This window comes from Corapipo altera, unplaced genomic scaffold, assembly GCF_003945725.1.
Source record: "Corapipo altera isolate COAL_440 unplaced genomic scaffold, ASM394572v1 0, whole genome shotgun sequence".
NCBI lineage: Eukaryota > Metazoa > Chordata > Aves > Passeriformes > Pipridae > Corapipo > Corapipo altera.
Genome location: NW_020884872.1, coordinates 82271354 through 82343442, shown reverse-complemented (window position 1 = coordinate 82343442; position 72089 = coordinate 82271354). Strand labels below are relative to the sequence as shown.

At 36.9% G+C, this 72089-nt stretch overlaps 1 long non-coding RNA gene across 1 annotated transcript; it reads left to right on the top strand.

The window, feature by feature from the left end:
• The first annotated feature begins 49288 nt into the window (after positions 1-49288).
• On the top strand, positions 49289-69838 carry LOC113945204. The gene is made up of 5 exons (XR_003526993.1): positions 49289-49473; positions 55528-55638; positions 60752-60851; positions 62010-63075; positions 69275-69838. It is a non-coding gene; the product is annotated as an uncharacterized LOC113945204 (long non-coding RNA).
• The last annotated feature ends 2251 nt before the right edge of the window (positions 69839-72089 follow it).

Sequence of the window (72089 nt, the reverse complement as noted above, 5' to 3'; positions counted from 1 at the left end):
TACAGCTTGAGCCTGTTTAATTAGTTGCCTGGAAAAGAAAGATAATGTCTTATTATTTATCTGGGTGTAGTCAACTTATTCTGTGTACGGAGATAATTACCTACACTCTGGAGTGGGAAGACATCCTGCAATTAGCACAGAGCTAAAACCAGTCCTTTCTTCCAGGGAAGGCGGGAAGTCTTGAAGTCAGTAACACCTTTGAAGTCTCACCTATCATTACAGTCTTTTAGACACGGTAAGACTCCATTTTATGGAAGTTATTCCTTAGCATATTTTCAGAACTGCCTTATCCATTCATTTGTTTCATATTGCAGATTTAAAATTCCACGGTCTGCAGAACTCATTACCAATGTCTTTCTGTACACACTTATACAGGCTTTGTGTGTGGTCTCCTAGAATGTATAGACCTGCTTCCTCTCTGATTGAGGATCTGTCATCCTCAGCCCTGTAGCTTGACTTCTACACCCCTCTGCTAAAATCTTGTGCAATGTTGAAGAGCCATCCATTGGGTAATACTGAGCCTTTTCCTTATCTTATCTGTGAGGATAAATAACAGGATAAAACATCACCATTCCCACTCCTCATCAGCTTTCTTAACCTGTTCTCACAAGGAAAGTCCTCCAGAACTGGCTCTTAATTGAAAGAAATGTTTTCAACTGTATGTCTGGACAAGTCACTGAACATGTTTCTTACAATATTTCACTCCAACCTTGTTGAGGCTGTACAACACTGTCTGTATCTACTTGCATCTACTACTGTGGTGGAGATCCAACTGTAGTTAATAAAAATGCATATGACTAAACTTTTTTTTTTTTTCTGAGAATGCTTAGGTCTGATTTTTTCAGTTACTCTTGAGTCTGTACATGTTTGTACTTCGAAAAGATCAACCACTTTGAATGGACTGCACCAGTCTTGTGGTAGGAATACAGTAGCAAGATGCAGCATGACATTCCTTTCACAATATAGTTTAGTGAGCATGCTTGTATTTGGTCAAAGGTTGGACTTGATGAGCTTTGACGCCTTTTCCAACCTTAATGATTCTGTGATTCAATCATAAACAAGGCACTGTGGAAACACTAAGGCAAAGCTTCCAAGGTGGTACCACTCCATAGAGCAAAATGCCCATCCTGGATGTCTTCTGATGAATCTCCTTGCTAATACTGGCAGCTATTATTGATAGAAAATGACTACTTATGAATAGGAATCCTGTTTCTGTCAGGAGAGGAGAATGTCATGGTTTGTCAAGGGAATCTCAAGAAAAAAAAGCCAAACAAAAAAAACCTTCAGGGACTAGTTGGAAGTCCATTCCTACTAGTAATGTAGCTGAAGATCTCTCCCAGCCATTTGATTCTGTGATTCTATGACTCAGAAAAAAAATCCTTATTTCTTTGCTATTGGAACTTTTTTGAACTTTGCTCATTCAGAATTGAATTGCTTTGTGGAAACCATTTTGTTTTGAGCAGACAGGTATAGTGAAACCCTACCTGCTAGGCAGTTGTCAGAGCCTGTTTGGTTTTTCTTCTCATCTGACTCTATATCAGCTGCATAATGAGCGGCTGGAAAATCTGTTTCCAGGTTTCCAGCTTCTAAGCTGCTATTTACTATAACCTCAGGGGAATTTCACTAGGCAGACCATCCCCGAGCTGGTGCTCTATTTCTATTCCCTTTCACAGAAAATTTCAAAATACTATTTTTCTTCTGGCTTAGAAAACAATGAAGTCCAGAGATTCTCTATGAAGCAGAACTTTGTCCAATTCAGTCTTTACAATCCATGATCTACACTCTATTTTCTTAGTTTTGGCTAGGATAGAGTTAATTTTTTTCCCTACTGGCTGGTACAGTGTTGTGTTTTTCATCAAGTGTAAGAATAACGTTGATAACATACTGATGTTTTAGTTGTTGCTGAGGAGTGCTTGATCTAAGTCAAGACTTTTCAGTGTCTCATGGTCTGCCAGTGAGCAGGTGCACAAGAAGCTGGGATGGAACATGTGTAGGATGTCTTACCCAAACTGGCCAAAGGGATATTCCATATCACAGAATGCCATACTCAGTGCGGAAACTGGGGAGAGTGTGTCAGAGGAAGCTGCTTACAGGTCAGGGCTGGGCTGGGCATTGGTCAGAGGGTGGTGAGCAATTTCTGTGTGCATCACTTGTTTTTCTTGGGTTTTATTCCCCTCTTTTTGTTATCTCTGTTTTCATTGCAATTATTATTATTGCTATTATTATAATCATTATTATATTTTACTTTTTTCCAGTTATTAAACAGTTCTTATCTCAACCCACAGGTTTTACCTTTTACCAATTCTCTTCCTCAGATGGGATTAAACCAGGACATATGTTTACAGAGAACATCTGAGGACATGCTTTACCTCATATTGTGTCCTGGCTCTGTCCAAAAGCAGCCCTTTACAGTGCATGAGTTTCTTCTCTAATACAGGTACCATGCACAACAATTCAGAGTTCTTTTGGTCCAGACCGTATTTCTTTAGTAACTGTGGGAAGTTAAAACTGAAGTGCTTATAGGTAGAGTGGATGAGGTGCAACAGACACAAGTTATAATAAGACATATATAATTTCTCATTGGACATTAAGAAAAAAAAAACCAAAACCACTTGAAACAGGTTGGCTAAAACATTCTTGGACTTGCCATCCTTAGAGTTTGATGAAGCTCGACTGGACCAGGCTCTCAGCAATCCAATCATTAAAGGCTCTGTTTAGAGCAGGGGTTATTCTGGAGGATCTTCTCAGGACCTTTCTGTACTAAATTGTTCTATGATTCAATGAATTAACAACTATGAGTGAAGTACAATTCTCACATGAAATGCTACATGTGAGTGCTACATTTAGAAGGTTTTGGTGCACTCAGGTGAACTAAGAGGAGGAAGATTGTATCATGTCAGCGGAGTATTTTCTCATCAATGCTCACCGGTTGCTGATTTTAGCCCTCATTATGGGCCAAAAGAGCTGCAAGACCTGCTTTCAAAGTCTGTGGTTGACCATCTATGTACCCTTTAGAAAGATATTTTATTTCTCCACTAATCAGAACAAAATGTCACTGGAGGGATGGAAAAACCCATGTATGAATCTTTGTTTGTAAAACATTCTGCACAACTAAAGAAGTATTTTGAAGCAAAATAAAGCGAAAAGTTATTCTGCCAAGCTCTGTTTCATTCCATGAAAATAGAAAGGAGATTTTTTGTCTATAAGTGGAAAGTATTAACCTTTTCCTTTGGTATGTGTATATTCAGTTCTAGATAGATAAAGAGATTATAGTTAGGGATATACTGACTTCATTTTCCAGACTTACTATGCCTAGAACTTGGATAGATCTGGCAGATTGCCACATGTTTTTTTCCTGTATATAAAAGCCCTAATAATGATAAGAGCACACAAAATTTGAAGCATTTGTTGTTTCCGACTAGAGATTTTAATAATTGCAGTGCAGCTTTACTGCAGAAACATTAGCAGTGAATGACATTCATCTGAGATCTTGACCACTTGTAGATTATTCCAGTGATTCTATTTTATTTAAGCACTCTCCACGTAGAAGAGGTTGAACATATTAACTGGAAAATTAAAGATATTTTTGAATTTCAAATATCAATATATGCCTGAAAACTATACTGCAAATCTAGTAGGAAAAATGTTTATTGCTTCTGGAAATGGGCCATGGTGGGATACATGCTACTTTACAGCTAAAGATAAGCAACCATATTTTAGTTAATAATCCTGAGAGCCAGCCAGACTAATCCTTTTTTATTCATAATCTTGATTCTCAGTAAGCCATATGTGTTGTTATCTCAGCACTCTTGGAGGGTTTTTGTTGTATATATAGCAAAAATTATTCAGTTTTCAGAGCAAAGAGTTCTACATTCTAAGACTATATTTAATGTTTTGAGACTCTGCCCAAAAGCAAAGATATCTTTGTGTTAAAATCAGCTTAAGGAATAGTGGTATAATTCTCAACTTTAACAATTGAGATAAACTATAAAGTGAAAAATTTTAGCACCTGAAGAAGTCATGAGAGAATTCTGATTGCTACTATGGGCAATGATTCTAGAAGAAATGCCTTTACGTGTCTCTGTGTTGAAAAGGCTTCTAACATGTGCCTACTTGATTTATGGTATTTATATATACCGGGATTGCAAGGAGCTGACTATCTTGTCTCTGGTATTGGAATTGTCCTGAATATGTTTGTGCAGTAGTCCTCCTGATCTAATTCAGGGAATATCTAGAGTAATTAATCATAACAACTGTACTTTGATATGTGTATCTCTGATATATTTTAATGTGGCCAGCATGTTCCAAATGTCCGCAAGAGGCAAGGGTATGTTACATGGCAAATTCCCAAATAAGTGTGAACTATTTCTAGAGTAATGTAATCTGAAGGTAAAGTCTTAACAATGAAAAACACCTATATATTTATCATATGCTAGAAACTGTTTTCCAGAAATATTAGAAGAAAATGGGTATTCTTCAAAAATGTAGAGGTATGTTTCATGTAGTGCACTTAAGTGACAGTCAGCAAAACATTGCATATGTTTTGGCGTATCTTCCACCCTCTTAAAGTTTCTGCTTCTTGAATATTATGGACCAGAGAACAGTGCTAACTTTTTGGAGATGGTTTGTACCCAAGTTTGTCACATCCTAAGAAAGCTCAGGTAACAGTTTGAAAATTATTGTCCTGATGAGTTTATTGTATCAGGCAAAGAAGGAATTATATTCCAGTGTAATATTCCATTGTATATAAGGGTCATCACAGCTACAAGGAAACTGGGGGAGCTGGGGAATGGCTTCCATATTATTCAGCAGTTACCCACTCCTTACAGAGGAATTAGCAGCTATCTACACTCTTTATTAAATTAACTTTGTTAGAGCAAGCTTTTATATATACACAAAGTTTATTCCATGAAGGGCAGCACAACTCTATAAGGAAATAGATATCTCAAGAGACAAACAAATAACACTGATAAAGTCATGTCAACTGTCACTGTTGAATCCAGTCATGGTTAACCCCCTGCCCTAATTTTAGGGGCAGCTTGGACATCCAGCAATAGCATACAATGAGCAATGCCATTCTGGACAGCCCCACTGGCTCCACAGATGATGAAAGCAGACTATTTACTATTTCCACATATTGGATTCAGTCCTTCAATATTATTTTTTTTAATTCTTGGTTTTATTTAAATGAAAACAAACTTTGTCAACTTGGGATGGAAACAGGATTATTCATATTTTAAGGGAACATTGTTCTCTGCCCAATTTGACTCAAGGCAGAACTGCATTGAAAAAAAAAAGTATTTGCAGATATGTCTGAGACAGTCCTAAGGTTACACACTCTAATGTGAAGGTCTAACGAAATGTATGAGAGGTCAGTTTTATCAGAGGCCCTGAGGGTATAATTGGAGTTCCTCCTCTGGTACCTCAGGCCATCTGCTATGGCATCTAATAACCCCAGGAGAGCAATGAACAGCTCAGGCTGTGATTTAGGGCTGTGGTTAGACTGCCTATTCTGGCTTCTATAGGAAACAAAACTCCAATTACAGTGTCTAAATTCAGAAGAGAAATAAGCAATTCAAACCTCAGGCTATTAAGGGTTGGCATCCTCTACTGCCTGTGGAGCAAGGTAAAGGTAATATTTAGACCACCAGCAAGAGCTGCACAAGTTAACTATTGTGACTATTTCTTTCCTGTGATGCTGCAGAGAATTAGGCCCTAACTGCCCCAGCACGGCACAAAACCTGAGTTGTTCATTTTAAATTTAGGTACTGTGACCGTCCTTAGTTCATCTTAAGTGGTGTAACATGCAGATTGAATACAGCCCTCCTCCTACCACTCTTTTGGGATTGTGTATGGAGGGAGGGATTGAAAGGAAAAGCCGTCTGTGCATCACTTCAAGTGGTGAAACAGGGGAGAGAGGTCCTGCTGCTTTCAGCTCTGTTTCCATCAGCGCAGAGTGCTGACAGGGGTAAGACTGAGAAAGAGTGATGAAGAGTGAAATTGGAAAGGAGAGAGTGAGATCCACGGACATTTTGCCACCAGTCATAATGGGCTTATGATTTAAGCCAACCTGTGGAGATTTTAATGAGTCAGATGAAGACAGCTAAATAGTTTAAGCAAGCTAAATGCAGACTCCTTTTTCAGTACCCAGCATGCTAAGTAAGCATACCAAATCACATCCAGTGTCCATTATCCAAATGATATCATTATCCCCCAAAGAGTACTTCTCTCCTGGCAGGCATATGTGACAGGCTGCCACCCAAAGCACTCTGTAGCTCAAGGCAGAGGAAGAACTATCATTAGACTGAAGTACAGGAACTCTTACAATTCACTTGAAAATTGGTATTAATACATATGCAAATGTATTTGGACAGTACAAAAATCATACTGTACATTTCCAATTTTACCACGGGACATTAGATTTCCTTTTCCTTCCTCAGCGACTTGGTATATGAGAGCTGTGCAAGCTGAGAATTCAGGCTCTTCAGTTTACCATTGCACAGTCCTTACTTGAGCCCATTTACAATTGGGATAAACGTCACCCAAACTGATAAGTTTGTTCATGTGGGCCAATGCAGTTTGATAAAGCGCTGATCTAAGCCTTGAAAGAATATAGCCAAGTGCTGTATCCCAGCACAGATCCTCTCAGAGGGACTGTTTACTGATCCCATCGCCTGTCGCACTGATGGGTTGTATCACCTGAGTTGCATACGTCAGACAGTGTGAAGAAATCTCTGTTCAGTAATGTGCATGAAGTCTTCAGTCCTGGGTTTTGTAAATCTTGAGTCCTCCTGACATGTCTCCAAGATCCTGCTGCAGCAACTTCCATGGTCTAGCCACAGGTACCAGTATCTCATCAGTTTGGCTCAATCATTCTTGTCCCTTAATTATCTGTTATATATAATATGCTCCCAAGTTCCCAGAAAGATCAAGGAAAAATAGGAATTGTTAAGGCCACCTTATTAGGAGCACAAAGGTTTCAGTGGTCTGAATAAGCATTACTGATCCCTAACACAGGGGCCTTTACCCTAACTTACAAATAACAGTTAGACTTTTTTGTTTGAGCTTGTCACTCTAGCTTTAAAGTCAATGGACAGAAGCAGACAATTTTAGGGAATGATTGTTTTCTTCCTAAAATCAGTTTCACATATGAAATGATGAATTGTCCTCTGGAGTTGCCTATCTCTCTGCCTTGATTGTAAAGAGAACCTGGGATAGCTATCTTATCAGCAAATGTCTGACTTCAAAGTCCCTAATTAGGTAAGACAAGATGGGAGATGTTCAGAAGGTCTCTGACCTTGGCAGTCTCCTTTTAGGAGGCATCATCTCTCAAAACTGATTGCTTCTGAAAATAGGAGCCACATGGGATTTTGTATGTGAGAAATAATAATAAACAGGAATAAAAGAACAAAAATACCAAAGAAGTCTAACATTCCAGATTCTCTATTTATTCTGCAAAAACAGTTGTCACAGTCCCAGAATTGACAGACCATTCCTTACCTCACTGTAGACAATTAGAAAATCATTCAACTGTGTAGTTGGAAAAATAGGTTTGTACAGTCAGATGACTCCTACAGGGAAGAGAACAGAAAGCTTTCTGCCTTCTCTACCATAGTGGCACTCCAGAGTCTTCAACATGCCTGCTATTCAGTCCCACAGAACCACTGCATGGTTCTTTTCCTCTTTTCCTCACTTAAAATCTGTTTTAATCTAGGAAATAGAGACTTGTGGGGGCCATAAAGTCTATGCTTACACCTTACCTTAGTGGAGGTCCTTCTTCCATTGCTTTATTAGCTTTTCTTACCTTCCTCCTAGGAAGTTCAGGGAGCTGGTACTCAATATCTCACTATAAGATTCTTCCCACTGATAATTTTTAATAACGTAGCTTGAAATGTCAAGAGCAGACCAACAGTAGGTCCATGAATACAGCTGAAATACCTAAAACATCACTCTGAGAAAGAGATCGTGATACTTTTGGGGATACTTTCTCTTGTCAGTGCAAGAGAAAAAAGAAAAAAAAGGAGAAAAAAGAGGAAAAAGAAGGAAAAAGAAAAGAGCACCTGAAGAGCAGCTGACATCAAAACATACACAGTGTTGACCTTGGATGTTGTCAACAACATTGGATGGGAAGGGGCTTGCTAACAACTACATTCATACTCTGGCTCTTTGAGGAGATTTTATCTCTTTAAGTATATACTTAGCACTCTGATGACCCTAAAAGGAAAAACCAGTGATAATAGGACAATCTGTAGCTTTCAGAAACAGGGAATTCAAACAAAAGTTTGCTTGGCATTCTTTCTCCTTCTCCTTGCTTGATATACGTTGTGTACATATTTCCTAGATATTCTTTAAAATCCCTTTTCCTCTCCCAACAATTACATACATAATAAAAATGGTAGTAGTCACAGTGGGTGAATTTCCTTTCCTGTTAAGAGAAAAGGCAGTTTGGTAAAAAAAATAAATGGAGTTAATTAGTTGAATATAATTGCAAATTCCTTGGAGTTAAAATGTGCTGCATACCAGTAGAAAATGCTATTTACCATATGGTATTGCAACACCCTCAAATGATGTCTTTTCCTCTATTATTTTCTGCAGACTGAGCATGGACTTAGATTATCTGTGGTTTCCCAATTATTTGAGTTATGCCAGACAGCTCACTGAGTTCCCCAAAGCAGCAGAGAACCATGTTTGTTCAGTTCATATGCACCAAAAATAAACAAGAAACCCCCTTGGTTTTGAAAAGCTCTTAATGAAAGCCTAAAGTTTCACTTTTCAGTGGTTTGGGGAAACTTTCAGAAACTTTTTCTTCTAATAGCCAAGTCAAGGCCCCCTAACTTACTATCGAACAGTGTTATTAAGACTAGTAGAAGAAACTTTGAGGAAGTTATCAAATACTATTAGAAAATGGTTATATAGTTTACATGGAAATAATTTAGAATAAAAACAGATTTAAAAAGAGGAAAACATAGACAATAAATCTTTATTAAGCATGGTTTTCAAATTGAAAAAAAATTAAAATGGGAGTTTGCTATGCAACTATGCACATTTATTATCTAAACTTTTTGATCAAAATTTTCAAGCTTGCCAGCTTTGATACGAAGTCCTTACCAGTGGAATTTGATACCAGTCCTTATCAGTGATTTACCACTCTTCCTTTTTAATATACACACCCATCCCAAAAAGAAGACCCTAAAACTTGCTAAGAAATAGACATTGGGGTCACATAGGTTTATAATCTGAGAAATTCCTCTCCAAGCTTCTGAGCTTATTTTATTATTGTGAGAGAGATATATGGGGACTCACACAAGCGCTTAGAAACCCTGAACTTAGAATTGAAATGAAAGTTCATTTTGAAGCTGTAAATATATATTAGGATCTTACAACTGCAACATTGCCTTAATTACACTTGTAGCTCAGTTTTTTGACTTTTTTTTCAGTTTTGTGTCCATGATTATGCTATCAGGTTAATAAAGTTAGGAACTTTAACTGAAAAATTGACAACAAATATTTTCAAGCCTCATTGCTCAGGCAGGGTAATTATTGTGATGTGTATTTTTTTCTCTTGAAAGTAAACACTGATATCACATGAACACATAATATTCATGTATGTATATATATACATGTATATTTTAATGTATGTATATATATAACTGTTTTTGTTGTTAAATCTGTCATATGGGCACATTTTTTTCTCCATACAGTCTGTAAACTGAAGATGAGTTATACATGTGAGGAAAGCAAGGATTAGGAATCCTAAATTTCTCAAAAAAAAAAAAAAAATCCCAAACCTAGACATAGAGAAACTCATGGAATTGCCACTAGTAGTTTCACAGAATCATAGAATCACAGAATAGTTTGGTTTGGAAGTGACCTTTAAAAGTCATCTAGTCCATCTCCCTCCCTGAAGTAAACAGAGACATCTTCACCTAGATCAGGTGGCTCAGAGCCCTGTCTAACCTTGAATGCTTCCAGGAATGGGGCATCCTCCAGCTCTCTGGGTAACTTGTTCCAGTGTTTCACCCCTCTCATTATTAAAAACTTCTTCTTTGTAGTCAGTCTAGATTGACCCTCTTTCAGTTTAAAGCCATTACCCCTTGTCATATCACAACATGACCACGTGAAAAGTCCCTTTCCAGCCTTCTTGTAGGCCCCCTTTAAGTATTGAAAGGCCAGGCTGAAAATTTCCAGGTTGAAAAACTCCAACTCTCAGCCTTTTCTCACAGCAGAGGTGCTCCATCCCTCTGATCATATTTGTGACCCTCCTCTGGATCTGTTCTAACAGATGTTGGGGGCCTTAGAGATGGATACAGTACTCAGAGGAGGGGGTCTCATGAGATCAGAGCTGAGGAGCAGAATCACCTCCCTTGACCTGCTGGCCACACTGCTTCTGATGCAGCCCAGGACAGGGATGGCTTTCTGGGTTGTTACGGCCCAGCAGGGAATTAAGGGAGGTTCACTCAGGGTTCGTTACAGGTTTGTAGGTAGAAGAGTATGGGAGCAAGTAAGCTCTTTATTAACATGGTTTCCCCTTTATACAGGGGAGGAAAGGCACATTCTGGAACTAGGGGTGTGAACATGACATATAGGGAAGGAGAAGGAAGGAACTCACCTTAATAGGGAAAACAAGGAGGGGTTACATCATTATAAGGGGTGAAGGGGAGAGGAATAACCTTGTATGGAACATCTGCACTGCAGCAGCTAACAACCAATCAGAACATGGATGTAAAAGGGACAAACAACCTGGGGGTATTTCTGTGTTAATACAGGAGTATAAAATAGAAAAGTATAAAAACCACTATAAACTGTGTATTCATGCAACAGTCCATCGTCTTTGATGAAAGTCTATTATGTTTAAAGGTCATCTTCTTCCTCCATGGATTCTTGTAATGCTTCCTTCCATCTCTGATTCTGTTCTTTTTCATGGTCATCAGCTCCCACACTGGGCTGCAAGAGCACATTGGCAACTCATGTCCAGTCTCTCGTCCACCAGCACCCCCAAGTCCTTCTTGTCAGGGCTGCTCTTGATCTGTTTATCTCTCAGCCTGTACTGATACCAAGGGTTGTTCTAATCCAAGTGCAGGACTTTGCACTTGGGGGCAGTCCCCAGTATCAATCAGTTTCAGGATTTTTGTGATTCAAAACACCAAAAAAATTGCAATATATAGCACAATAAAATATGTAATTTACAAATTAGGACTGACCATAGAGATTGGCTTATGCTGATTAAAAATTTTGAAGTTATGGCACTTTTTTATGCAGTTTTTAATGATGTTCGCAAAATGCCATAAAGTTTTCCTCCATAGTTCTGACGTGTACCCCTCCCAACTTCAAGGCAAAATTGAACATGAATAAAACTAGTTATGAACATTAAAAGCATGTAATATAATTTTCTCCTCCTGTTTTCTTCTGTGGAGTTTATGAGTGGCATGTTTCCTTTAAAATAAGTAGTCAGTGGGATTAAAAAAATAAGAAAAAATGTGTTCCCCTGTCTTTGTCATTCTGATTTCATTAAAGTCAATTTTTTACTTATGTTTAAAATGGTCTCTTCTGTCTTACTGAACAAGTGGAATTACTCTTAGGAACTTCTCTGGAGTTTTAGGGAAGTGAGAAATTATTAGCAGGTAGAACCTGTCAGAGAGGCTTTCCTAGGAGTAGCAGGGTTTAAAAATATCATCCTAATTTTCCATTAAGAAAATCACAGATGTTTTCTCTCTGGCTGCCGTTTGAAGTCAGCAAGCTAAGGATTAAGCTGTCAGTTCTTGCTAAAGCAGATTTTTTCAGGAATACTGAAAAATATTTGCATTTATTCCAAAGAAGATGAAATTAAACTCTAGACAATACTCAACACCGCCCACAGGACAGAAATTTCCTGTTTGATTCCTAGCTTGCATAACCTTTTGCTCCATTCCTTACAAACAGTGTAAAGCATCATCTTTTAGTGTCTCTGCACTACTTGATGTGACACTGCAGAAATGCATGTGCATTGTATCGCAAAAACCTCTGTTTCTAGATGCATTAGCCAGGGACTGGACTTAATACAATTAGGTCTGCTTCTTAACTTTGCTAATGAGGCAATGTGCAGCTAAAATACATTTTCTAGGAGCTAGTGTCTGGGACAGTTCCTTGAGGATCTTCTCATCTATCTATATTGCAAAGTTCAGACATGTTCTTTGATTCTTTCCAGTCATGCTCTGCTCACAATTCAGCCACATTAGGGACCAACCTGCTGAAATATTTTTATACCATCAGCCTGATTCTTTGTTGCTCTGTACACAGGTTGTCATTGCCTCGTCAGATGTTGTTCTGACCTGCACAAAACGGGTGTAATTTACTATAAAACAGAGTGGTTCGTTGTCATTTCCAGTAACATTTGTATGAGGATCCTAAACTAGATGTAAATATAAATTAAACTTATCTTAAGACCCTTAACAAAGCACAGGTTTTGAGGTATATGCCATACTGCTCTTTATATTATTTCAACCTAGGATAATTTCTTTTTTTCCTTTTAATTAATAGGTTAGATGAAGCTCTGAGCAATCTAGTCTAGTGAAGGATGTCCCTGCCTGTGGCAAGGGTTTGGAACTAGGTGATCTTTAAGGTCTTTTCCTACCTAAACCATTTGATGATTCTGTGATAATGACACTCCAGTTCTATTCATGTGAAAGAATTTTATATCAAACATAGAAAAAGAAGAAGAAGAAGGAAAAAAATCATTTTATGCCTCCTTAACCAAATAAAAATCCTTTGCTCTAGAGCACTATGTCTGCTGAAAGACCCTGTTCAAGCACTGTAAATTCAGGAATCTACTCATGCTAGTTATTCTTATTGGTTGCTATTGTTATTGCTATTATTATTATTACCTGACACTAAGCAATTATAGAATTTACCATCCCTGCCCACAGGATGCACATGAACTAATTCAATCATGATAATTCTAAGATTAATTTACAGTTTCCTGAAACCCCAATTCAGGTTGCTGAACTGTCACTGAGCAAAGAGACAATAAGTGACAAGTTTCTGAAAAACATTAATGTCATTTAAGGTTAAGGCAGGTAAAGGGAGAAGATGAGCATCAGTTTGCATCATGCAGAATTTACTTACTTGTCTCAGCTCAACCTTGAATACAAAACAGAAGGGTTTACTTGATTATAGCCTTATCAACCAGAAAAAAAATGAGAGAAAAGTGTTCATCATCATTTACCAGATGGTGAATAGAAGCACAAAACATTAGGATCAGATTTTAAAAGTCATTTAAAAGCCTAAGGAGGCAGATGAAGTCGAAATGTTATTTTTTGAGGTTAAAGTTAGTGTCTATACACATCATGAAGTGTCTACAGTCTTAGAAATACAGCATTAAGAAATTTGCCCAAGGTCACTGCAAACATCTGTCACAGCGTAGGTCATAGGACCAGTTTGCACACATGACCTGTGAGCACAAAATCTTTGGTGCCTTGAAAATCAAAATACCTATTCATTCTTCAGAAGTCCAGTAGTGGTTTTCCATCCTCAGTGCTGCATTACAGAAAGGTTTGACTTGATACTCTCTGTCTGCCCTGGGGAATTTCTTCCATTGTGCGTGGCAAGGAGATGGGTTGCAACAGATAAGATATGCTTTAAAAAAATCATTATTGTTTAATGAACATTTAAAAAGTCAAATGTTATTTGATTACCATACCTGTCCACTAGCAGTGAACATTTGAAAAAAGATTAAAAAGTTCATGGTTTGAGATAAAGACAGGTACACCCCTCGCCAAACTACTATCAAAGGAAAACAGACTAGATTTAAGGAAAAATAATTTAATTTATTGCAAAATAAAGTAGACTTGGGTAGTGAGAAATAAAGACAAAAAGGAAAACATTGTATCCCACACCACACCTTATGTTCTCAGTTTAACTTGTCCCATATGAACACAGAAGCCCTCCCAGGATCAGGTCAGACACCCCAAGATATCTAAAGTTTTCTGAAAAACTGACTTTAAACACTTGAATTATTCTGTATTGAGAGTGTTCATTTCCTAACAGAAAAACAGCCAGTGCCATCTGAGAGCTCATGTAATGTCCAAGACCTCTACACAGAGCAAACCATTACAGGGCAGCATTTATGTCAGTCCTGCCATGCTCTGGAGTAGTGACTAAAGGTCAGATGAGACTTCTCACACCACCTAAAGTAACAAAAATTGTTGTAATCCTACTGCAGTGTTGAATAAAGTCACATTCTGAAACCTCTTATTTTCATAAACTGTAAATTTTAGGTTCTTTGCAGTCCTAAATTTTTCAAACATTTATTCTTGTCTCCCAGATGAATATGGAATTATTTTCTTCTTCATTATCAAAGTGGGGATGGTCCTGGAATGCCATTAATATAGTAGGAGTAAAATGACACATCTCTTGCTCCTATTATATCAATTATATGTTGATAAATTTCTTAATTAAAGACTGTATGTAACATGCAAAGTCTTTTATTAAGTCATGATCTCAAACTCTCATAAGTTAATCTAACGGTGCTCTGAGTTTCAATGACATCAGGGGTTTCTTTTACTTTTTATTCACTTCTGGATTTTCTTTTTTCAAAATTAACAACAAACCAATTATCTGTTCTTCAAACAATATGTTCCATATGTACAGAGAGTCTTAAATAGTGTCTCAAAAAATTAAAACTCTTTCTAAATGACCAGAGTTATTCTGTGATTAGTGGCAGGGACTTTCATTTACTTACAGATATTTCAGTTGGTAGCTCAAGGAAATAATGAGGTACATTAGACTGTATTCTTGAAGCTATCTCAGAAAGTTAGCTAAATAATGGAGAAAATCCAATTCCTGCATCAGAATTAGGTAGTTCCAGCTTCTTGAGAGATTGCTGAAGAAGGAAGACTTAAATTTCTCCAAGAAAGAGAAGTTTAAGTTATTCCAACAGTTGGCAATTCTTACTTTGAGTTTAATGCTTGTTAAATCATGAGCTTTTGACTCGAAATTCAATGAATGTTCCCCCCCACAAGCTTTTAAAATTGCACTCACTCACACACTGACCTCCCTATTATATTTTTCACTTAAGGTCAGAGCACAAAATTCTTTGTATATCTTCTAACTCTGTAAAAGGTAGGCTCAGAGGCAAATCTGAGACCATTAAAATCTTTTTTTTGCTCAAGTTAGTAAAGGTATAAAATATGACAGTGATTACAATCTGGTTTGAAACATTATAACTCATCTGTAACCTCCCTTCCTTTCTTTTTTTTTTTTATTTTTGGTGTGTGTTTTGTTTGCTTTGTTTTGTTTTGCTTTCCCCTCTCCTCATGAAAATATTTGGATGATTGTGAGGAGCAAAACAAAATGATTTATATGTTAAAACTGAAAAAACTATACCATTCAACTCAGAATGTGAGTCTATGTGGGGCCAGTCTGCCATCAGCTCTGCTGGGTTTGAATTAAGGTATTGACATATCAATGAGGGAAGTAAGTGGAAGTGAGAGAGGGTAGCCCAGATTCTCCTGTGTTTCTGTGTACAGGAAATGCCTTTGATTTAACTTGATCTTTCCAAGCTTCTAATTTCACAGGCATCAAATCACAGATTTGTTCGGTAACTTCTGAACTTTACTTGATTATATTGACTTTTGATTTATAAAGCTCAGTTTCATTTGTGTCCTAGAGAATAAGAACCGAAGCATGAAAGTTAAATGAAATTACCAAAAAAATCAATTCATGGTTTAAATGAGCAACAGAATAATAAATTCTGCTTAAACCGGAATAAGTTTTAGATCAAGTGGAGATGAGCTATGTGCCAGAGATACAGTGTACCAAGAGGTATTTTGGCCAAGATAAGTAATAGTAGAAAGACCAAAGGTCCAGTAGGCTTAGTGAGCTTAATGGTACATAGACACATCAGATTATAAATAAGAAAGAAGTGACAGTAATCTTCTATTTAAGGCCTTAATGTTCAAATCCAGACACTGAGGTAAAGCAAATGCAGCGACTGTCAATGGAGAAAGTTCAAAGCATTCTCCTTTCCAAGGTTACTTAAGAAAAAGTATGTTAAAGGTTATCCACTCTGCCAAGAGATGCAAAATGGTGGCTTGGTTATGCATTACTACCAGGAATCTAAAATTCAAAATTACATGTACCTGAGTCACTTGAAAACAACATACAAGTTTTATATTTGATGGAAGTCACAGGAATAATACTGGGTATAATGAATTTGGCTTATACCCTAGATGCGACACTATTCAAAATGACTGTGTCATCCACACTTCGGTTTTTATGGTTCTAAATTAAAATTACAATCATGCTATGATGAACTACATCCCAAGGTATTTAAACTCTGTTGTTCAAGTTAAGTTCAATTTTAGAGTGTAATACCAGAAAAATCCCACTGGGAGTTATTTCACTTTTTTATACAGGTTCAACATGTATGAGAACACTTATAAAGCCATTTAAAATCAATCAAGTGAATACAGTGCTCATCAGAGGAGAGCAATTTGCATTCCACATGTCTGAGGTTTCACTTAGCTACATGGGTTTTACACAACTAACTCTGTGGTTATGTTTCTGATATACAGTGGGATACATCACTGCTAGAGTTGAGTGAATAGTTCATCACTTTCATCAGCTGTATTCAAACCTGTTGTGAGAAGCTATATATCCCTTTTGAGAGTTTAATATAATCCCTGGTTGTAGAAATTCTATATTTTAGTCACTCTTAGTCCTGTTTCAGGTGAGTCTCAAAATCACATTTATTTCTGCATCTTGTTCATTTTGTTTTCAAGAGACAGGTTGTGGGACAGAGATCATGGCAGGAAATCTGCCATGATAAGAAAACTGGCAAGATAGATTCATTTCTTCACATGCCAGATAATGAGCAAAGTGCTTGCTGGAGAGGTGGGAAAGTGAGAATTAGGCTTTGCTTCAGCATTACTCATAAATAAATGGGCTGTAGAGTTCCTAGGCAAGTGGTGTTTGTCGCTTTGTGTACTACAAGTACCATCAGCTCAACTCTGGTGTCAGTTCCAACAACAGACTCCAGGGATGTTACTCTGATGGTAAAGCAGTGCAACTATATTTCCCAGTCACAGATGGATTTCAGCTCCCTCCTGAACTAAAATATTTGTGTTATTCCTTTCCAAACTACAAAAATATAGAACAATTCATAACGTGAAAATTGAGCTTCAGAAATCTCTGTTCCCAGTATTTAGGCTATGACTTTGAAATTAAAAAAATAAATGACATCTGTCTTTACTCTGCACATGTGTTTGCACATACATTAGTTTGTACATATGAATAATTACAGTAGTTAAGGGAATTATATGCATATTGTTAAATCTGTTAATTCTTGCATCGAAGGGTTGTCATGCTAGATACCATGTGGTTGTATCATCAGCAAAAGATGATAAATTTTCTTAGGTTAGTGGGTCCCAATACATATTCAGAGTTTCTGACATACCCACATGGGTCAAAACCAAATGTTTTTGTGAGTTCTGCAGAAAATCTTTTCTTTCACTCCAACTTGTACATTGCTGTGGAAGCTGCATATATGGGAATGTTAACAGAACAGATGATTCCTAATGCAGGATGCAGTAATTGAGAAACAATTACTTATTCAGTCAAACAACTGAAAATATTTTCTGACCAGAAATTTATCTTCTGAGTAGCTTTCATTGCTTCTTTTCTTGTAAAATATGTCTATTTATATGATTAGTTCCTTGGATTATTTTTATCTTAGTAGTAATGGACCGTGCCTTTGAGTTTATCACTCTTTAACTTGTGAAGAATGCTCAAGCAATTTAAACATCAAACTATAAACTCACAACGCAACCTCCAGTGAATTTCTTCCCTTTATCTTCACACATTTTTGTCCACTTGCACTTCATTTTGATAATAGCAGTCGTGTCCATTTTATTTCCATGTGTAAAATTCAAGGAATTTTCAGTGTCGATTATTTTATTTTTTTCTTGTAACATTATAGGTCCCAAGGGTTTGAGGTCATAACTGATGCAATTTGCACATCTAGGCTTTCAACTCAAGCTTTTCTTTGAATTGAGCTAAAATACAGTGGTATGAGATGTGATAAATGTTAGAATTTTTATAAGAACAAATATATGACAATGTCAGATTACTTTTACTTTGTGAACACATCAGTTTCTTGTTTTCTCCTAGTCTCCACTGTGAACAGTGATGCTGGTATGATTGGAGATATGGAAAATGGATGGAGGAACTGAGGTATTCCTGGAAGTAAAAGAAATTCCTGCCATGGTTTAAAAAATAGAAGTAGCAGCTAATGCAATGTAAACAATGTGCTGACAGTTTTTCATGGCCTGATATACATAGCCTTTGAGGATACACTGAACAGGATCCAGGTTTCAGACTGAGAGGAAGCAGTACTCTGATTTCAGAGGACTTCTTCGAAAAATACTTGAAGACTATTGCAGCCAATTCTGAACAGCTTTAAGTCTTATTGAACTGGATTTCTTAACATTCAGGCCACTGAAATTAGCTCAAAATATGACAGGTTCCCTGTGGCAATTCAAAATACAACTTTCAAACAAAGGAATGTTTGCCTGTTGGGCATGAAGCTTTACCACCGTGCCAATTTCCCCACTCACCATATAGCTGTAGATTAAACTTCAGTGAGGCAATATTTCCAACATTAGACTGTTTCAAAATCTGTTGGACTTCAGCGTATCAGATTTCTGATCTATTAGACGATGTCAAGGCCTGTGAAATTAGTTTCAGCTATGCAAATATACTCATCTTCAATCTTCATTTCTAAACGTTAAGAAAAAGTTGTAAATTTGAGAGAGATTAGCTCTTATTCCAGGTTTATTTTTTGCTTAGATACAGATATTTTTAACCTAGATTCTAAACGCAATAGAGTCAATGCTTCATTATTTCTTCCTGAAGTCTTACTCAAATGCTGACCTTTAGAAGTTCTGACTACAGCTACTTTTGCAAGGCCTGCACTTTCATGAAACAAAGCTCACTCTGTTCTCTGCTGGAAATATCAGATTCAGGCCTAAAATCAGCAACACAGTTTCTTTTCTTATAAGATTTAACTCTATCATTAACCACAGACAGGTGTCCAATACCTATTGAAAAAGTTTGTATAAATTATGGACCTCAGCAAAAATCAATCTGCAGTCTAGTCTGGTGGGCTGCACAGTAGCCAAGAAAAAGAAAACAAACCCAGAACACGTTGGCAAGTAAGCTCTTCTTTATGTTTCATACCACTTACAGGTGACTATAAAATCAGTAGCAAATATTTTGAATTGTTATGAACTAGACTTACAATGACATTTCAGAAGTGATCAGTAAGTAATATAAGTCCTTATTTTCCCATCTCTAAATCTCAGAAATATTGGTAGTCAAAAGAATATTATGAAGACATGGATTGTTGACTCTTGGAAAATATACCTCCCATCCTTACCTCCTTAGCTATACAGGAGACATCTAGAAACTGAGTTTCTTAATAGAGTAACTTACCAGAACTTGTCTTGTAATTTTTCAAGAATTGAAAGCCTCCCCTCTCCTACCTGTCCCACTGCCCATACATACTTAGAGCAAATTTATCTTGTAATGTACTGTACTTGAGTTCTGATGTGCCAAGCTCTTACCCTTAGCTGTTGTGCAAACCATTCCATCAGAAATGGAATATGTCACTACCACAGGGCACAAGAAAAAAGATCCCTTAAGTCTTGCAAGGCTAATATGGATATCCAGGTTTCTGACACTCCCACCTTATACTCAGACAATCAGCTTTTCATCTGATCTCTGGCCTGGACTAAACTTGTAACAGATCTAACAGATCTAATTCCCCACATGCCAATTTGTGGGGAGTTTGGAGTCTGGAGGGTTAGCTCACCAAAGGATGACTCTACAGGTTCTGAAAAAGAGGCTCAGTGCTGTGTTGAAAGGACTTCTTCCTATGGAGAATCCCAGTTTGCTTTTCCGTACTGGACAGAAAAAGATAAGGTGGGATATGTTAACTGTTGCTGACATTTAATTGTTCTCATAGGCTTTGTATCCTGGCTATTTTCAAGGCAAGAATTAAATTTAAGGTGTGCTAAAGGAAAATTTTCTTTTTTAACCTAGATAATACATCTGATAATTTTAATTCTTCACACTGCTTTGCCAATTCCCCCAAACTATCCATAAACATAGCTATGATTAACCATAGTCATCAAGCTAGTAACACCATTAATTATCCAGTTGTGATGTCTCTGCACCATAACATCTGTAAGTAACTGCCTGCAATCTAGATAATCCTACAAGAGATAACTGGTAATTAATTGTGTGTCTTGTCTTTCACTCTCTAGTACTACTCTGGCTGTTATGAAATCACAGAGGCATTGCAGGATCAGAATAAGTAGGTTTACAAAAATATGTGATCCTCATTCCAGAATTATCCTTTAAATTACATAGTTCCTTTCCTTTCCCACTGCTTATTCCTCTCACAATTTTGAAACATTATGCTCCAGACTACTAAGTATATATAAAGACCCTCATTTTTCAAGTAAAGTTACATTTGGCTTCAATTTGCTTTTATAAAAGTCTTAAGAGTTACTATTCTACTGTATTTAAAAAAAAAAAAAAAAAAAGAGCATTTAGAATAGTTTACCACTGTGAGAGGCCGAAATCAATATTGTTTATACGGGCATGAATGTTATTGACTATATACTTACAATAACCTCCAGAAAGTAACTTTTATACCATTAAACCTCTTTGCAAAGTCTGATTAAACATTTTGCAATAATTATTACATTAATTATAGAAGAAAGCAACACATTTGATGGTTTTTATCCTTGGGAAAAAAGTATACATTTCACCATTGACTGGATTCAAAGTGTCTGTTTTCTACAGCCTGGTATTTGCAATTGGAGAAATACCTTTTTTTTTTTTTTTTTAAGCAAAAGCTTCCCAATGAAACATAACTCAAACAGAATTAATCTGAAGACAATTGGTTTAACTCAGATTATTGTTTACAATGTCATTGATAGAGGCCAGCTCAGAAAAATGCACCCAGATGTTTTGTTTGGATGTAGAACATTTATGTGTGCCTGAACAATTAATTTACATCCCCAGTAAACCAAGGTTCACAGGGAAATTAGGACCAAAAATTAATGCTCAAGAGCTCCCAGAAACAAGGTAGCTGAGGTATACTTTTCATTATTTCGTTATGTTACACATAAGTGCCCACTAGAGATCATTGTCTACATGCATAAGACATTTTCAGCAGGTTACTGTTGCAAACAGATTTCATAGAGATATAAAGAAGAAAGTAGTTAAAATGAAGAAGAGATTCAGAGACATGAGGTGATCAAGATTCACAGTTTGATAGGGGCAGAACTGGGGACCAAGACTCAAGTCTACTGAGTTCTTAGTCCCATGTCTTAAAGAGGGGAATATGTGATTTAGCCTTACATCCTATGTGAAGGATGTTTCAGGAGATAATTGCCATTGGAAAAGATCTGAACTTGTGAGAAGTGTCTTTTGAGGGTTTTTTGAGTTTGGATTATTTAGGAAATATTAAAGATTTCAGTGATTTCATGGCCATCTAAAAATTAAGAAGATTGATTAGGTGCCATTTTGCAACTGAAATCCATTTCCCTTCAACCATACAATTCCTGTAATCTTCCTGGATTTGACTCTGGCCAGACCCATTTGCTGTCATTCAATAGACCTATGCATTTTCATGATCCAAGATCGCTGAAAACTAAAGGAGATCATTGAGGTCATGGGAAACTAACTTAGGTGATGAATAGATTTCTTCCCCTTTTTTTAATCTTTTTCTCAGCCATCTCTACAACCAACAAAGTCATGACAAATATTAATTTAGCAGCAATATTTTGGACTTAAGAGCAGTAAATCTTAGGTTTAAACCTAAAGTACAAGCACATTTTTGGTATTAACAGTAGAGAAAAACCAAGTATATAGACAACTGCAGACAGATTTAGCTCAGGTTAGTCAGGGAGAAGAGAGAGACAAATTAAAGATTATCCCAAAAGTGAGATTGTGGCAGAACCCTGATCTTATTTAGTACTTAATCCAAAGAGATTTTCTTGTCTTAGTCTTCCCCAGTCTTTCTCATTTTTTACTTTCTGGAAATAAGAGGTTACTCTTATTTCCCTTCAGACCCATCTGTTGCAGCTGTAGCTTCACCCTTCCTCCTTCATCCCTTGAAATTTTTGTACTTGGCCTTAAAAAAGAAAAAGCTATAATTCAGATTCATAAATTAAAAACTGATAGGAATATCAGAGCATATCTTAAGGCAATAAGAAGTTTCTGGCATTCATACTCTCTAAAGACACACACATCCAGACTTCTCTGCTGTCACCTGAGAGGGCGTAAAAGTAGTTCATAGTGTTAAATATTAAGAGGGGAGTGACTCAATTGTAGGATTCCTGGAATTCAGACTGAGTGAATCTCAGCCAAGCAAATACAAACATGACAGAACAGCAGTATCTTGAAAATAATATAATTTTACTAAATAGCAAACAGGAGGAGATGCCATTTTCCAGTAATGTCAGAGGCAAATTTTTTAATTAACAAGACTGTGGATAAATGCAGAATATATAATTTATCCATAGGTTGTTCTGATGTACAGTTTTGATCCTAAGAGTTTGTGTTAAAAATCATTCTCTTTCATTGTTAAAAAGTTGTGCATCCTCTACACTTTCCATTTGCAATTTTACTGTGTTGCTGAATCCAAATGTTCACCTTCATATTCCTGTCAGGTCTTAATGTGTTTGATTACAGTACAATTAAATACTCTGTATTCATTACTTCCCAGTTTGGTCTTACATTTACTCTCTCCAATGTAATTACTCCATTGTATACAGACAGTCAAATGTACTATTCTCTGCCAGTCCAAATTTTATTAAACAAGGGTAAACGTGTGGTCTATTACACTACTACATATACAGTTGTATCTGTTCTTAAGAGAAGCTCTTGCTCCTCTACTGTGCTTTTGGTGGCACGAATTACAGACTTATAAATCCCCTTTCATACTCTTTTCCATCAGTTCTCGCACTTTACCTGTTATCAGTGTCAAATAACTGACTACAGGGTAAACAAACAAGAGTAAAAACAAACAAGCTTTGGGTTAAGTCAATAAATTCAGATAGTGATAAAATTACCAGGCAGAGGATTCATAGTCTTGCTGAAGTTCTTAGATTGACAGGGTTAATTATCCAACAAAATATTACTTTATCTATTTTGTAATATTCCAGCAAAACAAAAGAAAAAAAGTTTGGGTGAATCCCCCAACATGTAGCTACTAGAACTACTGTGATTGGAAGCTGTTATCCTGTCAATCCCACATTTTAATTCTATTGAAAATTCTCTTTTGAAAATCAAGCTCCAGAGAGCAAAAACAAATTAACTGTAAGACTAACTTAAAAATCTTGAGAGTCTTTTAAAAGACCTTTTAACATCTGATCTTTGCAGTCACATGCATGTCACAAAGCAGAGATAATTTTTTTTTGTAAGAATTTCATGTTTCTGATGCAATCTCTAACTGCTGCAGAATGCAAACTCAGGGAAAAAAATATTAGCAGTTAGATTAATCTTACTTGACTTTAGTAAGGTATTTAGTCTAAACCAACTAGCTGTCTAGGCAAATAGTAGAGAGAAACAGGCACTTCTAGAAGGCAGTACAGCCCCTGCTAAAAAACGCAACACATTTATGGTAGGATCAGCCAGCATCTCTGGGAGGTATCTGTCCCGCTTTCTCTGTTAAAGGAAAGGGACTCTAAAGCTTAACTGTGTAGAAGTTACAGTCCTAGTCTAAAACTAGACACAATGCATCCGACATGCAAACAAGACTATTCAATGGTAAATTGATGTAATAAAAGATTTTATGCTGAAAAAAGAATTGATTGGAATAATTTTGCTTTTTATACCACATTCTCAGAGAATGAATAAACATTTATGTTATTTCTTGCCTTTTTTTAAACTTACTTGGCAGAGTGTCCTTTGCCAGAGTGTGACAGAATAGAGACATGACTTTAGCTTCTAGAGTACCTAACCATATTCAAGTGAAATTTTCTAAAACAAACAATACAATACAAAGAGGTAAAACCTAATTTATAAATAGTCTGTATCAAGTTGAAATATCATCTAATAAATTTCATCCTAAAGTAAGTTCATATTGTCAGGTTTAACGACCTTTCATAAACAGGATTTATTCTCAGTGGACTAAATGCTCCTTTCAATTAATTTTCATGAATGGTGTTTGGTGTGATGTAAATGAAAAGAAAATCTTTCTTCAAATGCCTAGAGGCCTTTATTGGGAGTTTGCTGATGATGCATACAAGGATACTAAAACAATGTTATCTTCATCTAAGCATAGCCTTAAAATTAGATAGCAGTTAAGATATGTCCTCTTTTATTCTGCTGATTTAGAAAATGGAATACATTTATTGCACGAAAGGATGCAGATTAAAAGTCAATGAGATTTTATTACATCATGGATAAAATTTCCCATTGTTTTACCATTATTTCTTCATTTCGGAAAAGATGAGGATTCAAATAATTTTATCAGCTCAATGGCTTTATGTTCCACATATAATGTAAGAAATTGGGGTAAATACAAGACTTTTAATCATGAACCTTTTACTTCTAAATTAATTTTCTTTAAAAATTATGATATATAAATACATAGGAAGTATAATATGTATTTATATTTATAATATTGGTATATATATTTCAACATAGATATGCCATTAATAGACCTCACCACTGATATCATGGCAGTAGATGAAAGTTACTTGAAAGCTATATAGCTTGAAAGTTGTTGTACAGTTTGAAAACTTCTCCCATTTTTTATTTTTCAACATCCAAGAAGAAGTACATGCTATATATAATATAATGGAAATAAAGTAATAGCCAAGAAAAGACTAGTTAGAAAGATCTAATGAAATTTAATAGTCATGTAAATCCAGAACGTTGCTCTGGTAATTGCAGGATAAATGTGTAAAGTTATATGATTTTAAAATTATAGCTCCCAGTAAGTACTTTGGGGTTAGGAAGAAATTTCCCTTGTATAGATCTGATTTATTTTCGTATTCAAGGTACCTGAACTAGACATCAGCTCAAGATAAAATATGGGAGATAAGTAGTAACGTTAGCCACAGTGTCATTTCACATGTAGTAAGACCCCAAATTTTGTTCCACTCAGAGGCTTTTAGTCACCTATAAGTGACTGTGAAAAGCTTTTGAGATACTAATATATATTTCCTTCTACCTTCCTTAGCTCGCTTAAGCTTCTGACATGAAAAAATCTAATTTATATTTCTCTAATTAAGCTACATTCATTGCAACTTATATTGTAATTGTTCTTCTCTAGAGGTGCCAGTAATATTTTACAATATAAAAATCAATGCACATCAATCCAAAAGAAAATCCATGACTTGTGACTGTCCTAGTTTTCCATACTCATTTATTTTAAAAGTTTTTCTCATCATAATCTTTCTTGCCCTTTCTAGCTTCATATTCATATCTATAACAACTGATCATTCATGCCTATATACATTTCTTTTTCTGGTTCCAGAAGGAAGTCTTTAAATAAAATGAAACTGTTACTGAAGTTCTATTTTTCAGTATTTAACTTTTCTGTAGAATAAAAAAGTCTTCCAAGAACATCAGAAGCCAGTTAAGCATTATCCATTTTGAACAAAGAACATAAAAAATATTATAATTAACTTTTATTTACGCAGTATTATTTAACTTCTAATTTCCTTTATTTCAAAATAATACTTTCGCAGTAGAAGAACAAAGGATCTCCCAAATCAATGCCACAGCTGCAATGATAGCAAGAACAATATATGAATTGAAGAGGAAAGTATCTAAATACTTACATACATTTTTTCCAAATAGCCTGGCAAATGAGGCTACCTTTCTACTGTAACAATTTACAGTTAAAAGATCAAAATGTTCACAGTCCATTTTGTCTTGACAACACTGCCCTAATAATACAGCATTTCATACCACTCCATTTCCTTGCTTCACAGCTCGAGGGTTTCCTTTGTGACAATCGCTTTTTAGTATCACAGTTTTTGGTACAAAATACTCAAGATATGAAAAATTATTTCTCCAGTGACAAATAACATATTCAGGGTCAGGAATTGTATCTACCATATCCTATTGTAGAATGTCTGATTAACATTTCCTATCAGCTTTCCTGTTTTCCAACATAATGTGCATCAGAAAAACTGGTGAGAACACGCTGAAATACAGGAAACCACCATGATTCTGCTTACTTTGAACCAAGATCCATGCATGCACTGCTTTGTGAAATACTAGGGGATTTGGCTAACCTCTATGTAGCTTTCTTTGTGTTTGTGTGTGACTCACAGTAAGTTGGATTCAGAGTCTGTGGAAAACAGCAGGTCCTTCCAGTGGATAATTCATCCTGGCTAAGTACTTAAGGACACTGGTTTGGGAGGGAGTTGGACATGTCTTAACAGCTAATCTTATTTCTTCCCTCAAAAAAAGTCTCAGTACCACATCCAGAACTTGTCATTCATTTCCAATTTAATGAAAAAATTAAAGATCCATTTAAGTACAAAGACACTGCAAGGAAAAAAACACAAATACATGTCTGGGATAAGAATGAAAAGCAATGGGAACGTTTCCTCCTGTGAGGACAGGTTGAGAGAGTCTGGGCTGTTCTGCCTGGAAAAGGGAGGACTCCAGGAGACCAAATAACACCTTCTGTACTTAAAGGGAGATAGCAGAAAGCTAGAGGGGGACTTTTCACAAGGGCATGTAGTGATAGGAGAGTAAGGAATGGCTTTAATCTGAAAGAGAGTAGGTTTAGATTGGATATTAGGAAGAAATTCTTCACTGTGAGGGTGTGAGTCACTGGAATGGGTTGACCAGAAAAACTGTGGGTGCCACATCCTTGGAAGTGTTCAAAGCCAGGTTGGATGGAGCTTTGAGCAACCTTATCTAGCAAAAGTGTCCTTGAACATGACAGGGAGGCTGGAACTGGGTATCTTTTATGTCCCTTCCAACACAAACCATTCTATGATTATTCTGTGATGCTTTGTACTTTCTGCTGCAATGGGCTGCTCATTACATCTCATACAATCATACCTTTTAATGCAAATCACTACAATATCAAAATGTCTCTCACTTCTTAGTCAATGAAGCTTAGATATGTAGCTCAGGACACCACATCTGGAAAAACTGGATTAGCAGAAATTATTCCTATCTCAAGCACAGTACAGCACACTTCAAGTGTGCTGCTGAATGGAGTGAGCTGCTAACATGGTGCCAGGTGAGTTAAATGTCCATTAGTCAGAGAAATAACAGGAGTTTCTCAGAAGCCTCTGGTTTGCTTCCAGGCAAGTCTATGGGTTTAGTTTAACAGGAGTTTCCAAAATCCGGACATACACATGGAGGAGAGTTGTAAGGAATTCAGGTTTTCCCATTTCTAAATTTCATTGCACTTAAAATGGCACTGCTGGAGGAAGCAGTGCCTTGCGTTTTGTGGTTATTCTTGGTCAGAAGGGGCTCACCCAAAGAAGCAACCTAAAACAGCTGCTTCCTAACATTTTGAGGTGTCCATACAGAACTTTAGCATTAAAGGCATGAGTTAAAACTGTTGTTCCTGGTGTAATCACTCCATGGCTATGCAAAAGGACTAGACTGACAGCAAGGACTCGTACAGATTTGCTTGTGCTGTAAATTCTGTATTATCTGTGTATGATCAGGATGAGGAGATTGAGTGCACCTCAAATCCAGTATTCAGTTTTGGGCCCCTGACAACAAGACAGACATGGAGGTGCTGGAGCATGTCCAGAGAAGAGCAGTGAGCTAGTGAAGAATCTGGAGCACAAGTCTGATGAGGAGTAGCTGAGGTAGATGAGGGTGTTTAGTTCAGAGAAAAGGAGGCTCAGGGGAGAACCTTATCACTCTCTACAACTACCTGAAAGGAGGTTTTTGTGAGGTGGGTGTCAGTCTCTTCTCCCAAGTAACAAGCAATATGACAAGAGGCAGTAGCCTCAAGTTGTGCCAGGGGAGGTTTACATTGTACATTAGGAAAAAAATATTCAGGAAAAGGGTTGTCAGGCATTGGAACAGACTGTCCAGAGTAGTGGTTGAGTCACCATCCCTGGAGGTATTCAAAGGATAATGATGTGGTTCTCAGGGGCATGGTTTAGCGATGGCTTTTTCAGTGCTGGTTTATAGGTTGAACTTGATGACCTTAAAGATATTTTTCAACCTAAATAACTGCATGGGTGTCTAAGTAGGTTCTGAAGTCTGCCATTGAAAACCATCCATCAATTTATGAGAAACACATAATCAGGACTAGACTTTGAGCTGTGAAACTCTTGGCAGGGAAGAGCTTTAACAGGCAGGACAAGCCTTGCTCACAAGCACAAACTCAAAATGTGTTTTTCCTTAACTCGAAGTACTGGCAATAGAAAACTCACCAAGAGTTGGGAAAGGCACATCTATAGTAGAATCTCACCACTTATCTCAAATGTTGCTAATGCAATGTTCTAGGCCTAGCAGGAAAAGACTCTGTCAATGAAGGCAGCTCTAACAGTCCCTTAAAAATATGTTTTGATGTGGAAGGTATCTCAGGATAGCCTTAAATTATACTACTGTGTAACTTGGAAGTCATGTTCTGAAAGATTGCCTGGAGCCACTAAAGCTTTCTCAACTGTGAGATTTGTGCTATACCTCTCAGACATTTCAATTGTGATATTTAAGAAGAAGCTAATAGAAAAAGACAGTTGTGTTTTGTTTTGTTTTCTTTTTTGGTGGTTTTTTTTTAGACCTTTTCTGCAATAAAATGGGGGATAATACAAAGCCAATGTGTCATCACTCATCAGCCTCAATTTGGTCCACAGATCATCCATATACCTAATTTCATGAGCCAGGGATGCCCTGGCTCAGATATACATTATATTTTACGAAAAATTAATATTTTTTTCCAAAAAACATTGCATATAATGCTGCATTTCTTTGCATCATAGCACCTATACTATTTTTATCACATCATTATTCATGACAAATGTGAAATAAATAACTATTACTGTTCCCTGCTTCATAGAGCTGGTGTGTTGTGCTTGATTGTGATTACAGATCAGATAATTTGTACCAGAGATAAATATTGGGAAGGTTGTGGTGGTTTAAAGCTACAGTTAACCAAATGTCTGTTACAAACAGAGATATAATTCTATTGAGTCAGGGAATTGTAAAATAATCTCAAGTGGAAACTTCCCTAAAAAATTTTGTTCCTGTTAGACCTCATGTATGCTCACCTACACACTTTATTTTTCCCTCTCTTTTTGCAGAGGTTTTTTTCACTGCTGGGGTCTACTGTGCCAAGGGACCAAACTATAAATAGTTTGGTCCATATTTCTACTACCAAACAAAGGGTAAAGGAAATACAAATCCAGGTGATTAAGAGGGGAAGGGGATTTTTGCATACAAACACAGTAGTCCTGTTTCTGACATCACGCCTACCAGGACAAAACTGGGGAAACTTCATTGCCTTAGAAGAGTTATTCTAGATTTGCATTTGAATAAATAGACAGAAAAGTGGGCCTGGTAAATCAGTCTGACTCATTCTAATCCAGGAGATCCTGGCTTTTAACTATGTGTTGAAGCCATCAATACATGGCAACTCACCAGTCAGCTTTTTTTTTTTAAGAAAAAACAAACCATCAAAAGAAACACTATTGAGATTTAAAAAATTCTGATTTCCAAATATAGATACTGCTATTTATTTTTAGAATATAATGAAACTGTAGTTCACACTTCTGTATAAAGGAGATCTCAAGAATTAAACTACTTTTAAATAAACTACATGAATAAATGACACATAAATTTCAGCAGACAGTTGCACTACAGCGTCTCAAAAGCAAAACTTCAGATGATTTAATAGTTCAACCGTATTTGTCAACTACTACTTTGCTGAGCAAGTCTGCATTTCAAGCCCCAGTCATCAGGAGTATGATCATAAGAAAACAGTTTATGTCTTTCTCTACTTACTATCATAAGATTAACTGTGGTAGATAATAGAGATTACACAGTATATTTTACTATCAGCATTTCTGCTTTCCAGGGTCATCTTTATCATTCTAAAGAGATACCACAATGGAGATGCAGCACTATATCAACAGGAAAGAATACAAATCACAGTTGATCAATGGGTTACATCAGCTGTTTGGGTATTGATGGAAGCCCCAGCAATTCAGAAGCTTTAAAAGTATATCCATAAGGTCAAAACACAATTTATTGCTTCTTTTATGTAGTGGTGTTGGTGGGAAATGCCATTTCTAGCATTCTGATTTACTTCTTTAGTGGGCATGTCTTAATACCGAAAATTAGTTGCTGTTGTTGCTGAAGCTTCTGCTAAAGCTTCTCTATAAAAATGCACTTAATCAGAAAGCTGCAGTGTTTCATCTGCTTTCAGCCTTTAATAGAGTGGAGGAATTCATTAAGTCATCTGAAAGCAATTTTCAATTATGAAAATACAATTTAAATAAGGGGAAGAGGAGTCTTTGAAGATGACAAAAGTGGGAAGTGATTGACACACTCTGTTGTCAGTTGGAATCAATTTCACACTTGGGGAAAAATACCTTCGCTCGGGAAAGATCATCCATCAGCAGGGGGGAAACGGTAGGAAACTAGGAAAGGACAGAGAAAGTAAATCCCTTCTTAAGCAAAATATTCAGCAGTCTGAACACCCTTCACCTTGACAAAATGAAATGTCTTTAATATAAGTACCGAACCTCATAGCATGGGCACTTAAGGCAAAAACTAACGAATTACAGTATTATAGCTATCTGTCCAAATTTGGGTCTTATTCAGGCACAATGCCATTTGGCTTCACAAACTGCTTTGTCTCAGCAAGCACCCCAAGGTATCCCCAAAGGTTGTTATAGCTGCTGAATAACACAATAATGACATAAGTAACGTTAATGCTTAAACATGCAAAGTCTCAAGCTATGCTTTGCAGTGTCGTGTGGGTCTGAGAATCAGCTGTTCTTTCCCCACAGAGAGTGGCTCCTGTGGTGCCAGTTCTTTCTATCCCCTAGTTAAAGACATGATTAGAAATATTTCTATTTGATTCCTTGATATGTCGTAAATGTTTTGCACTGTTGCCAAACTGCTGTGGGCTATTAGTAAACAGGAAATATTCCTTAAGAAATAGTTAAGAAAAGCTGTGGTGATAAGTTTGTGCTGCATCAAATGAGAGGACAGTTTCTAGTAAAAATCAGCATAGGTTTGAAATATCAAAAAGCCCTGAAGTCAGTTTGCAGAGGCAGTGACTGACAATAACAGGTTCAAAAAGCATGATTTTATTTCAAGTAAATACTGTGGAGTCGTGCATAGGAAAAAATGACTAATAGCTAGAGCAAGCAGATTACACACATGGGTAGAGGGGGAACATTCCCTTGATAGTACTGCTAACATATCATTCCCTCCTCTGTTTTACCTTGGCTTATCCATCTCTTTCAAGCAGAGGCTGTTGTAAGTGGCAAACCTGCTCACGTATATGCTCATGCATCAAGGCACAATAATAATTTCGAAGAATCCTTTCAGTGATTTTAACTACCCTAATGTGGGGAAACCAGAACTGCTAAAAATACAATTGTGCTGATTATAACAACTATTTAAGAGCACTGAGATCTGCAGGAGTACTTGGGAGACTCAGATACTGGGAAGAATTAATACATTAAAATCCATGTAGCTTTGAAGGTACATAAATGGAATAGAGGGAACTTAACAGTGGAGTTAGTAATGGGAAATCAAAATAGTTGGAGCAATCCCTATTCCTTCCTCTGCTGTCTCTTCTCAAAACAGCCCAGGTCACATCTCTGGTGCCTGGTGCTTGGCCTTATACATTTTGTGTGACTATGCTTGTTTTCAACATTGGCTAGAAATGTGGGCTGGTTCATATTTATTTATCTCTGTTTTCTTATTTATTTATCTCAGTCAGCATCATTCAAAGCTGTGCTTAAACCCTGTGACATGAAGTTGTCCTGTCAGTGAAGAATTTAGCTTGAAGGAAACCATTACAAGAACTGGATTTTCCTCTGGTGCCCACAGGTCTTCTTTGGGCCAGAGACAATTACACAATTGTTCAAGTTTTGGGTTTTTTTTGAGATTGGTATTTTTATATTTGTCCAGAATACTACCTAAAAAAAAACTACTTACATGAGTTTCTTAATGTGATGGCATTGTGAATACATGCTGAATGCAGAAGGGCCTGCAATAAGGAGAAGTGAAGCCACACACTTTGCTGGGATAATGCTGGAAGAGTGAGTCCATCAGCAGAAATGAATTACAGCCTTTCCCAGTGTAGAAAGAACAGACTTTGGACTACAAAAGGAAGCTCTTGGCTCCCACAAAATAAGTGACATTTAGGTCCTGAAATAACTTTAAAAATATCACCTAAATTGTCCTAAACAAAGGAATTTGGATGTTTTTGAAGAACTGTCATCATGAGCTTAAAATCCCATTTCAGTTTCTGCAGCTGTTATGAGTGATTTATACAAGAAATGTCACTGCTTTAGGGAGTGTTTTCAAGTGAAGAGGCTGCCTACTGCAATAGACTTTTGCAAAGATGAACTTCAAATATAAATCCTCATAATAGAGGGGTTAAGTATTTATATAAATTCCTTCTCAGATGTCTAGGGGGTTAATAAATCTAACCCTGTAGTATTAACATCAGAGGGTATTGATCCTTCTGTTTGGAAGCTATACGTTTGCATTGATTTTCCTTTTTTGCCTTTTTTGTTTGTGTGCTTGTGACTTTAGCTAGGTGGGTCTGTTTGACCATCATTAAGCAGTTTCCAAATAAAAATTTGAATACAAAGTCTGTCCAAGACACATAATGTTTTTGTTTTAGAATATTAATTAGATCCTACAAATTATTTTTTTCTTTCAGTTAAGAAAATCCCCTGGCATGAATTTATTAACAAATTGTATTTTTTTTCTTACTTGTCTGTTATACATAACTGTGAAAAATTGTAGTAGAAGCATGTGGCTTACTAAAAGGTACAATCAGTATACCATACCTAATCAGTATACCATACCTTTCAGTCCTTTTTTAACCTTGATAAACATGTGCTACATGATGATAAGTCTTTCTGGGAAATAATGGATCAATTAGACTTTTTTCTTTCCTGATTGAGACAGGTTTATATGTACGATATAGTCTCTGGGAATGATTATCACAGCACTGAAAGTTATGCCACTTATGCAGATGATGTACTGCTCCAATCCTAAGCATTGCCATTGTGCCATGTAGCTCCAGGCTCATATAAATGACTTTGAAATGATAAAATCACTGTTCTGGTGTGTTACAGGAACTAAAATGAGACCCCAGTGGTTTCCATGCAAATCATCTATTGTGAGAGATCTGTCAGTGTCAAAGTTAAGTCTGTTGAATGCAATGTCCTCCAAATGAAAGTTTCATTAAATGCATTTTATTACATATAATGGCCTATTTTACAAGTGTCTAATCTAAAGATATAAGGAGCACTAAGTTATAAGAAAATATTTCTGGTCATAAACAGCCTGCTGATAACCACATTTTCTAATATATTCATTTATACGGAAATCTAGAGTTAAAAGTTCTGTTCCCTTGTCATACAATTGATTGCATTTCTAATAGTCTGTCATTTTTACAAGCAGAGACCTGCCATTGCCTCAAGAGGAACTCTTTTCACCCTGTACAAGCAAATAGGATTTAGAAGATTCAACAGACAGAAAAGAACAAAAATTTACAATGATGCAGATTTTGTGTTAAGAAGTGTGGTTAAGAGTGCTCCAGGATAAGAAGGTGAGATTTATGGGATGAGATTTCAGATGTTTCCCCCCCCATCTCCACTGGTAATCAGCTGTACCATATTCTGAAGTATATTTAACACCAATCTGTACAAACTGGCTTATTTATGTTGGTTCATGTAGGTGGATTACAGTTAACTACAGGTAACATGAACTGTGACTGACATTTATGGTATATAATTAAGGAACACATTGAAGAATTACCTTGTGTTGCTAAGAGGCTGTGTGCTGTCTCACTCAACCTTCCCTCTCACATTAAACAGTGAATACAGGCACTGTTTCTCTATCACTATTTCCTTTTGAAACGTGATTAACTTCCACAGCATAAGATGTTACTCAAAATTTTCTGACTACTTGTCACCTTCAAACAGCCCTTTTGGTTATAATATATTATATGTCCACATAATTTTTTATCTAATCTCAAAGGTTTTCCAGGCTTTGTATGGGCTTCTCCACCCTATTAGTTGTCAGTATACCTTAATTGTCACCCTGTATGAAGTTTCTCATCTTTTTTCTCTACCATATCCTTCAGTTCAGGGAAGCTCTCCTCACACACCTTTTTTCTTGTTTCCTAGACTCCACATTGAGTGGCTGATCCCAAGAAGGTCCTTTGCAAATATCTTTCATGATGATTTTTGGTTGTTCCTATCCCCAGGATTACCTTCCCATAACATGGATCCTGTGTGGTTTCATTTGTTTGGTTTAGAGGAAACTATCCCTGGCATCTATCAGATGATACCCCAGCTCTCTTACAGGACCAATCAACTCAGTAGGAGGAAATCACTGATCTTGTGACAGAGAGAGAATGTAGAAGAGAAGATCAATAAGAATACATCAACACAAATTTTAAAATCACTGCTAAGATTCACACATGTTATTTATATTGGCTGGATATCTGATATGCAAAATAACTTCCTGGATTCAATTCTGTTTGAAATTATGTGTCCTTTGATATCCTGAAGGCCAAACTAATGATCTAATGATTGACCCAGGTCTTAAAATATCTTTAAAGAGACATTTGACTTCATGAAACAGTCTGTAGTTTTCAGATGATGCTTTTTTATTTGTATATATATATATAGACACACATATAATCACATATGTGTAATACCATCAATTTTATTTTCATTTTATATATTGTATACCCCAAGTTTGGCCTCAAAGAACAAGCTGAAAATAATATGTCTACCCACTTGTTCTCCTAGTTGCTGTAGCTTGTATTGCAGCTCTACTCTTGTGTCCACATTAGTAACTGAGATCATAAAAGATATCTCAATTCTGGAAAACACAGAGGGCTCATTAGCTAAAGCACCATTTACATGTCTGGCGACATCCATTTATTTTAACAGCTTTACCTATTGCTCACTTAGATGAAGAAACAAGATTAAAAAAAATAAAAATCAGTGGCACTTGTTTGTAGAAAAAAGGTTCTCACCCTGCACCATTTGTGGCAAATGAATCCATGGGAGACAGACTTTGTCCAGGAAGAACTCTCTTGTAACTTTATTACTCCATTTCTATATACAGACTCTCTACCGACCCCAGGTCCGAGCTCTCCAGCCAGCAAGATGTTTTCTTATCTCCCCACATACCACACCCACCCGTGTGACTGCTTCCAGCCACAGAGAACAATTATGCTTCAAGCGGCTTTCCAGCTTGACCTTGTGATTCTTTTCACATACACACTAATCTTAGCTTTGGCTAGCTCAGGACTACAATATTTTAGCTTTAGTATTTTCTTCTTCTTTTATCATCCAGGTGGCTGGTGTTGTTCATCCAGCTGCTCCTACACTTGTTCTCTAAAACAATCCTGCCTTGGCCAGCAAGAAGTACAGTAGGAACCAACTTTGTAGTTTGTCCTCTGGTCCCAAAATAATTCAAAAGCAGATGCCTCTCACTGATTTCCAAGGGTATACAGTGCAGCTATTCCGTCATTCAATAAATTCAAAAAGAGTACTAACATAAAACTTTACTGTGATTGTAATTAATGGCCCTTCGTATTTCACCATCTCATTCAATCAATTATATTATTATAGTAATGTAAGCATTATCTTTTATGAGCAACATTTATTAAATACAAATTAAAGTGGCACAGTAAATCTTATCTGCTCACCTTTCCTATGGTTACGTTTACACTGATGTGTGAAAATGTCGAAAGCTGTTTTGTATCAGCATTTTGTGCTTTTGAAATTTTAATGAGAAAATAATTATTTCTTGAAGCCATATTCTTAAGAGGAAACACATGCACAAAACCAGATTGTTGTAGAGAAATTGGAGACTACAGACAAACCCACCTGGCAGGCAGAAAGAAGCTGGCTGAACAAACATACTGGATCATATGAGTTTGCAGAGCAGTTCACATGCACCAAGTGTTTTTTGGAATCTGTACATGTACACGATGTCATCCTGCCACTGTCTGCTACACAACTGAGTCTTAAGCCCATTATTTCTTCAAAATTCCACCTTCTAGTTCACCCTTTGTGTTCTTATGCCTACACGTAACACTAGGTCTGCATGACTCTTGATCTGTGGGGACTGTGTACCATTGTCACACATTTCCTTAAGTCAACACATGAGGACAGCAATATTTCAAATGCAACCTTTTTATTCAGGTTGGCATTACATGCTGTTCAGCTCTTAAAATGTAGCTCCAAAACCGGTGCAATGGGATTCCACATTTATCATCTCTTGATGGCTTCCATATCTAATGAGATCAAACGGTTGTTGTAAATGCCAATTCCACAAACTTCACCTGGACACCAAAAGTCAAGCACTTTTTTTTTTTCTAGCTCATGCATTATGTTCTAAGCTACAGATTATTAGAGTTTTCTTAGTAATTCTCTCAAAGGTAAGAACTTGAAGGTGTGCCCACAACTGCTGAGCCCGTCCTCTGGTGTTGACTGGACAGGGTATCATGCAACCTTTTTCATAAATGGATTTTCCAGAATCCCATTGCTAAGATCAGTAGAAGTATTTTGGAAAGAATTCCTGCCAAAATGTATTTATGACCAGGTTAAAACAATTTTTTCTTGTGTTAACCTTGTCCTCTGCTTCATTTAAGCATTTCATTTTCCAGGTGTTAAGCAGAGCATGACTTCCTTGTATCATGGGCCAAGATCCAAACCAAGGCTTAGCTCTTTGACCCTTCTTACCAATGCTTGTTGGGTCCAAATAGCACACAGTCAAGCACAGACCCAGCTGGGAGGCAACAGCTAACAGCTGAGAAACAATAAGGAACAGATTTTTAAATTACCACATGGAACTCATTTACCTCCTCCCTGCTGAGATCAGCGTCTGATTCAATAAGCACTTCTCTCTTATGTTATAGCCTAAATTAACTCTTGTGACTTTGTCTTGAAACAAAGAAGAAATGCTCGTGTTATCAGTTATCAGTATTAGCCACAAGGAGGCAAAGCACAGCTCCACCGATTGTACAGAATCCAGTTGTAACAGCATGCATAGTAAGCAAATGAGGAATAAGGACATAACAATGTATATAGTGAAGTCACCAAAAAAAAAATCACCCAAAAGAAAGAATCTGCAGTGCTCATAGTGTCATCTGCAGCGTTCTGTGCTCACCTTTCTTGTCCCCGTGAATGTGGTTGTGCACAGAGAACTGCAGTCCAGTCAGACTCGCCTCAATCCCTGGAAAGATGTTGGAGTACCTCATTCTGGAGGCCATTTCTCTCCACATGGATGACAAGAAGGTGATCAGGAGTAGCGAGCATGGATAGACTAAAGGTAAATCATGCTTGACCAACCTGATTGCCTTCTACGATGAAACAACTACCTGGACATATGAGGGGAGGGCAGTGGATATGGTTTACTTTGAATTCAGCAAGGCTTTTGACACTGTCTCTCACAACATCCTCACAAGCAAACTCAGAAAGTGTGGAGTGTCCTCCAGGGTTCAATACTGGGACCAGTATTGTTTAGTCTAATAATCGATAACTTGGATGAAGGGGCTGATGCCTCCTCAGCAAGTTTACTGACAACACAAAGCTGGGAGGAGTGGCCAGTACCCCAGAGGTCTCTGCAGCCCTTCAGAAGGACCTCGACAGGTTGTAGAGATGGTCAGAGAAGAACCGTCTGAAATTCAATAAAGGCGAGTTCAGGGTCCTGCAACTAGGGAGGAATAACCCCATGCACCAGCACACTCTGGGGGCTGACCTGCTGGAAAGCAGCTCTGTGGGGAAGGACCTGGTGGACAACAGGCTGTCCGTGAGCCAACAGTGTGTCTGTGTGGGCAAGAAGGCCAAGGGTATCCTGTGGTTCATCAGTGTGTCTGTGTGGGCAAGAAGGCCAAGGGTATCCTGTGGTTCATCAGGAAGAACATTGCTAGCAAGTCAAGGGAGGTGATCCTTTCCCTCTGCTCAGCCCTGGTGAGGCTTCATCTGGAGCACTGTGTTCAGTTCTGGGCTTCTCAGTACAAGAGAGACATAGAGCTCCTGGAGCGAATCTAGAGGAGGGCTACAAATGTGATGAGGGGACTGAATCATCTCTCTTACGAGAAAAGGCTGAGGGAGGTTGGGCCTGTTCAGCCTTGAGAAGACATGACTGAGAGAGGACCTCATTAATGTCTATAAGTAGCTGAAGGAAGGGTGTAAAGAAGATGGAGCCAGGCTCTTTTTGGTGGTTCCAAGCAGTAGGATAAGGGGCAATGAGCAGAAACTGATGCACAGGAAGTTCCACCTGAATATGAGGAAAAACTTCTTTACCACGTGGGTGACTGAGCGCTGTGACAGATTGCTCAGAGAGGTTGTGGAGTGTGCCTCACTGAAGATATTCAAGAACCATCTGGATGCAATCCTATGCTTTGTACTCTAGGACAACACTCCTTGTACAGGGAGGTTGGACCAGATGGCCTACTGTGGTCCCATCCAACCTTACCCATTCTGTGATTCTGTGATAGTATAAAAAGTCGCCTTATTAGAGCATTCCATGGTAATATAGCTGTGTTTGAAATTAGGAGACTGTTTCCCTTGCTGCATTACTTTTGTAATTAGAATCTGTATTGTAATCTCAGCAATTAGATAATATACCTAGGTTTTTCTATTTAATATTTCCTACTGATAACAATCAACTTCTGGCAAAATGTTATTTTTCTAGACCTCAGGTTCCTCATACCTTGTCTCATTTTTGCTAATCTACAGGTCTTCCTTCTTTTTATGTCCTGCATCTTGGTTATTCTTCTGTGGTAAAACTGAATAAACATTTGTGAACTTGATGTAACCGCTGTCTAACCCAACAATGTTAGCTAGATCCTTTGCAAATGTCTCGTGGTTCTTCTCATGGGTAAGAGTCTCTCATTCCCTCATGTGGTATATCAAATCTCCAGATATTTGATTACGTAATAGCTTTGGATCAGATGTGACTTATCAGCCTGGACTAAGGATAGGGCAAGCTGTCCTTTTGTTGTAAAAGATGATGCAGACAGACCCTGTACTGATTAGGCTTGTTGCATCAGAGAATTTCACCTGCGCAACTGCTTCCAAAAGTAATGTCTGTGGGAGTCCACAGGTAGCCTTTCTGCCTACTGGTAATTCCCTTTTGAAACAACCGATTCGGTTGCCTCCTTTATTCTATCTATATTATAATTCTTGTACTAATTCACATTTTATATAGCCTAACTAATAATGTCCCATGTGGGACTATATTAAATGATTTACTGAACTCCAGGTAGATTAGATCTTCTGTTTATAAGATCAGTTAGCTTATCAAGGAGAGCTATCATGTCTGGCACGGACTATGTTTGCTAAACTGCTCCATTTTCCTCATTTATCACTTTCCTTCATTTAACTGCTTTTTGTTTGCCTTGCAGCCTTGCTTTAAGAGGCTTGCAGTCCTTAACTCAGCAGTTCAGCATTCACTGACATACTGTATGAGGTATACCTACCTGCTTTGTTCCCGTCATAAAATTGTTCCTCGGACTTCAGAAGTCTAGTTAAAACTCCATGCTGCTAGACTTGTAACATTGAGCCAGGTGACGGTTATCCGGTCCTTCAACATGTGATGCTATTGCATTTTCTAAGTGTTGCTTCTACACAGCTATTTATTATTTCCATAGAATCACTGGCTATCCCACCTTTGTTCTCTGTATTCAAGACCATTATCTTTCCATTATCTTCACTGAAAATTGAAGTGATTCAGTTTCAGTGCCATCACGAGTTTGTCTGCTTCTCTACCAATCCAGATTGCAGATGGCTGCAATTTTTTAGGGCTGCTGGATTTATTCAGGTGGCTGAAGAATTTTTTCCCAGTTTTGTTCCAGTTACATTACAGATAAGTGAATCCAGATCTACAAAGCAAACAGGAGTTCCCAGGGCTGAGGATGATATTCTTGTGTGTTAAAAAAAAAAGCCAAAACCTTGATATCTTCAGGGAGAAGACTCCTCACAGAAAATGTGCTATTTCTACCATCACATCTCATTATTACATTTAAGCTGATGTGTTTGAGCTGCAAGCAGATACAGTCAGCTGTATATCAGAGACAGATACAGAGTCAGCAGCAGAGCGAATTCATTAGAACATGATAAAACATCAGGGAAAAGGCATTAGAGAGAAAAGCAGCAAGCAAATTTTGGAAAAGAAATCATTCATATAATCCTATATATGATATAAAATGAGCCCATGGCAGAACCAGCAATAGAGGTTGGGCTGCCAATAAAAGTTCATGTTTACCACTTCACAGCACTGCTTCTTTTAAGTCTATTGCATTAGTCTTGGTTAATACTTATAATAGACAGAGGCCTGAGAGCAGGATATGTAGAAAGGCCTGGCTGTCAGAGCAGCTGTCCTGGTTTGTATCACCTTCCAATGACATGTCCTGAGAGCTTTGCACAAGTTTGTGTCGGTAGTCACAGTGGCGACAGGGGTTGATACTTTCCCAAACAGAGCAGAACAGAATAAAAAGCTTTCTCTCCTTAGTTTTATAGTCATTGCAATTCACTTACTGCCCCTGTCCTCTTTTTTGATGCACAGACCACAAAGCCATGATTATTTGGTTTGTGGATAGCCTAAGTTCTTCCTAGCAAGACCTTCCTAGTTCTTTGCAACCTTATCAAGATAACTGAAAACACTTCTGTAAGCTTCAGGCTTTTGTTGTGGCCTTCGGATATAATTTGAAGATGTGAGGGGTTTTGTTTGTTTGTTTGTTCCCTATAAAGTTAATTCTGTTGGTGCTGTTGCTGCTGACCCGATCCCCTCTATACTGAAGGAATCCCTAAGCGGCACAGCACTCTCTGATCTTTCTCAGAAGCCTTGTATTTCTGTTATGAAATTATGCGTTTACTAATAAACATCAGACTTAATTTGAACTTCAAATACTAGGAAAAGAAACCATTCCCAGACTGTAAAAGCAAGAGAGGATTAAACAGGACAGTATCCTAATGGAGCAGAGGCAGACCTCAGTAATTAGAGAGACACAAGGCCTCGGGTGTCACAGTACAACAGAACAGTGTCTCCAGGGGTTGTTCCCCCATACAAAATAGGTTGCAGTGTTAATAATAAATGCGAGGCTTAATTAGGATCACAAATACTGGGAGAAGAAACCAACTCCCAGGCTGTATAATTATAAAAACATTACAAGCTCAAATACTTAAAAAGTAACAGAAATTGAGAGGTTTTACCCTGACTTGCATGGACACAACATACCATCAGTAAGTGCAGGAGTCTGAATGTTTTTTGGCTTATCTGACACTGTCTTGGCTGGGGTTAAATGAAGAGCTTTCAAATTACCATCATGTTCCTCTTCAGCTCAAAAGACAGAACCAGGCTGCTGCAGCCCTTTGTCAGCATATGTCACGGGTGAGTAATATAGCAAAGTCTGTGTCTCTGAGAAAAGTGGAAAACAAGGTGTCTAAAAAACCAACCCTACTTAAGCATCAGGTTTTTATTGTAAAATATCTTCTCATATTTTCATCAATTTGTGGCAGTCTGGGAGAAAATAAAAACAAATTTGCATAGATTTTTGTTAGCCTGAAAAACTTCAAAAAGAAGCGTACATAGGAATTTTAGAAGAGAAGAATTTATGAGGCCAAATTCAAGGCTGACACTTGCAGTGAGGAAATGCACATTTTAAATAATGCAGGCATTGATCTACATGTCACTAACAGTTATGCTTGTTTCTGAGAAAGGACTTCTATTTCTACCTCACAAGTGTATTCAAAGCACTTTGAAAGAAAATCTGCTGTTTTTCTCGATCTGAATCTGAGCAGCCATGGGAGTTTAAGAAAGGCTTTTGTAAGCAGAAGTAACAAAAGCTTCATGTGTCATAAGCATAAAAAAAGGAGTCATACCCAGTCAAAACAAAGGTTCATCTAGCTTGTATCTTTTTTCTGATAACAGATCTATTAAGATTGTCTCACTGTGGATATAATAGAAAAAAATACAAAAAAATAGTAGGTAGAGGATGATCCTGCCTCAGTAAGTTCTACCAGTCTTGTTAAGGACTCATCATTTGTTTTTTAAAAAGCCCATGCATGAAACTCTATTAGGAGAAATTGTGAGTTCATTTTTTAAGCTATTTTCTTTTGTCTTTCATAATATCCCATGGTTGTGACTTTGACATTTTAACTGCACTTTATGAAGAAAAAAATAATCACGTTTTGTTTAAATGTGTTGTCTCACCACTTCTGTGGGTGATCCTCTTCTTGTACATAGGGAAACAAACAACAACTATTCCCTATTTGCCTTCTCAACTCTATTCTAATGAAAGACTACAATTGAATCATTACTCCTTTATTTATTTTTTTTTAAATTGTAGTGTATTTATTCTGTCCTGACATGGGATAACCAAAACCACACAGACGGAAGCCAACATACCAAAATCTCTTTGAAGTGACGAGATAAACTGCAACTTCTGGTTAGGTGCTGACCATAGGCAAGGTTGGAAACTGAGTCCTGGTCAAGAGCTGGAGTTTAAAACAATGCTTAGTATGGCCTGTCCCATCTGAAATCGGTCCTGATTCCTTCCTTCCTTTTGTGTTAGCAGGGGGAAGAAATTGAGCCATGATATCTGAAAATCCAACTCCCCCCCTAAGGTTTTTATGGAAAGCCAATGCGATAAATAAATCATTTTAAAGGTAGCCTGATTAAATTTCCTGTGAGACAGTTATTGAGCCTAAATATACAGTTCATTGCACATTCTAGTGTTAACTTCTCAGAATATTTGCAAAATTTCAAAAAAGTGGTTAAAAAAGAATTGAAAAAGTTCTTGAACTGAAACAAGTTACCAATTGGAGGAATACACTGAGAACATGGGAGAATTGTGCAAGAAATCTCTGCAGGAAACCTAATGCAATGCCATCACACTAATATTTTTTCAGAGCTGCTCAGAAAGCTGACATTACAACAGACCCTAAATGCCTACTATAGGGCTTTGGCAACCTGAGGCACATCAGTGTGCTTCCTGAAGGTAATTTTACGGCAATCTCAAACTATGGGTATTTCAAAAGTGATCAGAACTTTTAGCCAGATGACACAGATTATTTTGTCTCCCTGATTATTCCACTGGGATGAATTAATGGTGAATTCACACCCTAGGCCATCCAAAAGCATAGCAAAGGACTGGCCATGTGTTGCAAGTCAGTAGCCCCGTTTCAAACATGATGAAGGAAATATTTTTCAGCCCTTCACTGTTTTTGTAACTGGAATTGCAAAGACATCTGAGTTGATGAGACCAAAGTCACATCACTCAAGACACATCCTGTTTTCTCGAAGCACTGTTATTGTTGGACCTTCACAGAGACAAGCAAGCAGAAGCGATAAGAGCCTGCCACATTTAGAAGCAACAAATATATCTTTTTTTGGTTCTTGCTTTCTGTAATGCACATTTTCCCTCAAATTACCCTTAATTGAAGCGAAATTGATGGAAGGGAGATCCTTAAGTGAATTTAAAGGTTGTAAGAGAGAAAATATCACAAAACATGAGGGAATTACCATATTAGAGGTATAAGCTGAAAACAAACATTGGCCAGGATCAATTTTAAATTAGTCATAGAATTTGTCCATGTATTTCAGACTTTTCTAATGACAAAAGTTCCAAAAGTGCCACATTTAAAAATTTTTGAGGCACCCAGCTGTACAGGCAGGAGCATGATGGAAGTAAATTGTATATTTTTAGAGGGTAATTATATAATAAATATAATTTAAAAATATGGACCTAAATTATTCTAGTTCTTACAAACCTCTACACCCTGTTCTCTCTGTGGAAGTGGGAAGTAGAGGGCATACCTTGTTCATTCATGCAAAATATGGTTTTAGTGAGAAAAAGGCACTTGTGAAGTTTTGAAATAGTTTATTAGGTGAGGTAACCCCCACAGAGATTTCCTAACTATTTACTACATGTGAAAACTGCATTCCGTTTCATGTTCCCTGGAACTTTATCTCAGATTAGTGCTATTAGTGCTAGTCTGCTGATATGTCACTAATTTTTTTTCCTTAGTGAAAATACACTGAGACTCTTCTCTGAAAGGCAAAGATCTAAAAAGGACTTGATGCTTGATGACCCTGATAAGCACCTAAATCCTTTAAAAACTAGTTTGAAAGTGCTGAAACCTAGACAGTATCAAGAGAAGTGTCTGCCCACATGTCTTACCTCCAAGTGCAGCATCTTGTATGTGTCCCCTGCTGGGCCTCCCACTTGGCAAAGGCCCTTACAAACATCCTTGTGATTTAAAGGATGCATGTGAGTTGATCAGGCCTCTTTCCTGCTTCCAAGGACTTGGAAAGCTTCTACATTTGCAGAGAATGTCACAGCAAATGGCTGAAGTTCCCCAGTGGGAAATGTGCCTACTTTTTTACACAATTAGAAACTGTTCTAGAGAAGGAAGTTCTTCTGCACACTTCCACTCATTGCCCTGGTTGGTTTAACTACATCAGCTGATTTTGCACAGTGCTATCACCTCTAGTTAAATGTGCTCTGAAGGTGGCAGATGCTTTGGCTGACTATAGCAACTGGCTCTAGCAGGCTTATGGCTGTGAATCCAGACAGTAATGGATGATTTCCTACAAAAAACAAAGCTAAAAATGTTTTCAAAATATAAACATTAGCCTCAGGATGCTTGGTCTCCTCGTAGTCAAAAGGCTGGGTTTCTCTAGGAAGATGATTTGAAACACCTACAATTAACTTTTAGAGAGAATTATCCCATGCATAGTACTCCATATAGGTAAAGCAGTCCAAAGCCATGATTCTCCTTGTGTTCAAGCTAATCTTTGTATTTAGCTGCAAGTTAGCTGTGTTTATCAGAAATTTCTATCCCCCTGACACTCAGTGTGCTATGTTACTCTGTCAGGAGAGGATATAAGTTTACCAATCCAGAGTGGAGGGAAATTTAGTTTCTCTTTTTTTCTATGAATGGTTCTATTTTTCAAACACAGTGACAAAATGTAAACAATTGATTCCTTTTCTGTTGAAATTAATATAATGTCCCCTAATGAGCTATTAGGGGACCTGTGTATAACGGATGTGGATTACATCAGGGGTAGTACACTGAATTTAATTTTCATTGCCCAAATATAATGTGCACAGGCAAACATTAGGAGCTAAAGCTAAACATTCATAGATGTAAATACAGTAATAATTGAAATAACAGGTTTTCACCTTTTTGACTGCTATCTATAAATATTCTGGCATCGATGCTCTAAATGGAAAATTATGTACTCTGGTACATTATGTGTAATGTCTCTGGGGACAAAAACTATGAAATTTTGTTTCTTTATCCTGAAAGTTTAGCTAAGTAGCTTAATACTCTTAGGCATGTGGTGTGACTCTTGGGGATGGTCCATTGCAGGGCCAAGAGTTGGACTTGATGATCCTTGTGGGTCCCTTCCAATTCGGCATATTCTGTAATTCTGGGATTCTGTGTAACCAAGTGCTATACAGCATGAGAAACTGTGTAAAGCACCTTGGCAGAAGCAGAGGGATAAAAATAGAGTAAAGCCATTTAATAAGACTGCCTGCTAGAGACATATAATTACAACAATGTAGAGACTTTTGGAAAACAAGGAGGCCCAAACCTCAGCTGTACAGTCATATCATGAAGCAGTTAAAACTAACAGTATGATCACCTCTAAATATAGAAAGCAAAATTCTGTTTCTTTGGGATGTAGCCATGCTTTTGACTTTTGGCTTTTGTATTGCAAAAATTATCCTAAAAAAGCCATGAACTTAGGAGACTGTATGTACTATGGATTAGCTGTAACTCTGTCTTATTACAAAGAGAACCAACGGTGGTGTTTTTAAACCATGCATTGTTGAAGTCAGCAGGAGCTTTACCATTCAATTCTGTAGAACTGAAAATGTTTTAGGTCAACACTGAGCACTTTCAAAATCTTCCATGTATTGTTTATGTCTTGAACAAAATTAGTAACTTTTCAAATATATTTCTGTTGTATCCTTCCTTCCATACAAAGACACTCAGCTGGCTGAGAGCAGGAAGAATAGAAACTTTGAGCCTCCAAACTTTGGAGTTTCCCAGTATTTTATAACCATAAAAGTCTAGATTGTTTGAGGACATGTGATTTTGTTTATGCACTGCAGGGATGTGAAATAAACATTTAGGAAGCAGGGTTAAATAAAATGAACAAAATAAAATTTAAACTTCCAGATTCTTCTTTAGTGATCAACAAATGAAATTCAGTTAACATATTAATGAACGGAAAAACTATTCAGACAATAGGCATGATCCACCTCAGATTAAAAAAAAAAAAAGGAAAAAGACAGATACATTTAAATCTCAATTCTATTTCTCCTCTAGAGGTGTTGTACTGGTGGTTTAGACTGCTTTTCAAACGCTGACATGAAGAAAAAGATTAAATTCATGAACCAGAGACTAGAGATTTGCTTTGTACTTTTCAATTATACAGAAGAAATTACGTAGATTTGCAGAAATTCCTATACACACTAAATACAGTGGATCTTTATTGTATCTGACACTGCACACACATATTCTAAATGCTCTGAATGCTTTGCACTAGAAGAGCTATCATGCTTAAACACATAACCATATGGCTAGGTAAACAGGATTGCCTCATTTAAGACAATGATTTTCAATCTGTGGTACCTGAGACCTTTGGAAACCTGTGACTTCTAAAGAGACTTCATAGAACAACAAAGAAATGTAAGTCCATAAGTGTTACTTAGGATTTGTCACAGAGGTAGCATTTCTGGAAACATTACGAATGACAGAGGCTGGAAATCACTGATTTAAGAACTTGTATACATGCTTTTCTATGATGGAATCAACTTGCTTAACATCTTGCTGAATTAAGCCTCATCTGCCAAAAACTGATACAGTGACAATTGTTATTTGCATTGTTTCCATGAACTTGTTTATGCTACCATGTGGTCAGTATAGCAGACAGGGGCTAGACATGTTCATTTTCATGTCAAATATCCAGGGAGTGGTAGTAACAGGCTATTGCATAAGCTTTCTGTTACTGGGAGTACAAGACGAAATGAACATTTATAGGTCAAGAAAGAATATTCACATATATGGTAAGATTTTTTAGAACTAATTAGAAAGGTCCTGAACATGGGAGAAGCCTCAATTTCAAGGTGAAATCAAGTCAAATTGTGATAAGAATATTCTTTGTTCATCTCTTGCAGTTGTCAGCTTCTTGATTGTTTTACTTGTTTCCTAGAAGCAACTGGACCTGGCTACTGCAGAAGTCAGAGAGGTGTTCTAATTCTCAAGGAGTCCAATTCTCAAATAGAATTTCTGTGTTTCAATAAACAACTTTAAGTGGCTGAGCAGACAGATGAGATCACCCATTTTTTTTGTACTGATATTATGCAAACATATGATATAGCAGACAAATTTGATAGTCAAATGAAATGTGATTCATCTGAGCGAATGTAGATATTTAGAGTGTAAGGCTCTACATCTTCACTTATCATCTAAAGTAATTTTAATCAATGGAGGAAAAGACAATTCTGTAGAGCAATTGGCCGTATCCTGGTCTACATGCTTAAAGAGGAGCAGAGGTATTGCACCCTGACGAGTCTATTACTCACTTTGAGGTTAAAAGGGTGCCAGGATGTCTCTCTCAAATGCATCCCACCCTCACTATATATGCCTTGCACAGAAAGCAAAGAAGGGATGGAAATTTATATGTATAAATAATTCTAATTGTAGTTACTAATATCCAACAATAAAGAGAACTAGAATTGCAAATCTCAGTACCTCAATAGATCTTCTTCAGTGACAAAGATACCCTTACATGTACCAGATTCTCCTTTGCTTCATTTTTGTATGATTTTGAGCATTTTTTAAAAATTTCAATTACAGTCTCTTCAGGAAGTGAACACTGAAAGTATACAGTTTTTGGGTGTGACCTGCTGTATCATTGCCACACCAAGTGTGTTAAGACAAATGACCTCTAGCTTGTCACTACCTTACTCCCAACAAGGAAAGTTCAAAGTGGAACTCCCTTATATAAGAACGACATAAGAAACATGCTTTCATATTCATTGCAATACACAGAAATCAAACCCACTCTAATCCCCTTCTTCACACAAGACACCTGCAAACAGACAATTCGCAGCAGCTTGCTAATTCAGTCGTGTGTTTAGGGGTAGGGTATGCCTGTAGGCACTAGTGGACAGGAGATTGCATCCCATGAAGACCAGTTCCAGAAGGTGGCTGATCACAAAAACAATTAGTCTCTGTCTTCCTCTTGCCCCTAGAGTGGCTACTCGCTGCTGACCTACAGCTGGAGTGAATTACCACCAAGTGTCATGCTGGTTCAGAGGTCCTGATGGGCACAGGGAATGTACGGAGTCCATGCTTGGCAGTTATACTGCAGGGAAAGAAAAAAAGGAAGAAAGTAGGGAAGAACAGCCAGAAGGACTGGTTATCAGAAGCCACAGACAAGATATGGCAGAAGTTCCCACCGGTTGTTTTTTTGGTTTGAGTTTGCTGAGATGCTACACATTGGATATTTTGTACAGAAATCAGAAGGCTGATGTGGGCCTAGGCACACACTTTCAACCCATGCCTTAATGGTTTGAATATAATTGCATTAGTTTCCAAATCTTTTATTATTCATATCTGAACTCTAGACAAAATCTAGTCTTTTATGGTTCTAGTAATCACCTAAATTCCTAGCATTCAATACATTCTAGAAACAACAAGAAAAGAAACAACAATAAGTCTTTAGAGCTCTGGAGACTTAAGGGGAAGAAATTAATATTTTTGGAGTAATTCTCCTCATCCAGCACCCTAATATATCTAGATTTTGTTGAAAGGGGAGAGCAAGGGTAGTATATGAAATTATTACTCATTAATATCCTAAGGAAAACAGTACCTTTGTCATATATTCTGTTAAGAAATATTTTTATATTATGACACTCTTCCCCACTGTTGTAACCAGTCTAAAGTATTCCCACAGTTCAGCTGTGAATAGTATTTCACTCAAACCCTTTCCGTTTACTGTGCCAGTTAATTTTTCCCAGCACAGTTGCCTGCAGAGATGACCCTTGGTTTCAAACATTGCTCCCAAATGCAAACACAGCTGGATGTCAAAAGAAATCAGCCCAAAATAGCATAGAACACATATTTGAAACCTCAATACACTTTTACTTGCATTTCGATGCCAGTCTCCACATCAGACCCAACAACATTTTAAGAAAACAGCAATACTGAATGACAGAATCATATTTCACTCACGGTAGGATATCCTGGGCTTTTTTCCCCTTTAAATATACTGTCTAACCTTTTGTATGAAGGATCTACTAAACCATTAAAAATATTTTCCAAGGGATGGGACTATTGTTTAGTTCAAGAACTGAACAATTCAGCTTCTCTTCATTTATTTCTTTGGGTAATTAACTTCACCAAAGTCATTGAGCTAACTTGTTTCATTCTATTTCGGTTTAATGGGAAAATTTCTACTGATTTTTCTGTCTTTTGTATCTGTACCTAAACTCTAACCTAAGTTCTTTCAAGCCAGAAGCTAAAAGATGAGACTGCATAGTGAGTTAGATTGAATTGATATCTCTTCAGAGAGCGATCTTACAGTCTTAAAGGTCAAAAAAGCATTGGTAGGTCCCAGAAAAGCTTATATTTAATCTTGGAATTGTACTCAGAACAGAGGATGAAATACAGGAATATAATAAGCAAGTCTGGGTTCTGTGGTCCACTGTGTGCGTTCAATTCTTCTGCCTTATTCCCAAGAGTAAACTAAGAAAACCCCAGCCTCTTTTTTGCTTGCTTGTTTGTTTGTTTTACTGTACGAATATATTAGCCCCTTCCAGTTTACCTCCTGCCACTGGACTTCCTTGATGGCTGACATTGCAGCCTTACAAGTCTTTCTTTGACATTTTTTTAGAGTTAGGGACACACAAAGAGTTCTCCTGAATCATCAGCACCACCTCCATGACATGATGGGCAGACACAGAATATGTTTTCTGGGCTGGAGCTCTCTTTGCTTTACTGATGTCCCCATTGCTCTGCCGTGTTCTCCCAGAACATGATGCTTGGCATCATTCTGTTTTCAGGCATAAGTGTAGTCATGGCCTATTTATTCCTGCTTTCTCATGAAGTGATGATTCTCTCCCTTCACTGTGAAAAAAATGAGGTTCCTTAATCTTCTGCCATGAGAACGAGGTCTCTCTAGTTTCAATCAATTTATTAGCCCTAATCCCATATGGTCAAAAGTAATTGCATCTTCTCAGATGCTCAGATGAGCTCTCAGCAAGTGCTTTTAAACGTGTTAAACCCTACTTTTTCTGGAGGCACTTCTCCAAGTGATGCACCCTTGGATGCCCTCTCTCTGTTTGTGTGGTACTGTCACACCAGCAATTCACTGTTCCTGTTGCATCGTTTGCCTTATGTAATGACAGAAAAAGTTCTGATTAGTTCAGCTCTTTGAAGCATCCAGGCTTTCTTTCTGTGAGATATTATGCTTTTACTCTGAAAAAAAGATGTCTTCCAACTCTGAGCTACTATTATATCCATTCTATTGTATTTTGTATTTTGCTTAATAATGATCATTTCAAGGAGGGCTCCTGTCTAAACTGTGATGAACTCTACTGCTACTCTTCTTTCAGATGAACAATTTCACTTTCATGGACAACTAATTGCCCTTTACAGAACTAATTGTTATTTACACTTTCACCTGTTCTCTAATTTCTTTATGATTTCTACCTTATCCAGCTAATATTCCTATTGTACTGAATCAAAGGATTCATCAAATCTCCAGAGATGGTCTTTTTTTGGTGTTGTTTAGAAAAGGAAAAGAATCTAGCAGGCTAACCTGATGCAATCTTCTTTTAGCAATATTTAATCCATGTTACCACCATGCCTTATTTTTGTTCTTTATCCAAGATTTGGTCAATACCTTCTGCATATTAGAGTCAAGAGATCATCTGGCCAAACTTCTGCTGTATTTTCAGCTCTGCCATAGGAACATGGAAAGGGGTAGATAAGAAATAGAAGTCTATGAAGTTTTGATCCCTTCTATTTGTCCTTCATTTTCATCCTATTTAGAATCACAGTAGTGGCAGTAAAAGGGAGACTATGACGGTACAGTCTTCAAGATTTTCCCTCTTTCTAGAGCATATTTTTTTAATCAGTAAGCCATAAGCAAATGTTGAAATGCATTCTGAAATAAAGAAATCTTTAAGCAAATCTTTAAGCTTGTTACTTTCAAAGTAAATCTGTACATGGTAAAAAAACATAGGGCTGACAATTTTCCAAACAGATTAATTTCTCAACTTTTCTCATTAATTATGTCCAACTTTCATTAGATGAGCAGGTAAACGTGAAGAAGTTCTTGCTACTTCTGGATTCTACATTCTACATTCTACATTCTAGTTTTTGGAGTTATAAACTTCTTATTACTTATTTTATAGTTATTTTATAGTTATTTTTATTTTCCTTTTAATCTGTATTTCTATGGTATGAAAAGATCTGTAAAAAGCATTTTATTGAAGAGTAGACTATGATTTAGGTAAACAGATACTAAGCTATTAATAGTTCACAAATTTACTCCATGCCAGAGTGAACATCTTTATTGATCACAAGCATTACAATAGGAATTTGAGTATAAAATATATGAATCAAAGTGTGCTATTGTGCCTTGCAAGCCTTAAATAATAGTAAGATTTTTCAGGAACTATGGGGCTTTTTAATGATTAAGCATCAAAATGAACGGCTTAGCTTTGTATAGCTTTCAGTGTGTATAAAATGTATGCAAACATACAAAAACAAGGAAAATTTTTGTAAAAACATACATTGAAAATAAGTCTAGAAAGCCAGGGAATGATATTTTACCTGTGATACACCATGCTGGTGAGAGACTCCTGTTTAAATAGTCACATCTCAGTGTAAAAAAGAGCTTATTTTTCTACTACCCTAAGAAGGCCTCACTGAATTTCTGGTCTTCATTTCTATTCCAGACACATAGTTTTAGAATTTTTGAGATGTCTGAATGTTGTTTGATTTGCATCCAACTTGCTGACACAGACCCAGTTTTGTTGCAGATCAAATAATCTAGCTTTTTGGAGGCGAGTGATTAAGAATTCTTATTGATGATTTATACAGTCCTGAATAAACTAATTTTATTTGGCTTGTCATAACCAGCTTTAATTTTCTGTTCTGCTAGTAAAAAGCTTAGTGGTTTGTTTATTGTACTGCTGTAATGTCAACAACCTAATCTACTTTAAAGAGCAAAGTCAATATTGTATTTCATTAAAACAAATGTGAAGTTTAATTATATGTTTCAGTTAACCTTGGATTTGTGTTAGCTTTTATTCTTTTCCATAAGTAAATCTTCATTCAAAGCCTTTATGTCCTTCTTCTGTCCACATTGAAGAGCTCACAAGGAGTACCTCTTGCAGGGCTGTTTGTGGATGTAGTAGCTGTCATAGGACTAATAACCATTTTAGTAGATAAAAAGATGTATATGACATTGACCCGTTACCCTGGCTGAAGCCAGGGTTACAAACTAGTTCTTGTTCTCGATCTCTGAAACATTATGTGTTGAGTATCTGGTGTGATTTGGGAAGCCATAGGCTACCCTTGACACACACATGGGATTAATTGGGATGGCACAGGACCTACAGGGAGGCCCATATGATAGCTGAAGGCTGGCTATGCTACATGTAGGCAAACAAATCAAATTCTCCCCTGCAAAATGGAGCATCTCACTCTAATCTGAAAGCCACATTAAATGAGTAAATAATTATTTGAATATTTATCTCAGGATGAAATAATCACATATGTCCTTCCAAATCTGTCCTATCAAATGGTGGCCTCCAGGTTAATGAATCTATCTGTAATGAGGGATGAGATATATACTTTCCAGGTTCTGCTCTCTTGTTATTTGAACCTGGAGTGGAATTTAATCCTTCAACAGATGCATAACAGGAATGTCAGAAGCAAGACCCGTGTTCTTGTTCCTGACCTGAGTTCTTATTAGTGCAACTATAGAATGTTCAGTGGAGTGGAGTACAGAGAGAAACAGTTTACTTTTTGTGGAATGCAAACCTGAATATCTATAGTTAGGCTTTTTTGTTTCTTTTACAAATAATTTAAATTAGTTTCTGTCACCATAATTTAATAATTTAAAATAAATTAAATATAATTAATAAATAATTAATAATTAATAATTAAATATAAATTTAATAATTTATAATTTAAAAAGGGAATGGTAAAGTAGCATTTTGTTCTTGTAAATTCACCTTGATCTATAATTTAGATCTAAGCACTTCAAAAATTTGATTTTTTGGAAACCAGTTACTTCCATCTCAAATTAAAAATCTTCAAAAGTATATAGACTTTCAGTTGCAAGTCCAAAAAACTTATAGAAAATTTCAAAAATTTTACAAGTTTAACATTATCTTAATTCTTAAGTAATGCTGAGGACAGAATTTTCCTAAGCACAGATTACACTGATTCAGAAAGGACTTGATAGGAAACTTCACATACTATAAAGTAGGAGAGGTTCAGAAAGGGTGGTAAAACATTTAACAGCACTCTTCCTTTACTTCCAAGTTTTTACTTCTTCACAGTTTCTGAGGTACTGCTATCAAGCATGCTGTCAAAATAATCACTTAAGCTTTTGTCAGTTCAAATTATCTTTCCACCATCAAACTCTTATTGCCAGTAAGATATTGATTCAAGACAAATTTCTCCTGCCCAATTAAGATGATTCTCCTGGAGGAACATAAACTGATCAATAACGTCTATGTATAGCTCCTCCAGCCTCATACAGACCCTGAGACTCATTTAATCTATGAATGCATACAAACAACATATTAGCTATTCTCTTAAATTAGTTTTGGTGACAGTCATGTATTCATTTTTACAGTAAAAGAAACTCCCTCACCTCCAAAAGGAGGGTTTTCAGTCTAACGGGACAAGAATAACCTAACCAAGCATCACCCCTGCGGTCTACATAAGGTCTCTTTGAAGCAACAAGAATTGACCTATGCAGGTTGGAGGATATTTCACTAAACTGGCTAACAAAAATGAACGAGAAAAATCACAATGGACACCTAACAGCTAGGAAAAAAAATTCCCTGGTTCCATTGGTGATAACTTTATGCTCTATAGCATGAGAGTTGATTATCCCTATCATAATGGCAACACACATAATGGCAAATGTTATTAGTGGTCATAAAGTTATCCAACTCTAGAATTTCTGCCACAGTATTTAAATCAAATACCTCCTTCAACGATAAAACACAAATTGCTGGAAACGGATTGCATACAGATGTATATATCTTTTTTTTCTTTCTAAACTCACTTTCAATTTAATTTAACCGTGATTTTCCCTATGCACCATGTCCTTCATAATTTTCACAGTAAACCCCCTACTTTCTTCTTATCCAACTGAGAAATTCCAACCTTTGGGACTCATCTATTTATGTTCTTTCTATTGTTATTTATTTTACCCCATGGTGAGTTTTATAATTTCACGTGTGTTTTTCCTAATGTTGTGTGACCACTTTTGGATTAAGAACTACAGAAGTGTACTATTACTTAAGGCCTTTGAGTGTAACTGGTTTTTTTTTGGCTTTAGAGATTTTAATCTGTTTTAGCACACTTGTCAAGTTATTCACAATAATCTCAGGTTATTTTCTTCAGAAAATTCCATATGAATAAAATACACATCTGAAAAACTTTGACTATTTTGTCCATTATTACAGGTCATAATCCCTTGGTGTTTTTATACTAAAATAAAAAAAATAACATTTAACCATCAGGAGGTTGAGTTTGTTTTAAATAATTTACACTAGTATTTTTCCCTGTCTGTTGATTCAAAGGACTGAAAGGATACCACACAGATGACTATTTTTTACTTTTAATTTGTGGTACTTTTGATTATTCTGTGGTGGTTAATGGTGCTGATAATAATATAGGCCAAAACACTGATCTTTCCATGCTATGAAATGAAGATCATTACTTCATGAGTAGTGTGTTCACAAGTGGAAAGAAAATTTCACTTCAGGTAATAAAAGTTGCCACAGACAGTGAGCCAAAATTTTGATTATGTGACTCAGTGCAGGTCCTCCAAGATCAGTGTTGCACTGCTCTTAAGTCTAATAGAGAATAGGTCCTGGTAAGTCCTCTGATGAATGCAGAGAAAAAGGTGGATAGAATTCAAAGCATTGCATTTAATCAATAAGATGTCAGAGGTCAATATGCTTGTTGATGTGTCCTCTCTTGGGGTTATCATGATCATGTATTTTCTGGAATAACTTTGTCTTTCGCAAAGGTTTGCAGACTAGATCACTGTTAAGAAGTCACAAATGCTGGATGAAATCACAAAATGGAATAAGTTTGCAAGTGGAAAACACCTTATATGTGACATTATGCAGAATAAAAGGTAGGTCCCACTAAATTTCTGGGTTTGAGCATTCCTCCCTGACTTCTGGAGGTCTGGAATTTTTTCTAGTTCTTCAGTTCAAGTGTTAGCTGTTGGAACCAGCTCCTTTGGCCCAATGTCCCAAGAGATTGGACAATTATTCAGGTATCAGTATTATGACTTCCTTTTTGAATTTTAAGATAAGTGGCTAAATGTAATGCAATTAAAACAAAAATCTGTACAGGTTTTCATGACAGTGATTCTGGTTTCCTGGATTTATTGAGAAAATAAAAGGCACTGTTTGTAGTTTGAGGTGCCATGGCTGATCCATATGAACGAGAAAACAAAGCATTTCTAAAATGTGTATGCTGAAAAGTGAGTCTGCAGAGAATAGAACAGCACTGCAGGGTGCCCTGCCTACTTTGTCTTATTGATGTTATGTCAGATATGGTCAGAAGACAAGGAAAAGGATCATTTTTCTAACCACTACCACTGTAGACTCACTGTGGAAGATAAAAGCTAAAATATGATCTTTCTGGCTCAGGAATCAATAACAGCAATAAAGCATTTACAGGTCATACACTTCCCCTGATCACACCTGTATCATTCAATTGTGAGAAAAATTCAACCTTCATTTATATCTGAGGAAGACGGCTGGTCTGCTGCTACTGTTTCACTGAAATAACTGGAATTCAAGAGCATTATACTAATTTATCTCATGGAGTACAAATCCCTCATCTTTCATGGGAAGGCTCAAAGGCTGAGTTGAGGCATTCTCCCAGTAGAGTTGCACAGGATTCGACTGGATAACATATTCTTTTTAAACCTTGTTGTAAACTATTGTGTGATGTTGCACTGTTCTTTCATGTTCAGTGCTTTTCCCAGCATATGCTTACATCTTGCACAGGGTCTCCTATGTAAATCCCTCACTGATCTCACAGACCTGGTCAAAGGCCACTGGCGCTTTGAAGATACTGAAGAAAAGGTGCTGGAGAAGTGCATGATATTAATAGATGCTACCATAAGGCTACATCAAAACCTATGTTGAAGAATAGTCTTGGTATTTTGCTGTCTTCTGAGACTTTTGGAGCAGCAGTAGCTCAAAGATTTTGTTCACACAAGTCTGGAATGAAAATTAATGGATAACAAACCTGTCACTCCAAAAGACCCCATTTTATTATAATATCCACACTAGATGAAACTTGGTGTTAGAGAAACTTCAGGAAATCCTCAAATCAATACATATAAGCAGCTGCTGTCCATTCCTGAGCATCAAGGGAAAAGGGATTTACTGAATGTATGTTTCTTTTTCATTGTGTCTTTAAGACCTCTATTCTCTGATAGTGGGGTGAAGAGAATTTCAGAGTTATAATTAGATTAGATTCTGTAGAAGTGAACTTTACCATATGGATTGCAGTTAACTCCTCCTGACAGTTAGAACCAAGTGCAGAGATGAACGATGTCATACCTGTTAAACACAAAAGGTCAGATTCAAACCACAATTTAAGAGCCAGAAATAAGGCTTCCAAGGAGGATTTGGTTGTGTATGCTCCAAATTTCAATCTTGGAAAGCCCATTCAGCTGCCTACTGGCACTAGAAGCTGAATTCTTGTAGGGCTCCTCTTCTAATGTCCCTCTGTATATCCTACCAAATGATCTCAGGTGGGTACATGACTCCATAACCCTTTGCATAAAGCACTCATGGGACAGGCACTGGGCTTTTTCATAAGAAAAAATATTGTGATGCTCCAACCTGGTTTGTCTGGACAAAAGAATTCCAAAGAGAGCAGTAATGTTTTAAATAAAAATTCAACATTTTCTTTGTTAATTAAAACCAAAGCATGGAATGATTCCTTGGCTGATATAAACTGTGATTATTGTGCATAGCAATTTATACTAGATGAGTGTTGCACTCTGGGACTCTTCTATTGATTTGTACATGCAAGAGACATTTTAAACAAATGTGTTCTGTCATTAGACTAATGCTTTTAATAGTAAAAAATAGGTGTTTTTTAAAAATTATTTTTAACTCTGCTCAGCTTGTCTCAAAGGAATTTCTTTTAAAAATCTATAAAGTTTTTATAGCTCTTTAAGATCATAAAATGGCATTTAATTATACATAGTAGGTGTACTTGTTCTACTGGTAAAGCAATGAATTAGAAAATATTTGTGTTCTTTCACATTACTTTTTTCAGTAAACTCACTATTTTAGCATTTTTCTTCCTTTGAATTTTCTCTTTTGTATACATGAATATCTCAATAGATAAGAACGGCAATGTTATTATACTTATACATTTATTTTTATTATTACTAATTACTGGTATTTCTCTTTATCAGTAGGCCTTGCTCTAAACCAGCAACATTTGTTTCAGGAAAAGCACATTGTATGGAAATTCTACTTATTTTTTAAGTGGTAGAGTGATTTCTTTGTCTGTCCCTTTGGTTTCCGCTGAGAAGCAACTCATAATTTAATCACTTTACCTTTATCCTTTCTTTTCCTCTCTCTTTTTCTGTGCATTTTCTTGCCTGTTTGAAAATGCTGATGAATCCAGATTTTTTCCACAGTTTTTCGTGGATTGATGACTGATTCCCAGTGAAGAGTAAGCCTGAGTATGGACATCAAAGTGGTATGAGATGCATCTAAGCTCACTTTTAACATATAAACATTGGTCCATTTAGATTAAACTTGATTCCAAGTTGCTTCTGTTGCTGATTAAGAGATATAGGCACCTCCATAAAATGTCATTTTTATTTCTTACTGAACACACCTTTCATGAGTATTACTCTCTTGGATCACCTGAGCGTGTCTGACATTCTGGTTGATGGCCTTTAGAAAAGATAGATATGCAATCAATAAAAGCTTTCTTCTCTCTAAGTGAGATTAGGATAAAGTGTCACTACAATCTACAAATCTTCACCTTTTTGGCTTAGACATGTCCCACTAATAGTAAAACAAAAGCAAACAAAACTGAAGCATCTACTTTCCTGAGAGATTACCAAAATGCTTATTTAGTCATTTAGACATTTCACCTGAGAAGATATACATGTCTGTACTCTTTTTCACTTATCTGTCAGTAAACTAGGGGTGGAAGTATTGGTAATGATAAATTTATTTTAGTATAAATCCTGGATGTCCCTGAAGAGCATGTTGTTTCATTTTTTGTCTTATTTTTTATTTATCTATTACTGAAATTTCAACCTTTAAGCTTTAGTTCAAAACAGTTAAATTTCCTTTCTCGTGGAGGAGTGACAGGCACTTTTTTATATTTCTTGTTATTGAGAAGAAACAATTCCCTTTTTCATTATGCAAATAGAAGCAGAAATAATTAGGAAGTATGGTAATAATATATGCAAATCCCACCACTAACAGTTTGTGAGATGTTCATATTTTATGTGATAGCAAAGTGCCTTTGACTTTCAAAGCACATAGATACAGTATGTTTTGTAGGGCTAGGAGGAAAAACTCTAGATGATACACTCAATTACCTTCCTAACAAAAATAAAAATAAAGAAAGTTACCTTATGATTCTCTTAAATTTATTTTTTTATATAACAGTGATTAGAACAGATCTTCTGTTCTGGGTCAACTTATTTCCTGGTATTACAGGCTGCCATGTCAAATATTTCTTTTCTGCAAATTGGTGGAGAATGAGCTTTTGCTTTCATGTCTTCTTCTGAAAAGTTCTTCATAAATTCTTCATGCTAAACATTTTCACAATTTTTGGCAAAAATTGGTTCCAGTCCTGAGGACAACTTTCATTTAGCATAAAAAATTATCTGTTTCTTTCATAATTTATTTATACTGGAAAAGCAATCAAAAGTCTTTAAGGCTTCTATTTTTCTATACTAGACAAAGTAAGCTGTTTTTATCTTGCAGTTAGCTTGTTTCTGAAAGTCTCGACTTTTCTTCCAGTCCTTGAATATGCAGGGATGAAAATTTTGTCCAGAATCCCAGCAGGTGCTTTTTTAATGTCTTGTTGATTTGCTGTAGCAGTTTCTGGAAATATTGATCTAACATAACTAGTATTCATTAACATCTGTTTATAATGACATATGTGGTTGAACCTTACCTTTAACTGCACAAAGTTCATTTTTGTGACTCTTACAAGACCCTTAAAACAGAGTAGCAATCCCTTGGTGCCAAGCTCTAGATGAATATCTTTCTCATGTGTATCTTATGAGAGCTGTCCAGAGACTGAGATTTCCGCAGGGGGGTCTAAGTCCATGGCCATGTGGGGTCTCTTTTTTACCTTGGTGCATAGAATGCTTAATTAAGTAGGTGTCCAAAGATCAGAGATTCAGTAAGACACACTGAAGAATCAGAAAATGTATTATGGAAATGATAGCTTGACAGATGCTGCTTCCATGTGAATCTCTCGTATGTAGGCCTGAAACATAGGGAGCAAAAAGGTGGTCTAGAGTTACCCTCTCCAATTTTCCCTCCATCCTTGTGTGAAGTGGAGTGAGAGAATAAATAAAAATCATGCTCACTCTGTTCACACCCTCAAAACCTATCAGGATTTGTCTCCTTATCACCATTGCTTTTTCTGAGCATACATCATTCATATAATTTTTTTGTCAAATCCTGAGTCTCTGAAGGATTAGTGTTCACTTTAAAAAAACTAATATGAACTCAAATTTACATTTCCCATTTCACTCTTCCTTTCTAAGTACAGTGTAATTCAGACCTATTTGACTGATATAAATTGCATTTTAGAACTAGCTGGTTAATTATGCTAGAGACAGACATTTCAAAAAAGAAAATAAGATGGAGGAAAAGTAACAGATTTGACTCATTAGAATGTAGTCCCTATGTTACAAAGAAGCTGTAACTTTTAAGCAATCTTTAAGAATAAAGTCAGTCCTTCAGGTGTAACTTAGTTTAACATCAAATAAAGCAGAATGAAATAACATTTCTTCAGGTTTGGTGAAATGAAAAATTGAGGCAAGGAAATATTATGTACAGTTGAGTCAAAAAATGTTTTTCAGAATCTTCAGCTACAATACTTAACCAAAATAAATGAAAATTTATTAATTTTGCTATTAGGTGAACCTGAAATGCTTTGCTTTCAGTGGAATTTTTAAACTCTTTGTCTAACCTCTTTTTTTTTTTTATTTCACTTGCTGTTTGTAGAAGTATTTTTCTGGATTAAGGTCTAAAGAATTCACATGACCATGAAGCAGTGCTTCCTCTTTATCTTCTTCTGGGGTGAGAAGCAGATCACAGCATCCAAGTAAGGTTCATCTTGCCTTGGCTAATAGCTTTTACCGCATCTTCTGATGGACATGAGATAATATGTTCAAGCAGTACATGTAACCTAACTCTCATGCTTGCAGCTAAAGAGAAGACTTTCAAGCTAACAGTGCCCCTTACTGAATCTGTGATCTTAGGGCATTTACATAACTGCGTATTTCAAGTGGTTTGTATCTAAAAGGATGAGTGCTAGTTACTATCACTGAGGTCTTGTTATGATTACAAATGAGATTTCTACATTCCCAAAAGGAGTTTAACTGCTTACTCTGGTTGATTTCAAGGGAAGCCCAGGATTTAATTTCTGTAGACAGTTCTTAAAATTCTGTCCCGCTTAATTAATGTCTGTTCAGGGCTTTGAACATGTTAAAAGTGTGTATAAATGTGAAGTATTCTTGCTGTTCATTGAAATATCCATGTGGCAGGTTGAAATGAACTTTTGTGAACCATTAACAAAGTCTTATGAAGAAGTGATTAGATGCTTGGAGGTGAAGCATTTTTCACAAACAATTTACACACTGAAACAGAAATAGAAATCACAAAATATGCAGACAGTGACAAATAGTTCAAGCAGCTACAATTGTTTAGGTAGTGCTTAGGTGACATGGATTAGAAAAGTGGTCTTTTGGGCTTAATGAAATTCAGTTTATGTAAAAAAAATCAGAGAAGAAAAATTTGAATTCCTAATTTCCTCTATAGAGATTAAACAATGGTTTAGCACATATGAATTTTCCTCATAAGTGCTGAATCACCCTAATTTCCCAAGTGTATCAGTAGAAGGTGGTGGGTGTTCAGCATTGTTGAAAAATCAGGTCACCTTTGTAAAATATTGTGGGATGCAATTTCAAAAGATCTCAACATGAAGTTGTGAAAGCACAAAGAGGGTGAAAGCATACAGAGGTTGGAAGCAAGGACAGGTAGACTGGATGGATACAAAAACCTTATCCAGTTATGCAATTAATAACTTAGGAAAGCTAAAGAATTATGTCTAGCTTGGAATGTCAAAGACAAGAAGAGCTTCTATAAGTACATAGCTGACAAAAGGAAGACTAGGGAAAATGTGGTCCCATTGCTTAACTAGAGAGGGGACCTGGTTAGACAGGATATGATTGAATACCTTTCTTGTCTTGGTTTTCACCAGCAAGACCACACTTCAGGAATCCCAGGTCCTAAAGACCAGTTCCAGGCTAGAGCAAGGAAATAGCTTAGTGGAAAAGAACCAGGCCACAGAATACTTAGTAACTTGAATATGCATAAATTCATGGACCCTAATAGGATGTACCCAAAAGCACTGAGGGAGCTGGCAGATGTCACTGCAAAGCCAGTCTTGGTAACCTTTGATAAACTGTGATGATGGGGAGAAGTGCCTGAAGTCTAGAGGAAAATAAGTATCACTGTTACCTTCAAAAAGGAAGACCCAGGGAACTATAGGAACTATAGGTCAGCATCACCTCAGTCATTGGTAAGGTGAAGGCTGGAAAACCATTTCCAGGCACAAGAAGGACAAGAAATTCATCAGGAATGGTCAGTATTCCTTCACCAAGAGGAAGTCATGCTTGACCAACTCGATAAACCTGTATGATAAAATGACTGGCCTGGCAGATGAGGGGAGGGTAGTGGGCATTATCTACCTGGACTTTAGTAAGGGCTTGATACTATGTCTCGTAAGATCCTCATAGACTAAATGTTCATGTAGGGGCAGTCTATCCTCAGCAAGTTTGCTGATGACAAAAACCTAGGAGGAGTGGCCATCCAGATAGACCACAGGAGACTGGAGAAATGGGCTGACAGGAATCTCAGGAAGTCCAACAAGGAAACATGCAAAATCTAACTCTTGCAGAGGACCAAGCCCACTCATCAACGTATACTAGAGGTCACCTACCTGAAAAGCAACTTGGAAAAATATCCTGGTGGACACCAAGTTGAACATGAGCCAGCACTGGGTCCTTGCTACAAAGAAGGCAAATAGAATCCTGGGCTACACTAGGCAAAGTATTACCACTAGATCAGTGGAGGTGATCCCTCCTCTCCACTAAGCACTGTTGAGACCAGCGCATCTGTGGTGTTTCCCAGTCAAAAGAGACTTGGACATACTGGAAAGAGTCCAGTGTAGGGGCATCAAGACGATTGAGGGACTGGAGCAACTCTCTTTCCTTCTATGAGGAAAGGCTGAGAGAGCTGGGACTGTTCAGCCTAGAGAAGAGAAGGTAATTCCAATATTTATTATTTTATCATAATTTTATTTATTTATTTATTTAAGTTCAAAAGAGTTGCATCGTCTTCCTGAGTGGTTTTGTGTGGAGTAGGTTTCATTGCTTTGGTTGGTTGATTGGTTGGTTTTTTGTTTGTTTTTTAATAAAAGCGTAATGGCATAATGGATTTAACCACTGAGTTGGGTTGGGTTTTTTTTTGTTTTTTGGGGGTTTTTTACCTCTTTACTTATAAGGGTCTTTTGAGCCATATTTTTAAAATCTGAATCTAGATAAGATGTCCACAGTTCCTCTTAATTTTGGAATACATAGCTTCTTCTGAGAACCTTAAGAAAGAGAAATATCAGCTAATTGACCATTTTTGAAATGATAGAATAATATTCAATTAGGATTATTTCAGCAGCTGTTAGATGTCAGTATTGTTCCATGGAAGTACAATTGGAAGGAGATTTCTACAGCTATAAGCAAGATAGCTCTTCAACTGTGAAGTTTGGAAGAGCTAGCTGTTGGTGTTCAACACCTCATCTATTAACAAGAGACTTTAAATTACATACTCAGTGGAGCAGTAATCATTAGAGCAGACTCAAGATGCACAATAGAGATTTAATTTCAGTGGAACTGTTCCTAATGAAATTCTGTATGTTGCAGACTATTTGAATTACAATTTTGGATGGACCAAAAAAAGGTATGTGGAAAAAAGTGGTGCTGTCTAAAAATAATCATTAAGATCGATTTCAAAAATTAAAACCAGATAGGATACGTGGGTTGGGTAGACTGACTTTTTTTTCAATACATAATGTATTTAACCTTTCTGTTTCTTTCATGTGTTTGGTTTTCTACTGTATGTATAATGAAATATCTTATTTTTTTTTCCTAAGCTTTGAACAGTGCTGTATAATACCTTGAGGAGTTCTCCAAGGTTATTAAATCCATTGCTTTGCTGCAAGTTACTAAAGGCCAGACTAACTCTTTCCTCTGTTTGGAAAGCGCTATAATATTTCTGGTCTTCAACAATGAATAATATGATTAGTACCTTAGGGAATACAAACAAAAACATTTGCAAAGTACATTTTCCAATATTTAAAAGTGTAAGCCAATTCTCAAAACAAAAGTTGAATGTTTTTGAACACTGTCTAATAACATTAACCTAAAATCACTTGGTTTAATTGCCCTGTTAAGCAGTTTATTGCATTACTTATGGGATAATAGAATGAGTTCAAAGTGGGTTCATTGCATTATCTTATAAACAATGTAACACATCATTAAGCAAGATGATAGTAATCAATGTATTTTATAAGAAACAATTATGAAGGCTCCTGTAAAATCTCTAATGTAAGTAGGAGAAAGACCTCACTGTGACAAGGGAAAAAAGGCCTCTGTGAGGATAAATAGACAAAGCAAAGTCAAACTATAATTCCCCATAATCAAATTAGAAGCAAAGTTCTCCAAAACTTAGATTTCCTCTAGTCTGATATGCTGCCCTAAGTCTTCACCCAGAAGTACACAGAAATTTCTTTCTTGGCTTACAGATAATATTTCTAACAGGTATCTTGTCAGTTTTCTTCTTACTGAATTTAGCACACGTGTGACAATCTTCAAAGCCTCTACCTTACAAACTTGTGATGATCTACTTTGACTTGTGTGTCCAGAGGGAATGCAAATAGAAATGTTCAGGACAGCCCAAAGAGAGAGGACAGCTGATCCAATCTACTCTGGAAGAAATAATTTCATGTTGTCTGAGGGAGCTGACAGTGCAGAGAGAAATATTGGTTCAGTATCACCTTAGTGACCCTCTACCTGGTCTATCTGCCCTTTTTTGTAATGACATCTTCACACTTGTTTCACTACAACCTTGGGAATTTATACACCTATTGTATGAATGAAGGGATTAATTTTGTTCTCCACCCCTTCAGAAATGAGAACAAACAAAAATACTGGAAAATTCCTCCAGAGATCAGAGTCAAAGCGAGCGTGGTTCAGTGATCCTAAATTATCTGCAAAGCGTTTTGTTGCTGAGCTCCAGAGTCTGAAGGTGATGCGGGGAGGGAGCCTAGGAGATGTCAGACCCCCTGACCAAATGCCTGTCCTACATCAGAAACATTTCATGCTCTGCCTTTACTATTGCTGCTACAATACTGACCATCTCACTCACAGCATGTGCACTGGCATTTCCATGTGCACATGAGGGAGTTTCAATTAATCAAAGCAATTTTCAGAGTGGGGAACTAGTGGAGAAGTGATTAGCTTCATATGTCTGCCTCTTTCCTGGTTTGCAACTCAACTGAGCTGTGCAGAGCTCAGGGTCTAACTTTGGTAAAGAGCATTTTACTCTGGTAAAGGTGAGATCCTCACTTGAAGAAACGTTGACGTAACTTGACTTGCAGTGAAAATATAGTTTAGTTTCCTCCCAGTAAACTAAACATTTATTCTCTTAGAAATTTTGGACATATTTCAATAAGTGAAAATAAAACTCCCCTGTAATACAAGAGTTGTTTGGAGTTTTTTTGGTGGAAAATTCTTAGGTGTGAGGAACAAGCTCCAATCAAAAAGATTTGAACAGAAATAATGGCAGTGGTATTTATCTGAATGAGAAACAAAATCTCTCTATATCATCGATGTTTTCCAGAAAAAATCTTCTCACGTGATGAGCGCTGCACAGTTGTGTTCACCAAAGCCATGGTTTATTAGCTATAAATGTTTGTGAAAGTGTGAGGAAACCTATTGGTTTCACATGTACTACTTGTAAGACCATCAGATAACAGCCTTTATTTAGTACTTCAATAAAGTAACTTTAAACAAAATGTCCTGATCTCCTGTGACTAATCTACCCTGCTATGTATCTCCCTCTGAGATTTATCTTTTGACCAGATTTATAGTTTTAGTTAACCTCAGCTTCAAACATCATCTATTCTGATCCTGCAGTAGAGGTAAATAGGATCTCTCCTACTCTCCTGCAATGTCTGTTGGAAGCAATCCCTGACCTTTCTCTGTGATCCTGTTAGGGTTCAAATAGAGCCATGACACTATTTGGAAATTGGTAGTGCAACAAAGATAAATGATGCTACTATTATTTGCATTTCTTCACTGACAGGATTGTCAAGCTCTGGAAAAGGATACACAGGGAAGCAATTAAGTCACCATCCCTAGAGGTATTTAAAAGATGTGTGGATGTGGCACTTAAAGACATGGTTTAGTGATGGACTTGTCACTGTGAGGGTAATAGTTGACTTGATGAGCTTAAAAGTACTTTTCAACCTAAATGATTCTGTGATTCTTTTTTTCCTCTAAAAGTAAAAAAACTTGAGGTCAGTAGATGAACACTTTGAGTCTATTCCATGGCATGAAGAGTTAAATGTCAGGAAAAAGGGATACTTTGCACATACACATATATATATATAGATGATCCATATGTACATGGCAAATCCAACACTTTTGGGATTTATCAGATTCTCAGTGCCTGCGATACATGCAGGATTTGGGTATAGCAGGCAGTCTGATACAGGGTATACCATAGTTTTTCAGATTTATCCATACTGGAAATCCTGATGTTATGTTACCAAAATGTTAACTTCTGAGTTCTAGTATAAGTTCTGAATGAATGCTATCCTGATCTTTAAAAATCTGACTATTTTAAAAGACTCGATGTTAATGGGGTCACTGAACAGGCAAGTATATCTAGCTTGCTTCCGTTTTTATGAGCATTCAGTTTGGAAGCAATCCCTTTGTGAAACAGGAGGCTTAACTCCCTTGTCTTTACCCTCCCCCTCAAACAAATAACTATATTCAGCAGCAAGTCACTGAAACAAGGATCCCCTGACATATTTGCTTTTGAAAGAGTTTGCAGCTTTAACTTTAGTTGCAAACCTCCCTTGAAGAGTCTTCTATGTAATTGATATTAAATTGATAGGGAAGCTTGGCCTCAAAGAAGCTAATAGTGAAGTGCCCTTTACAAAAGTGAGGCAAAGATTTTACTGTCTGTATTAATAGTCAAACCCTCTGTATTGACACTTCTACAACTCAAAAAGTTATGGACTATTACTGCACTATATTTTACAAGTTATTTCGAATGAGCTAGTACTTGCTTGAAAAAAGTAACATTAATCTTTGCTTCTTTGAAATCAGTGATTTGACTTCAGCTTTGCCAATGGGGATTACTCAGGAAAGGTCTGACATGCTTCCAGAGAAACAAAATTCTACTGGCATCAGGTTAAAACGTCACATGAGCCTGAGTAATCCACATAGGTTTTGAAATTGCTCTTCTCTGCTGTTGTCTGGAAGAAAATAATCATAGAAATTCAATACTTTCCCTTTTTATGGGTTTATTTTTATTTTTAGAACAAAATTTCATTATTTGAATTAGGCTTCAATTGTCTGGTTTTAACCCTCATCCTTGGTATGACATTAAATACAGTTTCCAGCATTAAAAAGCTAACACAATAGTATGGTTGTTAGGGCATCTAAAAGTTAAACAATTATAAATAGGCAAAATTGGCAGCAGATTCTACTGTTCCATTTTCATGCAAAACTGTTGAAGGATTTCAGTGCAACTTTTTCTGAGATCATAGTGTTAAGAGTTTCCATATGGGGTTAAAAAAAATTTCCAGCTGTATCTTGTCTCAGACAGTGGCCAGCAGTGGATGCTAAGGAGAACAGTATAAGGATATTAATTCATTAAATTGAAATGTCTGAAGCCATCTTGTCTGTGTGTCAGATAATAAGTCTGTGGAGCTCCTCCTGAGCTGCTTTGTGTTCAGCTTGGAATAGTGATATAAAGAAGTAGTTATTTCAGCTTACCATAACTGAATTGCAGTGCTCAAGAGGAGATGAGTACAAACAGCTTTCAGGTACACTTTAGCGCCAGGAGGGAAAGGTAGTAAACACCTCCATACCTGCCTTTTCAGAACCTCAAACCTTGGTAAACATATAGTGATACTTCCCCAACAGATACCCTGCCAGCTCCACCCTGGGTTGGAGACTGTAGATGGAGCTGCAATCCATAAGTACAAGCTTTTATCAACACAAAAGCCCTGTTTATTCATCATATAATAATTCAACAGGAATATTGGCTTAGGGTCCACCTGAAAACTGAATGCCACAGTTTACCTTTAAAACAAATAGAGCTGTATTGGCCCCAGGGAGGCAAACGGGAAAACTAATTGGAGTAAGACAGTGACAGTAGTTTTCTCATTATTTTTTTGTGAGCAGAAATGGAATTATGCAACATGTCCATGTGCTAAAAAACAGTGAATATTCTTTTCTGAAGGGTATCCTTCATCCAAACTCCACCTTTTCACATTTTAAAGGAGATAAATTTAGTACATTTCTATAATTTGTGCCAGCCAGCACAATGAAAGCCCCTTACAAGCCTTAATGAATTTAGCTTTTTGCATTTCAACATAAAGAGGAGCATAACAGAAGAAAATTAGCATAGTTATGTTAAATGAAGCACCTCAGTGAATGGTGTACTCAGCATTTTAACAGGTAGCAGAGGTGAAAAACTGTGTTTTTCAGCATTTACAGTATCAACAGTCTGGATTTAGTGGACAAAAAAATAGATAAAAAATTATAAAAGTGTAGATTATCTCAAGGGCACTAAACAGAGAAATCTCGCTTGTCCTGTGTATGTTGGTACGTTGGAAAAACTGTGCTTAAAGCTCAAACAGCAAATTGGAAAATTGCTTGATATCTGAAAAAAAAGTAATCATATCATCACTGGGAGAGTGAAACTTCCACAGAAGCCTTTCACAGAACAGTCAGTTACTTTATCCAGTTCAGTGGCTTATGAAAAACTGATACATAAGCTTCATAATAGACTTAATATTTTTGGGGTTGCCTGATCTCACATGGTGCATGCAGAAAGAGTTCAGAGTAGAGGCTTACAGTTCCCAACACTACTCTCATTCACAAAGCCCAAATGAAAAGGGATTTGCATGGAAGCAATAGGCAGGTTAAGAGTAAGGATGAATCTTCTTTTTAACTTGCAAGCAGGGAATGCGGTAATTTGCAGTTTCTAACCATAATCTATGAACTATTCTGCAACAGTCTTGCTAATACAGGCATGTAGGCCTTAAAGTATGGGTCTACAGGTCACCCTAGCATCATGAACAACAAAGTCTTATACCTACAGCATATTTCCTGTACTCTCTAACCCAGATGGGTTGCTGAAATGTTGTATTACTCCTGTGTTTCTTTCCAGCTCCCCCTGCTCACACAGAGAGCTGCAGAAGCTGGGTCACAGGCATTGAGAATGCCAGCTGTGAAACGAAGGAGAAAGAACAGGAACTGCTTCATGCTGTCTGTTTCCCTTAGTTTTGGGTGGTTTTTTAAGTGATTTCACACTGTGGCTGTAACATGTGGAGAGAGATATTTGATTATCTTGACCTTTCACAAGCTTTTATACAATGAATATTTACATACACACAAAGATAAGTACGGGAATGTAGGTAAAGGTATGTATGTAGTTCCATGTATTCATTCACATAGAAAACCACCTAAAAGGGAGATGGAAAGTAACTGTCTTGGCTCACTGCATCAGACACTCCAGTCACAGAAAGTCACTGACACAGATATAAAAACATATGGTCCCTGCTAAATGTTCAGGGCTTTGTTAAGTCCCTGTCACCCAATGACTGGATAATTCATGCACATAAAAAAAAGAATTAGGATAGACAAACATCAAATCCATTGTTTGTGCAGCCTGCTGTCAGTCTTTTCTTGTCTTGTGGTAGCATAGATTTAGAACTTCTGGACAAAAATAAAGTTTTGTTCATGAAAAGGACCATTCTCCTGCATATTCACTCTAAGCTTATCCAATGAGAATTTGAAAGGCTGCTTAGTTTTATCAGCACTAACATGTGCAGCTGTATAAACCTGCATTAGCAGGTTTCTTGTCAGCCCACAACAGCCTCATTTTTAAATGATCCCTACTTCCTCAGGAAGTGCATTTGAAACTAACATACTTAAAAATTTACTTCAAATGAGAAAAAAAGATGTTTCTGTGGTAAAACAATGGTCTAAGCAGAGACCTTGTCTTCATATTTTCTCACCTGCTGGAAAGTTTGGGGCTGGATTCCATTAGATGATCAGCTGGGAGGTGATAAGGCCTAATATTTCTCATCAGTTTGACTCTCTTGGTTCCTCAGACATCTGTTCACTGGAGCTTCAGATGGAGAATTAGCAGATTCAGACAAACAGGATACTCTTGAAAATTACCTCCTAATTCTCAGAAAGCAGAAGTGCTGTGAATATTTCCTTTCAGGAAAGATATGTTTGGATTTTCAGAAGCTCATTTTTTTTCTTGAAAACTCCCTATGTGACCCAAGTAATAAATAATTTTTCAGGGAAAAAAATTCATTTTCTAGTCATCTTTAGTCCTTTGACATTACCTAGAGTTTCTATGTGACAACAAAAACTAAAGAATCTCAAAAGACTAGAAAGCTGGAAAACTCTTGGCTACTTGTTTTAGGGGAAAATTCTACTGGGGAGAAATTCAGCGTCCTTCCCACTTCTGCTCACATCTGCTCTGAGAATCTCAGGGGATCTTGAAGCATATGGAATTTCTTCGACAATATATTTCAACCCATGCTCATTGCTATTCTGCTCACTGTAACATAAAAATGACACACAGTTATTTTACCTTGGTGAGAACAGCACTGCAGGTATCAGTATGATTTTAGATCATGATCTAACATGGAAAACAGACATCTTTTCTTACTGAAAATGAATGCACAAGCATGGAGTTTGAGCAAAAAGTCATGCACAAGTTTTGTGCGTGAAATAGAAAGGGACAGATTAGTGTTGGGAAGAAGGGCAGAAATTTGTGATGCAAGACCTTAACAGACAGCATTCAGGAGAAAAGAAAATGGGTTATCTTACAATGTATGCCCATGCATGTTCATTCGAATGGCAGCTATGCACGTGGCAATCACAAGGTGGCCAGGTGCTTTTGGCTAAACATTAAGTAAATTTGGACTTTGCTTTAAGTTAGAAATGCCTGGTCAGACTATAGGAAGTCATCAGTCTCTGAGGTCAAAAAGGAACATAAGAACACCTACCAACCCCATACATAATTAAAAGTTTATTTCTGACCTATTTTGGATCCAATGTTTTATACTGGGTTTGAATAAGTTTTTAATTGTCTTTGAAAAGCAACCCATCTTGATTTTAATATTTGCAGTGGTCAGCTATTAAACCTTAGGTAAACTGTGTCAGTGATTCCGAGGACACATGTTAGCTAGCTACCTCCTTTTGATCTCAGTTCCTATCTTCCAGGGCTATGGTGACTTCTGATCTTTTGTATTCCTGAGGTTCTCCCTTGCAGATCCAGTGTTCAGCATACTTCATGAGATATGAAGACATCTAAAAGTTTGGTTAGGGGACAAATGGAGGGGAGATTTTAGCTCAGTTTCCTGGAGTTCCAGGATATGCAGAGAAGGGTACACTGGTTTTTCTCTTGCAAAATTTTGGTTTCAAAATTTTGGTTACAAAATTAAAATTTAACAACATCTGAATATCTTGTGAATTTTATCATATCATAAGGCCCAACAGAACAAAAATTTTAAAGAAATATTTTTGATATTTCCAAACTATTTCTATTTTTCAGTTACAAATCCATTTTTTCCAGGACTTTCCACTTTTTTGATTTACACAATTCCAAACTCTTAAAATCTAAATAACAATTTTAAATTTTAGTTATTTAAAATTATTTAATCCCTAGTGGATGACTGTGGGTTTTGGTAGGCTGATTGTTTTGCATCCTTTGATTGCCAGTGTCATGGATATAACTCATTTACCCAGAACCCTGTTGTGACACAGCTGAACACCTCATCGTCTTGAACAGCATTTGTGCCTGTGGAAAGTATAAAGCTCTTTCATGAGAAGTTTCAGATGGTAGGGAACTGAACCACCCTCTCATAAACATACCTCTGCCCCACTGGCTGTAGAGGGACTCTAAAGCAGTTACACTTCTAGCACAGCTGTCTCTGAGGTCTAAGGTTAGGTGAGATGCAGCT